Here is a 72089-nt window from a genome sequence, read left to right on the forward strand (position 1 = left end):
AATCTCTTCCTTCATTCATGACCCTGTTCTGTTTTACTGCCATCTTTCCATCCCTACATTCTTCTTATGAAGAAATCTTTTTTCATTTAGCTGGTTGAAATTAAAAAATAAAACAGGTTTTTCTTTTCTCTCCCCAGACAGTTCTCTCATTACTTTTAATTTTTAATTATAAACTTATTAATGGGGTGATCTGAAGGACACTTTAATGTCTTTAGTTATTTCAGAATGAAACGCATTGATTTTAATTTAAGTAAAGGACCTGACACTTTTTACATCGTGATGCAGATCCAGCTTGAGGATCTCAGAGAGAATTCTTAATGTTTTTCTCATGACAACAAATGTATCTAAGGTGAAAGTCCCTCTACCAGCCCCTGGCGATGCTCATAAGATCAAACCTTCCCATCACGTCTTGCTTTGTGAATAAGTCATTAGCTGTGACTTCCATTAGTCCATTCTTAGTCGTCATTCAGGTCTTACCTCTATCCTCAGCCTGGCTTCTACTTGTTCTTGTGCGCACTGCACACCAGGCTTCCCCTCTTTTATTGACTTTGCAGCTGCACTTGCCATGTGTCCCATTGTGACTGTTTAAGCATTCAGCCTTACTTTCCAGGTATAAACGAGGGAGGCTGACGACCCCCTACTGGTAATGCTGGGCTTCTAGAGAGTGCACACCTGCTCTACACTGTGCTCATGTGGCCAAATCCTAATTTCATAATCAAGTTTTTCTTCTTTTGACTACATGATAGGTTAGACATTTGGTACATACCAAACAGAAACATATCTGATTATTTAGGAAATACAAATTTTAAATGTGATAATTTTATTTTAATGCATCTTCTTAACAAACATATCACTGACATATACTCTGCAAACCACACTTTCAAAACTCTTTTCAAAACCTGAACCGATAGCGATTCTCCATCAGTCATCTGCATTTTGATTTAATACTGAGCTGTTTATATGCCTTTAGAAACCCACAACTGCCTTACCTGACACACGCTACGAAGCCTCAGCTCATCTCACAACCTCACTAGTTGCAAGATTATCTTTAAACTTAACATTTTTGGCCATTCTTTAATTTTCTTAAAGGCTGGTTCACCCGGCAACATTTTAAAATTGTGTGGTGACCTAAAACCCCCACACATAAAATTTGGAATAGTACAGTTTTGGCCCTACAGAGTAGTTAGCAGTTTTTCCAGCCAAAAGACAAGCACAGCATACCACAAATGGACTGATTTCAATCAGAACAAAGGTGTCAGACAGGAAATCTTGCCAAATCTCTCAAGATCAGACGTAAGTTTTGTGTAAATAAACATGGCAGAAGAACTGAGATGCAGGGATTAAAGTGTGTGGGCTGTTTTTATGGGAAAAAAAGAGGTATAAGTATAATGACAGTGTGAGCAGGCACTGCATGTTACACCATTACTTGGCTGTGAACAGCCTTGGTGTTTGGTCTTAAGAAATGCAAATACAGACTGAGATGTAGCTCCTTTGGTTGATACTGAGACCAAAAAGCACAGATTTCATTGCTTACATTCCTGTATATGATTTCAAGCTTTTCCTTTCACAGCAACTAAAGGGTCTCTGTGCAAATCAAAACAGAACATAACTGCTCACTGGGTTACATATTAAGAGAAAAAGTCTTGGATGTTGCTATGGATTGTTCCTCCCTCAGTTGTCCTTGGAAACACTCCACACAGAGCGATATGGGGCCAAGACAATCGCTGTATGTTGGATTTCCCAAATTTGTGTTCAGAGAGGTCCTAGTTCTTTATTACTATTATTATCAATGCTGGTCCTCGGTTCAATTTGCATGTTTTTTAAGTCATAACAAGGCTTTTTTTTGGGCTACTCTATAAGCATGGAACTCAACGATACTCCAGACATTTCAAATTGAGAAAGCTTTCTGGATGGGAAGCGAAATGTCTACAAACTTGGAAAACAAAGTCCAGTGGTTTGTTTTTTAAACTAGTGTGGAAGGATTTACACATGGTTATGCTGGTTGGCACGGCCCTCTCGACATAGGAACTTCTTTTAAATTATGCATTCACCAGTAAGTGGTTCATATAGGGATGCTTAAAAGTATAATGTTCTTGTCTCAAATGATCTTAAAATCTACTTTTATAGAACAAAGGAAACAGAAAAGAGATCTTTTAACTTAATACTCTAAGCTATGTGAGCGCCCTCCTGGAAGCTGCTGCTGCCGCAGTGCATGCTGGGACAGCTGTCAATCTCAAGTACGGACAAGTCTGCTCTGATGCATGTCACTACCCAATCCGTTCCGGAAGCACAATCCGTTCTGTGCATTCGCCATCAGCTCATTTGCGCATCCAGATATACATCCAGGTTTTCCTCGATTGCATTTTGTTAAAACTACCTAAAAATAGTAAACATAGTAAAATATAATGTGTTAAAGGTTAATAATGTAATTCCTGACAAAAAATATGCCTTAAAGTCCTTTCTGTTTTATCACTCGTCTCTTCCTGACCTGCGCCGGAAATGGGATCCTATGCTTCTGGTGGCTAACGTTTTCGGCTTTGGATTTATACATAAATCTAGTCTATTTGAGTTCTATGTTTTCGTTTAGTTTTAACCTTATGCTATATAATGCGTAATCTAAAGAAAGAAACAACTAAAATACATGTCTGAAGATGACGTCAGAAAAGCAGTTTAACGAAGAAAGTGTAAAAAGCATAAACATTTTTTCACAAGTCATAAAATTTTTTTTACAGTTGTTTAATAGTATTCTTTTGTGAGTTAGGGATAGAAAAAAGTAGTTTTAGTACCATAATTACATTATTTATGGGCACCCGGATGTATATCTATTCGCGCATGCGCAGAACGGATCATGCTTCCGGGACGGATTGGGTAGTAACAATGCATACATCCCGGGGATTTGTCTGTTCTGTCTACTGTTCTTGTGAATTGGAACAGTTCTAGGACTGAGGGGATGATGTTTCACGAGCTCACGAGAAGGCACAAGTAGGCTACACATATTCAGAAACGGCTTATATCTATTGAATTGACGTTACAAAAAAAAGACAAAAATATAGAAAACCACTGTTAAAGCATGAACCTTGTCTAGGAGGATATTCCTGCTGCGCAAACAACTTCATCCCCTCAAAATAGCTCCAGCATTAATAGGATGGGTGGAGAGAAGAAGAAGAGAAGGAGAGAAGCAAGTACGTGCTTTAATCCAAACAATTCTATTTCAACCCTGGCTGTATGTTAATGGCTATTATCCGAGGGTGAATTTACATTAATGTGTCAAATATTCTGCATTTTCTGACAGATGTTTTTTTTACAGGATTTCTCTGAATTTATCTCAATAGATAAAAATCCCCATCAATCTTGATCAGTGTCTCTGTCACACCACTATACAATCACCGGCCACTTTATTAGGTACCCCATGCTAGTAACGGGTTGGACCCCCTTTTGCCTTCAGAACTGCCTCAATTCTTCGTGGCATAGATTCAACAAGGTGCTGGAAGCGTTCCTCAGGGAGTTTGGTCCATATTGACATGATGGCATCACACAGTTGTCGCAGATTTGTTGGCTGCACATCCATGATGCGAATCTCCGTTCCACCACATCCCAAAGATGCTCTATTGGATTGAGATCTGGTGACTGTGGAGGCCATTTGAGTACAGTGAACTCATTGTCATGTTCAAGAAACCAGTCTGAGATGATTCCAGCTTTATGACATGGCGCATTATCCTGCTGAAAGTAGCCATCAGAAGTTGGGTACATTGTGGTCATAAAGGGATGGACATGGTCAGCAACAATACTCAGGTAGGCTGTGGCATTGCAACGATGCTTAATTGGTACCAAGGGGCCCAAAGAGTGCCAAGAAAATATTCCCCACACCATGACACCACCACCACCAGCCTGAACCGTTGATACAAGGCAGGATGGATCCATGCTTTCATGTTGTAGACACCAAATTCTGACCCTACCATCCAAATGTCGCAGCAGAAATTGAGACTCATCAGACCAGGCAACGTTTTTCCAATCTTCTATTGTCCAATTTCGATGAGCTTGTGTAAATTGTAGCCTCAGTTTCCTGTTCTTAGCTGAAAGGAGTGGCACCCGTTGTGGTCTTCTGCTGCTGTAGCCCATCTGCCTCAAAGTTCGACGTACTGTGCGTTCAGAGATGCTCTTCTGCCCACCTTGGTTGTAACGGGTGGTTATTTGAGTCACTGTTGCCCTTCTATCAGCTCGAACCAGTCTGGCCATTCTCCTCTGACCTCTGGCATCAACGAGGCATTTCCGCCCACAGAACTGCCGCTCACTGGATGTTTTTTCTTTTTCGGACCATTCTCTATAAACCCTAGAGATGGTTGTGCGTGAAAATCCCAGTAGATCAGCAGTTTCTGAAATACTCAAACCAGCCCTTCTGGCACCAACAATCATGCCACGTTCAAAGTCACTCAAATCACCTTTCTTCCCCATACTGATGCTCGGTTTGAACTGCAGGAGATTGTCTTGACCATGTCTACATGCCTAAATGTACTGAGTTGCCGCCATGTGATTGGCTGCTTAGAAATTAAGTGTTAACGAGCAGTTGGACAGGTGTAGCTAATAAAGTGGCCGGTGAGTGTATAGCGACAATGAACTGGATACTCTGGAGCCCCTGTTGGTTATGTGGAACTACTTTCTAGCCATTCTATCTGTAACTTGAATGTGTTTTAGCCACTAGCATTCTTTTTCCTTTTTATGTTTTTTATATGTTAATATGTAAGCATAATTTATGTGTCCACAGCAGGTTTTGCATTTGCAGCACGTTTGCATTCTATTTTCTGTGATTGCAACATTTCTATTTTTCCTTTGTATATATTTTTTGTGATTGTCTAATTTTTGTGTTTTGAATTGTAAGGTTTGAGCTTTCTAGTCTATTCTCTGATTGCAGGTCTAATTTTTGTGTTTGCTGTGAATGTATGTATTTAAACAGAATGTTGAGGTTTTTTTTTTCTTTCCACTGTCTCTGCATGCATGCTAGCTCAGTTTGAGTGCTTGCTGTAAAGTCAACACAATGCAAGCAAATATCTACTGTTGCCACAAGCCGATCCAGAAAGAGAATGCCCTGGTTTACCTTAATCAGAGGAAGTAACACAAAAATATCTAAATACTTTTAAGATATATCAAACTTATATACACAGGTAAAAGTATTGTTGAAAAACCTTGTTTAATGAAAGAAAACACCAAATGGTCACATAAATGCATTGATTCTGAGAATAAGAGAGAACAAATAAAAGTTTTTCAACCATGACTTTAAAGAGTAAACTCATGAGACAGCCCTGGAGATTAATTTGTATATTTTCCTAGAATTATACAAAAATAAGTAAAATTACTCCACAAGTGCAATAACTTTTTTTTTTTTTTTATATAATTAATGTGTATGAAATTATGAAACCACTATAAAATGTTATAAAAAAATAGGCCTCACTGTGTGCTTATCTTACCATGCTGAACACGTGAAATCACAAGGGAGTGGGGGTGGGCTTCTCCTGTTTCACGCCGTGACAGAGCATCAACTCCGACAGCAACAGTAACTCAGCCATTACCGTTTAGACCAAGCAGCATCACTGCATATAAGAGAGAATCTGAAGTATCCATTTCACCATGTTAGTATCGATCTAATACGGATTTCTGGATATCAATATTTCGGATAGATCCGCCCATCACTACCCAACCCCTGCTAAGCAGTTTGTGCTGATATATACCCATTTGCTTTTTTCTCACAACAGAAACTGTTTTGTCTTAACTGAAAAATGACTCCATTCACTGAAATATATCACATTATAGTTCTGGTAGAACTTACAGCAGCCTTTGATCATAATAGATTGTCTTATAGTTTTGTTGGGATTTTTATAATTATTTTAGAGTTGCTAAGATGAACTAATATGTCAAACGATAAATATTGTAACCTGGGGTAGGTGTGTATAAATTCCTAAACTTCTACCTACTCCCTGAGTTCCATTATCATTTCCTTTGTATTGCTGCTCAAAGAAATTTTATAATTTCATGTAGAAGCTTCTGTTTCCATATAGACTATATGTCTGGTATGAAAAGACTGATCTCCCGGTAAACAGAATTGATATAACCATATATAATCAATATTTCCTATGTCTTTTATGCAGATAACAATTAGCTGTACCCCTATGTTACAGGTTTGGATAATGAATAAAGTGAAAGTTTTCTTTCCAGACCTCTTAATTTATGCCATGCATTTTAAGAACATTTGTTTCATGTTAATCTTTATTTATTCACAACTTTATGGTTAACACTGTGACTTCCCCAAGGCTCTAAAAAGTAAAAATACACTTGAATCCCGCTGACCAATATTGGGATATTACTGACCCTTTTGCACAGAAAAGGAGAACGATGTATGTTCCTACATCTAATACAGTCAAGATCATTAACCTTTCAATGTGGATTAAGATGTTTGCCCATCTTTGTTCATGGGGATCTTCTTTTAAAGCTACAGTGTGTAATTTTAAGCGACATCTAGCGGTCAGACTGCAGCAACATGAACATCTCCCCCCCACCGCTTCTCCCCCCCAACAGTACGGCGAGCGTTACGGGACAAAATGTCTTCCACGACGTCCGCATCACCTACCTTCTCGAGTGATGAGGTTTGTTTACATAGATCATTTTACAGATAGTATTTCATTAGTCTGTGTAGGGTATAGATTTCATGTAGACTTAAGATAATAAATATACCCATTATTTTTTCTACATTGTTGTGACGTTTTGGCGATCTTGCAATCGCTAGTTTGTTGGTTCTGCGCTGCCGTAGCGCAAAGATGTCTGCCTCCATGGCTGCGAGACCCGCTCCTATGTAATTATAAATAACGAATTCTAAGGCAACGCAAATATTAAGGTTAAGAGGCTGAGCTCGTAGATGATGATAAATAACATAGTTATGTACCGTATAATATATTACATTTCTGACTGTATATCGCTGTAATTATTACACACTGTAGCTTTAAGAATATCCTGCTCATTGTGTTATTGGCATAAAGTGAACAACACCAGATGCTGCGGACACAGATGTGCTGGAGTATTCAGTAGATTTTGATATAAAAAAAATGGATAGAGAATCTTATAAGTTAGCTAAAGTAAAAACTTTCAAAACAACCTCCATGGATTGAAATTAGTTTAATTTTAAACATAAAAAAAATGACATAGTAAACAGGTAAAGAAAAAACCCTTCAAAACGCATAAGATATTTCTTGAACTCTCCCTTAATCATAGTAAAATGCAATAGCTTAGAAAAAACAATGTAACTTTTATATTGAATGCTCACTTAAAACAAAGCAATTTTGTGCTCAGTGGTTAGTATGAATGAATTGATGCCCTCTGCTGTTTGCAAAGGCTGTATCTCTAAATCCGACAAAATATTTAGTGATAACCCTGAGATCAATACTTAGTGCAAAAAAACAACTTTGGTTTTGACTCAGAAAAAGGCACCTCAAGTGTAGAGTATATCCAGTAACCAATAATGCATGCAATGGACATTCTCCCTATTAACAATCAACAAAATAAAATGAAAAAAACAAAACACCAAAAAGATTCATCTGTAAACAGTCACGTAGGTATGAAAACTTGGTAGGTAAAAGTGCAAAAACAAGACACTTTTAAAGCATTTTTCTATTTCAGTGCATACTTGTCTTGCACCACAATATTAGCATTATAGTCCTGCAGGAGCAGACAGATGAGTGATGGGTGTCATTTCAGGACACTCCTGTGGGCAAGTGATGACAGATGGGTAGAGCAGTGATCTGGGAGCTGAGAGGACAAAAGATATAGAGCAGGACAAAGACACCAAAGGCCATGCAGGATTAGTATTGTAGTGAAACTGCTTCGAAAAAAGCAAAAAAAAAACAAACAAAAAAAACATACACACACACACACACACAAATATAAACAGAATTCTAAGATTTCTGATAGATTTCTGACTTAACGTGATAATACCTGTGCTCCCAGCCTGGAGAGGTACCTGTTACGCAAGCCAAAAGCAGACATAGGTGCCAGTCTAGCATGCTCACCGTGCGCCACCATACTGGGTTGCATTTTAGTCCTGCAGGAATAATAATGTGGGCAAAATAAACTTCCTTTCAGCCACATTGATATAAGCATCACACTGAAAACTGAGCAAAGGAAAAGTAGCAGGAAATGCATGATAGCAGACAGAGATGCTGCAGCAATAAGAAATTAATTCAGCTGTTTCAAAAAATACTTGTAATTTATTATAAGGCCATAGTTGTTTGCAATTTTCATTCTTTCAAACATATAATAATCAGTATAAGTGCAATCATTTAAACAAATCAAGTTTATACAGCTATGTTTAATACAAATATGTTCCAAAAAGAACATTTTCACAACTGTAAAAAGTGCATCATATAAGAGCATTTAGTTTCTGAATCATGATTGGTCATCCTTCTAATGTTTACTCTGAAATATATAGTTTTTATCCTTTAGTCCAACTTTTACTTGTAGAATTATGCTATTGGAGTGGTATAAACCAGTGATTGAGCCCTATGTCCTCCAACTTTTAGATGCGTCTCTGCTTCAACACACCTGACTCCAGTGTGAGCTTATTAGCAGGGCCCTGCAGAGCTTGACTGTATGTTAACGAGGTAGTTCAGCCATTTCATTTAGACTTGAAGGGCCACCTAAAAGTTGCAGGACACTGGACCTTAAGGAGTTTTAGAAGACTGGTTTAAGAACTTTATACATTTCCTTTCATATTAGTTTTTTTTTTTACTTCTTTAAAACTTTGATTGTAAACTCATTTAGTAAACTGTGATTTATTGAGCAAAATCTTTACTCTGAGAAGCAAAGAAAGGTGCATTAGTCCTACAGACCTTTAAATTTTAAAAGAAAATTGAAGCATTCTTTTTTAAAAGAAAATTATATCTAAAACCTATTTATGGTTCACCATTTTTATTTTGCTAATTTCAAACAGTTTATGATAAATGTTGTCATAATTGCATTTGTGTATTTCTATATTTATGTATTGCTTTTACAATTTTTGTGGTAAAATTTATTTGCTTGATCATTTCAAGTGATTACTTTTGGTCCAGGCATCAGTTTTTAACCTCTATAAAGCATGTGGTCCCGCTTTCTTTTTGAAACTTGTTAAGAAGAGTTTAAATGAGCCCCACTGCCCCATCAGCTGCTAACCTCCCTAAATTAAAACACAAATTTCGGAAGAAAAAAAAAAAAAGGTCACCAAAATACATGCACTTATTGTGTGGAAACGTGGTGCTTATATTTAAAAAACCCATGTTTTAAAATTACAGTTTGAGAGCTTTAGGTGCCATGTCGGTTAAGGAAGCATGGTGCATACTTAAAAAAATATCAGCTTGTTATATCTTTGCAACTCTGCAGCTAAAAAGCTGTAAAATATTTTGATATTTACACAAAACAAACCTATAAAATGAGCACATATTTAGGTAATGTTTTCTGCATCAAAATAAAGGGCAATTGTTACAGGTAACAGTATCACTGCAGTGAATGTGTGAGACAGAAATAATTAGTTATTCTTCTTCAAATAATTAGGTCATTATATACACGTTTTCTTTAACTTAAAAATGTGTTTATTTTCCGATACAGTAATAATCTTATATCATCTTATAATTAGTGCAATGCAGATAAAAAGCATATGGGGCTAATCTCCAACTACATAACTAGAATTCCAATTGTTACAGCTTGAAGGCTTTGTTCAAATGAAGCATGGAACAGTTTTGAAAAGTGCTTTGATAAAAGTTAATTACCGGAATTTAATAAACCATAAAAAGAACTATAAAACATTTACACCTTTTATAAACGATTTAAATAATTTTAAAATGTCATATTCAGGATTATGTTTATAAATGCTAAAACTAAGTGCCACTTTACAGTTAAATGGATTCATAAGTGGATTATCTTTCATTATTCGATGATTCAACAGAAAATTAACGCTTATGAACTTTATAGCTCATTGGATGTGCTTTCTTCGTCCTCTGGCATGGGAGCTGCCTTGGAGCTCGTCTGCCTGGCTGTGTGTTTCCTGGACGGGGCCGCCTTTTACAGCTGCTTTTTGTATCTCTGCTTCTGTCTCCTTGAACCCCAGTCGGCCTCGGCAGATGGCCGCTCACACTGAGCCTGGTTCTGCTGGAGGTTTCTTCCTGTTAAAAGGGAGTTTTTCCTCTCCACTGTCGCTACAAGCATGCTTAGTGTGGGGGATTGTATTTGAGTCAATGAGTCAATGCAATCAACTGGTTTTCCTTAGATAGAAAACTTTGTATCAATTTGATCTGGTTGAACTGTAAAGTGCCTTGAGATGACATGTGTTGTGAATTTGGCGCTATATAAATAAACTGAATTGAATTGAATTGAATTGAAAAGCCATTTAAAAGTTTAGGAAATAAAATAACTGAGCAATAAAGCTTAAAAAGTACCGCCTATGCTCTATAGGAGATTATCTGTTGAAGAGTAATGATGTATCAGATTTAGTTTGATGAAGAAAATAAGTAAAATAAAACTATTATGGAAATTTGACTTGGCAGTGATAATGTTGACATAAGTCAAACAAGTCCCTTTGAAAACAGTAATACACACAAAGTTGACCTATACTGAAATTGAGCTGAGAAGAAAAGTGCTAAAAACCCTTTAGACTTCATTCTTCCAGACAGTTATAAAAACTTGAAGCATATTTGCACTTTAGAAACTTCATGCTGCATATAAGAGATTACTTGTGAGTAAGAGCAGGTAGAAATCATGTCAGTAGAGGAGTAGTTATGTTCAAACAAAGATTTGTCATTTCTAAGTGTCCTTATGTCAAAACAGGTTAAAGCAATAGTCAATTCCAGACAGTCAGTTCAGGTTTCGAAGAGCCACAGATGACATCACTGGGCAGAGCCAGAACCGCAGTCGTGCCCCATTGGCCGTAGACTGAAAGCTCTGGGGTGGACAGTGCAGTCTGTTTTTCTGACGCCCAGGACCATGTGTGTTCGCTCACCACCATCATCATCTGGAAAATATCAGTCACAGCATGAATCAGAAGGTAAAAGTCAGCCTCTGGAAGTCTGATGTCAGACACGCAATAAAATTCTGGTTAGACACATTGGATTAAAAAAATAAAAAATAGGGGATAGTACTAAGGAATAAATTAATACACCCAGAATTGCTGGTTATTATTTTCATGCAATGAATGAAAATTAGTCATGGTAACCTTTTAGAGCATACATTGGGTGGTTAACAGTGGCATGCATCACGTATTGTATGAAAATCTAAGAAACCTCAAAATTAGCAGCTTAGTCAGAGACAAACAACAACAACAACAAAAAGAGCCTGATCTTTACACCTTCCAAATAAGGGATGCTAAATTGTATGTGCAAAAAAAATGCACAAAATAAAACGATAAAAAATTTTGTAAAATAAATCTAAAACTCAAACAAAACCCTTGAGAAAGCTGTCCTTGTCTGCAGATTGACCCCACCGCAATCCCACCCCTGTCCAAAAAGCAGCTGCAGCCAATGAACAGCAGATTCATATCTAAACAGCTGGATTTACCTCCACCACCTCCTCTTAATAGCAGCTTGACCAAATCTACTGCAAAACAAAGTAGGTCCAGGACAATTTATAAAACATAGCTTTTGATTCTTGCCACGAGTAACAGATGCCCACTTTGAAAGTGCATAGTTATGATGCATTAAGCCCATAAATCAAGATTATTTTCCAAATAATTATTGTTCTAACTGGGATGACTTGATAGGGAATCAATTAGATGTTACTTAGGAAGAGGCACAAGCAAGTAAAAAGCTTAACTCTATTGGTTCATTACCATTAAGACAATCTATGCAAAAAGCCTAATCAATAGAGTTAAGCTTTTTACTTGCTTATGCCTATATATGTAAATGAATATGGATGCAATAAAATAAGACATTACATCTTAGAATTGCATCTGATTGACAGTTTACCTATCGCTGAGGTTATGCACAGAGCAGTGTCCTTCAATAAGATTCAACTTGGCCGATTTTTAAATCTGGCTCATTAATCGACAAGAATACAAATGCTGCAAAAAGCAAAAGGAAACTTTTAAAACGCAATGATTCTGCTTCTCACACGCTGAGCTGCTTGGTGTCACCTCTCTGGTAACAGAGAATATTTAGCTCTCTCTGCATCGCCCCTCCCTGCAAATACACACTCACAACTGCTGCTAGCGTAGGCATGGAGTTGGACGGGGAGGCAGAAGGTGAGCAGTTTACTCCATGGTAAGCTGTGACAAACATCCTCATGAAAACATGCTGTTAGGGGCACATTAAGGAGAGCAGACGAGTTTTATATGCACTAGTTTTGGTGAGCATATTAGTGTTTTAGCTCTGTGAAAGTTTCAACTCTTTGTGAAATATACATAGTTTTAGAAGGAAAATATTATATTCCGTCCTTCTACACTTCATGCTCACTTAGCAGTTCATGTTTTCATTATATCAGTTTTTAAAAGGCTATAACGTATGTATTTAGTTGTAACCCTGTTTGGATTTCTTAGAAACTGCAGCATTTCTACTTAAATCTAGTTTATTCCCTTGTGTTCAGTGGAGGAGGCAACTTTTCACTTGCTTGCAAATATGACAAATTTTGATTTCTGAGGTGTTTTTGTGAATGAGTGTTTTAAAAATGAATCGGATACAAAGCACCTCCCATTAGCAAGTGTGTTATCACCCAAGCTGTATGCAGCTAGTTGTTTCCATTTTTAAATGCTGCAGAAGTGTAATCTAATTACTGCAATACACTAAAAGTGTATATATATGAATTTCTCAGGCAGAGGGGAACAATCAGGTGTCGAGCCACTCCATGTAGTATATTATAGGGGCACATTGTTATACCATTCCCTTTAAAGTATTAACCACTGTCAAAAAACATAAGGATTGAAGTGTTTGAAACAATAATTGTGTAGGATCCAAGTTGAACATAACCACAGCACTGGTTTAGACATTAAAATCCCCATGAAAAATATTGTTTTAATAAAACTTTAAAAGTTTTTGGTTTCTTTTTGTAAAAATTGTATAGCTATTAATGATGTATTGAAAAATGACTAAAACAAGGTATTTGTATTTCCTTTAGAGACCAACAAAATGTCTCATGACTCAACATCTTTAACACATCAGTAATGATATGACTTCACTTCATACCAAAGGGGTCGAATGAATCAGCTTTCAAAAGCACAGGGTGTGTAAGGAAACCTGTTTGCCACAAGATCCTTTACATCCCCAAATCTTCACCAAAATGCCAGCAGGAGGTAACTAACACCTGACAAATAACATTATTAGTGATAAATTGAGGATGGAAATTTAATGGACCTTATGGAAACAAGCTGTTTGTGTCTGGTTTAAGAAAAAATAAAAGATATAAGGCCATGAGCATTGACATTTGTAATAAACATGCAGGATGGCTATTAGCGGGTATGCAATAACAGCCACCTAAAAGCACAATAAAGTCTAATGAGCCAACCAGTTCAATACACCATTTATAAAGGGGCGTTAAAACGTACTTCTGAGGCTTGTAAAAATGCTACTGTTCACTCAATAATCCTAAAGGTGTTATGTGACTCATGCATTAGGGGTTTTTGTATGAATTTGCACTTTCGAATAATCAATCAATTGTCATGAAAAGATTGGTAAATCAGTTGTAGCAATCACAGAGATTGCAAAACTTTTAAATTATACTCTAATAAAATAGATCTAACTGAACTTCCTAAGTGCTCTTATGAAGCTGGTTGGTCATCTGTCTCTAAACCAGTATAGGTTAGTCCTTCAGTTTAAACAGTAGTTATGTGGATGGGAGAGGTGGAAGATTAAAGGAAAATTCCGGTTTTTAACACTTTTAGCCCATTTTCTGTAGTGTCCAGGATGAAATCGAATGATCAACACCAAAATTTTGACAACTGGTCCTGTCTCTGCTATTTGGCTCATGCAGAATCCCCCCCCCTGACTGCTTCAGAATGGCTTCCATAGTGCATGTCCGATAATGTCCTTAAAACAACCTTAAACGTTCTTTTTTTTAAATATGCTACTCACCGGGTCGTCAGCGCTGTTCAATGACGTTCCAAAAAAAGTTTCGTAAAGAAAAAACGTTCCTGTAGTGTTTTATTTAGCATTTTGTAAATCCTATTGAGTTCTGTTGGAATAGTCAATATCCCTCCGCCACCGGAAACGGAAATGGGGCCTGTTTACACTTAGTTGTAGTCTTTTCGCAAGGCCCAAGTGTTTCTGCTTCACTCTGTGTACTCCGACGTCGAGGTGCTAACGTCTCTGTTAAACACTTTAAAAAACTCTGAAAATGGAATACGAAAGGTGGATTCTTGAGGAGGACATATTGGACTTTGAGTTTGACGGTAGAGGATACCGTCGCCAACTAGTGGTCTGGAGTGTGCAACGCTTCAGATTCGAACGGGAAGCGGAAGTTTATAAGCGGTTGTGATGTATCGGAAAAAATAGTTCTGGGATTTACAAAATGCTAAATAAAACAAGACAGGAACGGTTTTTCTTAACGAAACTTTTTTTGGAACGTCATTGAACAGTGCTGACGACCCGGTGAGTAGCATATTTTAAAAAAAGAAAGTTTAAGGTTGTTTTAAGGACATTATCGGACATGCACAATGGAAGCCATTCTGAAGCAGCCAGGGGGGGATTCTGCATGAGCCAAATAGCAGAGACAGGACCAATCGTCAAAATTTTGGTGTCGATCATTCGATTTCATCCTGGACACTACAGAAAATGGGCTAAAAGTGTTAAAAACCGGAATTTTCCTTTAAGGCTACTCACTCTGCATTTGTAGAGGTCTCCTTCTGTAGTTTAGCTCTGGCTGCAGCTGACTGGTTCAAACCTCCACCTGGGGACAAATAGAGCAAGACGCCGAGATGTGGAGAGGTAATGAGTAAAGTTATAAATTTGAAAGAATCTGATTCACTTTCTCTCTCCTCTGTGTTGCTGAGCAGTGCTGCAGAGGGCAAACATTTAGTTTATTTGCCTTCACAGGTTAATGATTTTGTTGATGGGGTTGCTAGTTCTCTGCGTACTGCCTTAGACAATGCAGCCCCTTTGAGAAAGAAAAACTTAAAAAATAGAAACCTGGCTCCCTAGTTTAATGCAGAGCTGCACTCTGAAGCAAAATGCTAGGAAACTGGAGAGAAAAAATTGCACTCCACATGCCTACGGAAATCCTATCCGGTCTGGAAAAATAGTTTACTGCTGTATAAGAGGACCCTTCGTAAAGCAAGAGCAGCATATTTCTCCTCATTAATAGAGGACAATAAAAATAATCTTTTTGATACAGTTGCCAAACTCACCCAGAGCCATAGCTCTGTTGAATTGTCCATCTCACCTGCTCTTAGTCAGCTCCGGTGAAAGTCGCTAATGATATTCTCATGGCCTCAGAAAATGCACATGTATCTGTACTTGTCCTGTTAGATCTCAGTGCAGCATTTTATACAGTTGATCATCATATTCTTTTTGAAAGACTTGAATATTTTGTAAGAAAGGAAGAGCAATAGACTGGGTTGAATCTTATCTATCTGATCGATTTCAGTTTGTTCACGTTAATGAGTACCACAGGGATCAGTGCTAGGACCAATTCTCTTTATCATATATATATATATGTTCCCAATCTGTAGAATTATTAGACAGCATGGGATTAATTTACAGTGCTATTCTGATGATAATCAGCTATATCTGTCTATAAAACCAGATGAAGCTAACCCATTACATAGATTACAGGCATGTCTTAAAAACATAAAAACCTGGATGACGCTTAACTTTTTACTCCTGAATGCAGAAAAAAAGGAAGTTATATTCTTTGGACCAGAGTCTTGGAAAAAAAGCTGATTAGTCAGTCACTTCATTTAGATGGGATTAAACTGATCTCAGATAATAAAGTAAAAAATCTTGGTGTTGTTTTTGATCAGGACCTGTCATTTAAATCCCATATCGAAGAGGTTTCTAGAATTTCCTCCTTTCATCTGAGGAATACTGCAAAAACATTAAAATATCCTGTGCAGTGATGCTGAGAAACTAGTCCATGCATTTGTTACTTCAAGGCTGGACTATTATAATTCTTTACTATCAGGAAGTCCACAAACTGTAGTTAAAAGTCTTCAGCTGATCCAAAATGCTGCAGCCAGAGTTCTGATGAAAATCAAAAAGAGATCATATCTCTCCTATTCTAGCTTCTCTTCATTGGCTTCCTGTTAAATCCAGAATAGAATTTAAAATCCTCCTTCTCACATATAAAGCTTTAAATGGCCAAGCTCCATCTTATATCAGATATCTGATTGTTCCTTATGTTCCTAACAGAGCACTTCACTCTCAATCTGCAGGTTTACTTCATAGAATTTCTAAAAGTAGAATGGGAGGCAGATCTTTTAGTTATCAGGCTCCTCTCCTGTTGATGTGCGCTCTTCATCCTCTGACATGGGAGCTGGCTCGGAACTCGTCTGCCTGGCTGTGGGTTTCCTGGATGGAACCACCTTTTACAGTTGCCTGTTGTATCTCTGCTTCTTTCTGTATGTCTTTTTCTGTCTCCTTAAACCCCAGTCGGCCTCGGCAGATGGCCGCTCACACTGAGCCCTGTTCTGCTGGAGGTTTCTTCCTGTTAAAAGGGAGTTTTTCCTCTCCACTGTCCCTACAAGCATGCTAAGTGTGACGGATTGCCTTTGAGTCAATGAGTCGATGCAATCAACTGCTTTTCCTTAGATAGAAAACTTTGAATCAATTTTACTGTATGATCTGGTGAACTGTAAAGTGCCTTGAGATGACATGTGTTGTGAATTGGCGCTATATAAATAAACTGAATTGAATTGAGTCTAGATCTGTTTGCTGAAAAGTGGCACTGTAAACCGTGGAAATGCCATGTATATAAGGAGAATGAAAAGGCAAAGAGGGAACACCCAAGAGAAAAAGCAAAAACTCTAGGCTTGAAACTACCTTTAAGATAATCCACAAAATAGAGCCCCACCACTGCCATCAGAGCAACTGCAAGACAAGTAAAGAAAAACCATGTAGAGAATAAATAAGGTTTAATGTCCAACTGGAATTTCAACTTAAAAAACAGAACAGATTGAAAAATACTTACTGCAAATACAGGCACAGAAAAACACTTCCAACACCAGGTATCCTCTTACATCCACAATGACTCCTACTATAATCGCAATCACAGCAAGTCCTAGGTTCTGGATGGACTGCATGCTGATAGGTAATTAAAAGAGGAGACTTTGTAAAAACTTAAAAGATACAAATCATATTATTAATCCAACAAAAGAAAAATAGAAAATGTTAAACTAAAAAAGGTACATACAAGCCATAGGCTGTTCCCAGTTGATGTTCAGGCACCACAAAGGCCACCATTGGCCACAAAGCACAGGCTAGTAGGGAGTATGAGACACCAAGCAGGGACTGGAACACCAGAGATGATTTTACATCAGATTAATGACTGACAATTTACATAAAAAAAAAGATAAAATAAAGCAATCACAAAGGAATTTAGCTAAATTCCATCAGTATCTTAATTAATAGTTGGAGAGTAGCTTAATTTTTTCAGACAGAGCACAGCAGGCTAACGATGCATATTAGTGGAGTTTATGAAGCATTTAATTGTGCAGTGTTAAATGTTCAAACAAAAACAACTGAAATCTAAATCTAGAGCTTTGATTAAAGCTTTGTGGTTGATTGCACCTTCAACAATTGGCTTCTACAGGAAGCCAGGAGACTTCCTGCAGAGAAGGTTTTCACAGGTGCATCCCAGTCAGTTAGGATGCCATTAAAAGGTTAAATGCAGTAAGTGTCACACTTGGACTCATTATGCAGGAAATCTTTAACATGTTTTTTGTTTATGATGATGGAATATAGCTTATAAAAAACATTTATTAGATTTTTTCTTAGCAAGTGGTGGCCTTTATCTGAAAGTCAGCTGACATGATAAGGTGTTAAAAGAGAGACAGAGAGGAAAAACATGCGGCAAAGGTCAATTGGCCGAGAGTCAAAAAGCCACTTAGGGGAGACGGGATGGGCCAAGGGCCTAACCTTTATGTCACCTCCACATCGCAAAATGTTTTTTAATACAGAAATATTTGCATATTAACATGTATAACTAAGCACTGTACAGTAAATGCACACTACTTAGTTGGGGCTTCTATAGCTTGAATTATTACTTTAAAACCAAAATTATCACACATCATTATTTTTTCTCAGCCCTAAAATTGTTGGCATAGTATACTAATAGCGATTTTACAGATAACCATACAAGTCAAAAAATAAAAAATTAGTTTAAGCTCAACTTAGACTTTCCTTTTACTCCTGGTCTGAGTCTACTGAGGCAGTTTTAACTTAGTACCAAAGACTGAAAGGAAACCAGTTTGTGAACTACAGACCACAGCTCTGAAAGAGGATATTTTAATGGGATAGGATGCATGTGATAATTAGGCATAGATATCTGTGGATCATGGACAGTTAATGATCCGTAAGAATCTATGCATGTTAGCCAAAGGCCGATATTGACCACACAAATTCCCCTCCAACTGAATGCTTTATTAAATAACTTTTGGATCAAAATGAACCTAACTTGCCTACAAAATTCTGTGGAACTATGTTTGGGGAAAAAAAAAAAATATTATAATACTTGTAAACTTATCTACTGATTTTGGACTAAAAGATTTATTTTAAAGCCATATTCCAAAGTATTTCTTAGCTATATCCTTGTTAATATTTGAACTTGCTATTGTTTGATGTTTAGTGAGTGCAGACTTCCTAATTTTGTAAGAAAATATATAAGCTGATATTGAATTCCATCCCCCTAACAACATGAACTGGCTATAAGATGGCTACTGGTTGGCTCTTTCCAAGTTGATATGGACTTGGACAACCCTCTTTTGCAGTGGACAAGCTTTGAGATGCTTCACTATTATCTGAGCTTTCAACTTTAAAAAGTGATATTTGTGTGATCGGTTGCTCTTTTGTAGAAGAACATTGTGTAAGTCAATCTATCTGCCATTCTAAGGAGAGAAACTTTCTGTTTTGCATTGAAATGTGGGGAGATTTTGGCTAAACAATATTCTCCTTTGCTCATAACAAAAATAAATATACATTTTGGTTCAATAAAGTATTTTTAAGTTAAGCTGAAAAACATCAAGGATCCCCAACACCTATACCAAGAGACCAAATGTCTGTGGCTGACCCACTGAGATCTCCAAGGAGGTTCTAAGAACAACATATCAGTCCAAAACTTAAGAGTTGAAGTGCTGAAAGTATGCTGCAAATGTCTAACTACTGGAAAAAGGGGAGAACGTGGTTCGCCACAGATGGGATCTTTAAGATGTTATTGACTAGTTAGAAACTTTAAGAAAATAATGTTAGCATGGACTGCATCGGTCTTTCCTTTCTAGCCCTAAATCTTTGAGATTGAGGTGGAAAATTAGAAAAGACAAGGAGAATTTTCCAGAAATGATTAAGGGAAGATAAATATCCTTTCAGTGGTCTTATAATAGTCCCATGACCTGTGAGTCATCATCATCAAAATAATCTTTACATTAGATGAAAGATTAGAATAACGACTTGCAACAAATATGCAAATTAAATTTCTTGAAAGAAAAACAAAAATATTAGATATTCTAATTCATTTAGGCCTTTTATGTTGTTTTTTACTGTATTTGTTAAACTAATAAAGTAACAGTCTGTTGCAATGATGTGATAAAATGCCCTCAAAGACTTTTTTTTTAATTTTGATGGTGGTTTATTTGCCTACCCAAAACTGTTTATGTGTGAAAAAACATCTTAGTTTACAGATAAAGAGAAATAGGCTCCAGATTACCATAGCGATCCATGGGTTCCAGAAGGTGAAGGCCAGCATCATGTGAGCGCCAAGTGTTGCGATGACTGCAGCAAAGACCCAACCTACATTCCTCCCAGTCTTATCAACAATAAAGCCGAGAATTGGAGATGCAGGTGCTGAGATGATGTATACGATACTGGAAAAGAATTTTGTTAACAGTTACTTTGAGAAATGAAAATAAACTTGCAATTACGTTAAAAAAATAAAGCATAATGCAAAAAGATTTTTGTTTTGCCATCATTATTGCCTTGTGCAGTAATTTATTTTAATCAATATTTCCACTTAAATAAGGCAAGAATAAAGTCACTGCAACTAAAATATTTTTATCTGAAAATTTAAAACTTATTCAGCAAGCCTGTCATTAAAACTGTTTCCCATTATTCCCTTTCTTTTCACTTTAATGGCAATTCTGATAAGTAAAAATTAATTGTGGTTTAAATTAAGAGTATGACTGAAAAATACAATTTGAGATAAGCCTAGTTTTCTTTCTTTCCTTTTATTTCAATGGCCTAACCTTGACCCTCACCCTAACTCTGACCATTTCCAACACACACCTAACCCTAGACCTAACCTAAACTCAATGTAAACCTTAACCTAACCGCCCCCCAAATAGAGAACCTTTCCTCATTGGACATGTCATTAGTCCCCACAAGTAACTGCAAGTTCAAAAAATTCAGAGGAAGTCCCCACATGGTAACAAAAACATGATCACACACAAACATCTGTAAATGAAATATATATCTATTTTGGAAAAATATGTTATTCACCTGTTAACGGCTCTGGCTTGAGCTGGAGAGAAGTTGAACTTTTCAATAAAGAAAACCCTGAAAAACGAAGGATGATGTGATAAGACTTGCAATAAAAGCCTTCCTACATGTTTTATAGTTATATAAACACAAAGTTAGAATAAAGTAATTACATTTTCAATGACAATAAATTTTCTCCCATATATTACATTCTCTCTTCATTCGCAGGAGAGCCATTTGCTGCATAAGTATAAAATGTCTGCGGTGAAAACCATAGCTGCTGACAACTCATTTTTGTGCCTTTTAACTGAGGGCAAACTATTAAACTAAACTATAACTACTAAACTACGCCAAACTTATTATCAGCTTTTGCCTGTCCTTGTGGTGTAACTGAGTTCGTTTTTGATTTCTAAGGCCAACAAATTAATAAAAAAAACAAGTTTTCTCAAAACTGCAACCATTTGTGTGTTTCAAAGACCAAAATAGAAAAATATTGATTTATAAAGAAAGAAAAAAAAGACAACAGATATCAAGTGTTGTTTTTGCTGTTAAGTCTGTCTATTGACCAACATCATGATGGCATTAATACTACACCACTGTAAAATAAAAGTGCAGACTAATTTTTTATCTTGTAAACGTACAACTAAGGCAAAGCAATTATTCACATTTTTCCTTCAAATTTAATTTGGGGTTGAAAAGGTTGCAAGATAAAACAGCTTTGAATATATATTAGCAACATGTATAACCAAGGTGGAAACCATCAGACTGGCTGATGCAAAGAGAAAAACTCTGGATGTAGAGTCCACTAATAAATTACTTTGAATTTTTTTGTTAAAAGCAATTCCTCATACCCAACAATAAAGTTTTGTGAAAGTATACTGTGTAAATGAACAAACTATATCTATACATTTTGTCTGGAATTGGGTTGGTTTACATTAAAAACTGTTACACAAAATTAAAAGACAACATTAAAAATCAACATGAGACAAATCATCATAATTACCAAGAATGGATAAAGGCATTCATGTAATATCTTGTTTATATCATGTCAAACTAGAAAAGCACTAGACCTTCTGTGACCTACTGTACACCTAGAGCTAAAACTCACACATCTGGATCATGACTGTCTAAGGCTGAACCTGTAAAGAGTCACTGCTGCCACCCTCTGGTATAAGAGGGAACTGCTTATTTCCTCAATAAATTCATATCTCGCAATGTTTAAGTATCTTGTATCTGTATTATGATCTCGATCATCACCAAAATGTAATTAACTGTTCCTTGGCATGAGGCGCATCTCTGGTACAAATTTAATCAAAATCTGTTCTTTAATTTTCAAGTTATTCTGTACACAGACAGAAAGACAAAAAGAAAAAAAACTATCCTAAAACATAAGCTCCCTGGCAGAGGTAAGTAATGAAGCACTAATAAGAAAAACTTTATTATAGTTGATGCTAGGGAAAAAATATAGTGTTTGTGTATCTTAGAGAGAAAAGATGTATAATACTTACTGGCCTTGTCCAATAAATGGGAAAATGGCAACATAGTAAAATACACAAATGATGAAGATGAGCCACAGGGCTAGGGAGAAATCTTTCACATCAGTCAGCTTTATAACCTCGCCTGAAACAGAAGATCAATATGTATATTAGTTACAAAATGTAATTTTATTGCAACAGAGAAAGCCTACATAAAGGCTTTATTCAAATGCACAATTACGCAAAACCCTGGATCTATCTGGCTTTTTTTCAGGAAAGAATAAATAAGCAGATCACAACATAGACAATAGATCAATACTAATCAGTTCAGTTCAAAACTTGAAGCAGTCAGGGACAGCTTGTAGTTAAGGAGGAGCAAAGATAAGACAGAACAACATTATCAGAGCTTTACCAGTTTTCCCCTGTTCCTTGTGGAGGATCCTCTCTGCTCTTTTATCCAAAAATGCCAGCACCAAGGCACATAGTAGAGAAAAGACACAGGTTCCAGCAGCTAAAAGGAAAGAAGAAGTAAATCAAAAAGGGATTCAACATGAAATATTTACTTTGGTTTGGTGCATTTACTGACAACTGGCTGATGATCAGATTATCCTATTAAACTTAAACAATCAGTGGGAAACAACCCAAATCACTTTAAAATGAGCAAGATGAACTTCTACATGGGGGAAAGGTTAAGAGAACTGACACTTTTTACATTCCCATGAACATCCGAGATGCCAAGAAGCACTTTTAGTTCCCTTTCCTACTTCTCTCTGCGTTTGCTTGGCTGTAACCTGAGAACTGCATAGATTGGCCCAGTAAGTCAGGCACATCGTGTAATAAAGCATGTGTAACCAGAGGCTCACTTTAAACTCTTTCTTCTACTCAAGCAAAGCAGGGTGTTTATGCATAAAGTGCATTACCAACCAATCATGAGTGATATTCCAAGTGTGGTGTATCCAGGGGAGCCAACAGCAACTGCGACTTTGCTATACACCCAACCCATGATGTTCATGTTCACTGTGCTGCCCTACAGAAAGAGAAAGCACGTCTGAGCTTTTACAAATTTACACCTTCGGTAGCTGGCAAGAGATTCACACATTTAATCTGTATGACTTTACACCACGACTTTAAATACATTTAATCAGCATGTGATAAGTGAAAACACATTTGTAGGCTGCCACTTAGAAAAATCTGACATACTGGCATGCATTCAGCCCCATTTACTTTGAAATCCCCTAATTAAAACACAGCAAAAACTGGCCTTTATGGAAGAAGTTGTTGAAAGAATGCCATCTTATTTGCGGTTAGAGAGAAACAATGCAGGGGAGACAAAAAAATCTGGGAGACGTTATTCTGTTTGGAGGGAAGATCATTTAACTTTGCAGCTTACAAACAAAAATCTATATGTGTAAAATTAAGACTACGTCAGACTGAATGCAACACTGCTACAGTCAAACATCGTAGTGGCAAAATAAGGTGGGGACGCTTTTTATAATGGTCGACAGAAAGATGGAAGGGAGCCACAACAAAAATGACTGAAAGCTGCAAAAAAAGAATGTGACTAAAACTTTTTGTCTCAGAAATGTTCTTTTGTCAAAATCAAGACTTCAAAAGAATATTCATAGCAACTGTATGTTCAGAGATGCTCTCCATTCAATCTGACCACATTTCAGCGGTTTTGCATAGAAAAATGTGGAAACGGTATGTGTTGCACAGTCGGTAGAATCAAACTCCAAAAGACAGCTGAGTGGCTGTCAGAAATGATTGATTCATTGAGGCTGAATACAGCAGCAAATATTTCAGAATTTCATTTTTGAATTTCTTTCGAGAACCATGAATCATTTTCCTTTTATCTTCCAGATTTTGTGCTACCTTTTCACCAATACAGTACAGCTTATTTTCTGATTGAACCAAATGTGAAAAACAATAAATGATCCCTATAGATGTACATCTTCTCTGTTGGTGCCCATACCAATCGAGCCATGCTGAGCTGAAGGCCAAACACAAGGTTCAGCTCTTTGCCTTTGAACCAGTTCACTGCATACGTGTTCTGGGCCACAGCTAGCGACTCTCCCCCAATACTGTCAATGAAAACAGATAAATAAAACACATAAGCTCTGTTAAAGATAAAGACATGTATAAATTTGGTGTAAATAACTAAAATAGAAATAATTTTGGCAATTTAAGATTAGGGGAACTTCAGATTTTAAGGGAGTTAAGGTTTATGCTGTCAATTAGTGTGGCAGATATGTAAAAAAACTGTCTGAGTAAAAAGGAGTTTGAGAAGTTAAATGTTTTACCCAAATACAAAACGCCCGACTTCCATCAGCCAAAAATGATTGGACCATGCTCCCGCTGCAAATATTACCTGTAATGACGGAGAAAAAAAAAAGCACGTTTTGCACAAAAAAAAATAATAATAAAAAAAATCTACTACATTTTTTATCTAGAGCTCAACACAAACCAACCTGTCCAATGCAGACAAAAAGGGAAAATATGATGGTTCCAAGCCTGTAAAAACAAGAAGGAAAATTAAAACTGAAACAATATGGTAACATTTTTTTGTACTTCCTACATGTTGAGAATTCAAGATGAGAATTCAGAACAAAATGGCTGCAATTTGGGCCTCTGTTATACCTGATGCCAAAAACCCTGTCAATCAGAAATCCTCCCAAGAAGCAGAGAACCACATTTGGCCAGGAGTACCAGGCATACAGCTGCATGAAACTCGCAGTGTTCAGGTTCAAATCCTGAAAACAGAAATAAGGAAAAACTGTTTCTTATTGAAAAGAAAAAAAAAACTTGAAATAAAAGGCATTTTTCTTCTAAGCTAGGGACACATTGGAAGACTTTCACAGTTGTCACAGATCTTTTTTCCCCGCGTCAGCTGAAGCTACCTGAACGCCTCAAATTGTGATAAAAAATAGTAAAGCAATTTAAAATGTCATTTTGACCCACAATCATACATTTTAGGTAGGGCTGGACAATAAATTGCATTTCCAATATAATCACAATTTAACCTAATGCAATCACATTACATTTAACAAAAATAAGACAGTAAATGTGTCACTGAAGCCCTTAGGTGGCAGTAATATATTTAGAGTGGGTTTTGCCACCACACCAAAAATAAACTAAAGAGAATTAAGGCTAGCACGCAGAACCGTGCATGCAAATGGAAGAAAACACTTTTTCAAACAAAGGTTACAGTACAGTCCTGCAACAATGGACTCTGGACAAGCAAACTTGCAAGACAATAAAAAAACTGAAACCCTAAAAAAGGAAACATCTACCTCGATTGCAAACCTTTATAAAAATATTTGCAGTTTAGATTTTGTGCCAAAATTGTTCAGCCCTTATTTCAGGTTGTGAGTTTGTTGGATTTCAAAGGATTGATAACAGTCTCTTACCTCTGTTCTTACTTATAAAACGTTTTGGACTGGATGGGACAAATAAATGCAATGATGCAAGATATTTATATATATATATATATATATATATATATATATATATATATATATATATATATATATATATATATATATATATATTTTTTTTTTTTTTTTTTTTTTATATATATATATATTTGAGTATAGATCTGCTGCTTTTTACCTGTTTCTATCACTCTCTGATTGTATTATTTGAAGTGATAGTTTCTAAAATTATCTACGTAACAGGAGTAGGGCCACTGAAAATTTTTTTAAAAAGTTAACCGATTAAAAATATTAAAAATATGACTTTTTTTCTCAGACTTCTGACTTTTTTCTCAGAGTTCTGAATTTTTTCTCAGAGTTCAAACTTTTTTTTTTCTCAGAGTTCTGACTTTTTTGCACAGAATAATGAGATTAAAGTCAGACATTTTAATCTCAGAATGTTGGATCTTAATGTAGATGGGCACCATGAAGGAAGATATGTGTGAGCACTCAGCTTCACTGACATAGATGTGAGTTGATTGGAGGGGCCAGTAACACATTGGTGGAAAATGACGGAATTAGGCGACTTTTAACGTGTCCGAGGGGTCCCCAGCGAGCTTAATGGAGGAGCAGAAGGTGATTAAAACAAGAGAGCTAGTCTCTAACACAGACATGTTAATGTCTGTTAGCTGTCAGAAATCAGTCAGAATTCTGAGATTAAAGTCAGAATTCTGATATTAAAGTGTGCATTCTGATATTAAAGTGTGCATTCTGATATTAAAGTGTGCATTCTGATATTAAAGTGTGCATTCTGAGATTAAAGTCCGAATTCTGAGATTAAAGTTAGAATTCTGAGAAAACACATTCGGAATTCTGACCTTTTTCTCATATTATACAAAAATAAAATTTAAAAATCAGTTAACTTTTTACATTTTTTCTGTGGCCCTAATCATCTTCCTTAATTAGCAGTGCTGTTTTCTGTTTTTTTAGTTTTGTTGTATAGTTACAAACCGTGATCAGTTCACACTACTTAACTATAGAAACCAAATCAACTACAGCATGAGGACTTTTCAGAGCGAATGGGAATCGGAGGTAATCTGGTAAAACTTGCTGTATATTCCTCCATCCCTCAGATTAAACATGGAGGTGAGCTAAAGCCTCTCTGTAGAAACAATGAAGGTATTTTGACAGTTCAGATCGGACAGCTTCATTACTACTGTAATATTTAAGTAGCAAAGAAAAGAAAATATGCAGTATGTTTGCTATGGAAGGAAAACTGACATTTCTCTACAATATCCAAGTTTGACATCAGGAGTTACCTGAATAACTTGGGTTTGGAGAGCAGCTGGATTATCATAACAGAAGTAGCTTCCTGGAATAAAAGATTGACATGAAAAACAGCTGAATTGCAAACCCCTCTCAACTATTTACATTCTTTGTTTTCATCTCAAATATCATAAAGCGCTGTCTGGGACGCAGCTCACCGAATCCCAGGAAGCACATAAACACCAGAACCACCACCCGGTGGAGGAGGTGGCTGGGGTCGCAGATAGCAGCCATCGGTCTGCTGGCTCCGCCGGCTCCCTGTCCACCTGCGGCCGGACATTCATTCTCGTCTCCTAATAAACCCCGGCGCTCCTCAAAATCCGCCATGTTTAGCTTCTGGCTTCCCACAATAAACAGCCGAACGGAAGAAGATCATATGACCCAACCAGAGATGTCACGTGGCAGAGGATTCCTTTGGCGCGTGGACGAGGCGGGCTGTCGCGCGAGCGCGCATTGAAACGAAAGCGGATTGATACATTAGTCTGAAATATTTGCATTAGAAAGACAAAATAAAATTAACATCAATAATAGTATTTCATTGAGTTTTTTTTCCCTCTTTTTTCATTTTTAAGCAGGAGAGTCAGTGTGTGTTGACCATCCTGGCACTGCAGCAAGGTTTTATGGATTTTTGTTAGATTATTCTGGATCAGTTCTGAGATCTAGACGACCCCAATCTATTTTTCATTCCTTAGATTTTTTATTTACACGGGTATGTTTCGAGTTCTATTTAAATTGTAGTGCTCTTTGCAACTTTATGAATATCAGAGCTGTTGTCTGGAATGTTATTATAAAACAAAACTAGACCAAGACAGTATAATGACTGGTGACGTAAATAGGGCTCGGGATCCACGTTGCATTGTGGGACGTGGCGGCCATATTGATGGCTACGCGAACGTAAACATAGCTCTGATACAACGTTGTTGTTGAAAGTTGTGCATGCGTGTACATAGTTGTTTGTATATGCATTGCCCTGCTGGGCGGGCGATTGGTGTTCAGAGGCGTAGCCAGAAAATCTTTATAAGGGTGCCCAGGCAATAACCAATGTACACTGAGGGTTGGATGATTGTGGACCGGTACCAGAACCTCAGAGTCAATCTACCCTGTTCCAACAAGTAAATTAAAGAGCAAAACGTCCATGTTTTCTAAACAAAGACGAAATATCCTTTCCTACAGCCTTTGTTAAAAAATAGATGCATATATTGAAACATCTTCCTAGATAAAATGTATAGTGGATACAATTCTTTCAGGTTTGAGTTCTGGGGTGCAGGGCCGGCGATTGCTACAGGCAAGCTAGGCAATTGCCTAGGGCGACAAATGTGTTGGGGGCGCCCTCTATATTTAGCGTCGCCCTTAGGCTTACTTCCCATTAATCATAGAATTAGAAAAAAAAGCGAATTAAACCGGTTATGAAGCGTCCGTCAGTTTGACTTAACCTTACGTATATATAAATAGCAAAATATGAACAAATAAATATACCACCGTTTTTTTTATTTATTTTTTCACATTTAAGAGAAAATCGGAAAAGATTCTGATCACTTTTCAAGCGCCCTCCAACCCGGAAGTCGTGACGCCAATCACTGCAGCATGTACACCAATATTTTGGAATGAAATTGTAAGCAAACAGATATTAAAAGTAAAACAAGTGAAGTCTGGCAGTTAACTTAGCTCGCGACTCGAGAATGGCTGAACGGAAAAGACTCCTCCTCCAGCTGCTGCCGCAGTCGGCCCGTCTTCATCATCCACTCAGAGTACCACTGGTAAGCGCACACAGACTTTGTAGCTTGTCCGGTCAGTTAAAAATATTAATTGTGAAATCCGTGTTGTAATCGGAAGCATACAAGCTAGTTAGCTTGAAAAGTAAATAAAGTTTCAGACGTGCTGCGTGATGATGTGTTCAGATTGGCTCAGTAAAATGACAATTAGGTTATCATGATGCGTTCAAGTGTAACGTAAAGAAAACAGGAAATTTTGTTTTTGGCGAGAAACATGAGTAATACAGTTGTATATTGCTCTATATATAATTAAACTACTGATGCCAACATTTATTAAAAATTACATTTAATTTAAAATACAATTATTTATTTGTTAAATATTTTCCTAATCACTAAAAACATGATGAAAAGTGACAGTAGACAATACATTAACCAACAATTGTGAAAATATATTCTAGTTAGTTTTATGTCATTTCGAAGTGGCCTATTACATTAGCCATGTTTATTGAAGGCTAGAAACATTTTTGTTATGCTCACTTGTTAAGCAATAGAAGCAATACCAGTTCTGTTAATAAAATTTTGTTGCATCGTCTTTCCACCAAATAACAGAAAAGTATCGATAGTGGTATCGATAAAGACTCGGATCGATAAGGAGTATCGATAAAGGTATCGATATCAATAAATATTAACGATCCCCATCCCTAATGTTGACATCATTTTTTTCTCAGAATTATGTGCTATATTATTAGCTTGAGAATGGGTAGAAGATACTAATATAAATAAAATATTTTGTAGTGATTATCTGCATTGAGTATTCAAAAGGGATGTACAAATAATCATCAAAATATATGAAGTTATGGCTGTTCATCATAGAATATGTGAACAAAAAAAAAACAACTTCAAACTTTTAATTTTGTAATGGTATTCATAAAAGCACTTTTGTTTGTAGAGGGTTAATCCTTTCTTTAATCACTAATCAATGTCAGAAATCAGGGTAAATATACCTGATCTATTTTATTTAGAGGAAAATTTTGTTTATCTCATTTCTATTTATGTTCAAATGATTTAATTGAACTGGAACAGAAAATGTAATTTAATGTTTATCAATTACTTTTTTATGTAGTCCTTGGTTGAGGAATTTCTTAAATTTATTATTTTTTATTGTTATTTGGTAATTTCTGAAATTGATTTATTTAATATTTGTTTAATGTGTGTTAAATTTGTTAATTGTCTGAAATAAATTCATTCAATGATTCAATCCAGTTTTTTAGTTATACTTTACCTAAGTGTCCTTACAGATGGTTAAAAGTGTTTTTGCACAGTCCTAACTTTGAGTGTGTAATAAATTATTTAAAATAATAAAAAAGAAAAGGTACGGAAACCTATTCTGGTATTTGTCTATGCATCACTCCATGCTAAGTTACAGTTTTTTCTGAATGCTTAAACACAACCTTGATTCTTATAGCACAATTTCTAAAACTATTAATACTTATAGCAAATCCACTCACTGAGTTCACAAAACTAAAAGAACAAACACTGCTTTGCACTCAATTTGCAATTTTGTAACACACACTTTGCACAACTGTAGGCACAATTCACCACACAGCACTCTTTGTGGAACTGTAAACACAACTCAATGAAGCACTAAACAGATGCTGAAAACAGTACTGGTATTTCGCACGGCAAAAGTGAGGGGGGGGTGGGGGGGGGGGTGGCGCAAAACTCAATCTCGCCTACATTTTTATTTAAATAGTTATCTATGAATAATTCTTCACTGAATACTCCTATATGACTTGCAGAGAGAAATAATTTCTCTTTACCCCATATAACACAAAATGTAGTACTGAAAAGAGCATGAATTCTGTACTTATCATCTTTAATGTCAGTACATTGATGTGCTTAATTAACCACAGTATTTTGTTGTCAAGTAAATTTTAATATATATAAAAATGTTTAGAATATTTCTCTTTAGAGTATTGCTGTTGCACCATCTGTATTAGAGGGGAAAAAATGGTAGGGTGGCCTTTTTTGGCCTAAATGATGCATAATAACTAATCAGAGAAAATAGGTCAATTTTCTTCTTTTGCTCACTGTTTTGATCGAAAAACATAAGGAAATACTTACTTGGTCTAGGTTTGTTCTAGATTAAAACAGATTATATAGGTTTGAATGAACAGAAGTTCTGCACAAGCAGCTGAATATCTCCAGAGCTCTGGTACTCAGAGCAGAAAGATGATTTAAGGTCTGATGTCTGTGAAAGCTATAGGAGTACAGGGAAGCCATTGTCATCAAAGGGAAATCAGTTGAAAATAATCTATGAATGACATGCTGCATTTACATTTTCCCAAACCATACTTCAATCTTACTTATTATTAAGGTTGATCAATGTTTCTTTATTGATATTGATTAAATTTGAGCTTTTCTTTCATTGTTATTTTAACATATGTTATATTTGTCATGGTGCATTTGTAAAAACTTTTTTTTTTTTCAAGTCTCATTCTTTTAAGCACATACCTAAACACAGACGACAAGTTTGTTTTGTGGGGAGTGCAAATGCAACATTAGTTTCAAGATCTTCCCCACAGACTTCCTCTGTGGCTGGTTCGATAGCCAACTATGTCATTAGCCGAGATACGTATTAGAAAAAATTTGTTGTTGTTTTAATATCGAAGGGGGTTAAGGATATTTTATAAAGTTTTCTTTATTTTCTTTTTAGCGTGTTTATCAGGGTCTTTTACGCCGTCGTTTATTCAGCCATTCTTCTTGAGCTTTTTGGCATGAAATATGTAGAAACTTTTGAATTTGCTTCTCTGTTATAAGTAGAACGCCACTGGTCTGTTTTAACATTTATACTGTGTCACCATCAACAGTTAGAATCTCTGCCCCTTTAACCATTCTCCACGAAAATGTTTTCCTCTTAATTTTCTTACTGTCCTTATTCTTTACATACACACAGGTAAGACTCTGCATTCGTATATTTCTGTGAATGTCATTAAATATTTTTCCCTGTTCACTAAAAGAGTATTATCTGTTAGAGCTATGGTAAGGTATGCTTACATGACTAACCCAGCTTCCGGTAGCTGCTGTCGCTGCTCTGGCCACAGAGGAGCTCATTTATTTCCTGCCCAATTATCAGTTTCTGTCATAAGTGACAGAGGGTGGGCTGGAGAGAGATTATATTTTACTATTGCATTAATCATACTTCCATGCACACTTAATAATAAATCATGGAGCAGGTGACATTAATCCTGAAGAACTAGCCTTTTGAACATTTTAAAACCAAATTTCTTGGTTGTGGCAGAGTTGGATAAAGTCAGTTTAATGTTAGCATTAGCCATCAATGTCTGATTAAACTATGAATAAAAAAAAAAATGCAATTTTGCAAAATGCATTTTTTTTTTTTTATTATTCATAGTTTAATTAGACATTGATGGCGTAACCTATATGGTAAAGTCAAATATGCATTTTATTTTGCAGCATTTGGCACCAGATAACTGTCCAGATTTGTTGCTTTGAGGAACCAGAGGAGCAAAACAATCTAAAATTAATATGGAGTTGTAGCTCTTTATAACAATAATGCTCCCTTATTCAGAAAGACACATATTTTTTCAATAGATATTAATTATATCAACCCATTTTTAGGGCTTGCTTTGTCATTTCACTATAATTAGGTGCAGGAAACCTTCCAGCAGTCATCATGGAGGTGGGGCCAGATGTTTGGAGCATCACATGACCAAGCATAGAAATACAAAGTATTTACAGAGTAATTTCAAAAGCCTTTAAGCATAGGATCCTGATTACCTTTTTGGAAACGATTCTGTATTAAAAGTTATACCATGGCTAATTCCTCTTCTACAATAACTCCTTTATTTTCATTTTTTAATTCAAGGTATTGATTTGTTTTATAAGGCTGCAGAATAAGGGGAATTTATACATTTGAGGTATTCTAGACAAATTATATCATGATATCTATCATGATATAATTTCAGATAAATGTAGAATATCCACACTCCTTTTTACTTACTGGGTACTTAATGCATCCAACATCCTTTTAGTAAGGAATAAATATGGCAAATTACAAAGTACAAATGATTGACATTTTATATACATTATTAATTTGACAAGCAACTTAATGCTGCATAACTAAATGGAATTAATTTAAATGTTGACAGAAAATGTAACAAAAGGGTGAATTTCTGCCCTTATATCTGTGCTCATTCGCAAGACTTTTGAACTTTGCTCAAACTTGAATTACAATGGCAATAAGTTGGTAATATACTGTGAAGCCCTAGTTTCTAGTAATTTCCACAAATATCCATCTTAAAAAAATAGTTATGTTGCTAGTTATTGTCATGAAAAGATGTAGCAGCCTTACATTTTGATTTCCATCATTGTTGTATCTAATTTTATCCTTTTTTAATACTCTTTACAGGTAACCCACAAATGTGCTTATCTAGACATTTCTTCCATCAAATAACTTCTCCAATCATTGCCAGTCTATTCTTTACTGACTTACATTTCATAATGTAAGTCATATCACTACCCCAATTGTTATTTCATCGACCCGCATTTCTAAAAACATCCCATCTTATTTTGAAAAATAAAACAAGAACATTCAATTTGGGTTGTCCAATTTTAGTTATTGCTTTTTCCCACAACAAATTTAATTAAAAAGTTATAAAAAGTTAATAATCCATAGATGTAAAGCTAAACAATGTACAAATAGGAAATACACAAAAATAATCAGAAACTCAGCTTATACAAAAATACTCTTAAGAGCGGAACTGCAAATACCATTTCATCATCGATGTTCAATCTCTCAATAAATGTGGTGTTACATATTAATAGTTTAACCCAGTTTTGAAGAAGAGCTTATCTTTAATGACAAACTTTTGCAAAAACAATTTTTGGTATAAATTGTCACAAAACATAAGTTTCTTTCACACTAGAGATAGAATCACATTTGCTTACTCTCGGCACTTTTACAAATGTTTGAGATGTATTTGTTTAATTGTTACTCTATTCCATTATGGATAACAGTTTTTTGAATTGGGCTAATTAATATTTCATGTTAGTTAACTAGTTTATTTTTGCACTTTTTCTTTTAAAAGTATAGTGGACGATCTTTTATTTTTTGGGTGGATTATCAAGTAAGTGGTCCTCCTAATTGTCAATCATTCTGGTGATATGTTTACTTAAGGCCATCCTACGTGCTAGTCCCAAGTTACCTATCTTTTTCTGCGCATGCGCACATTCAGGCATATATGTGTGGTGAGCTAAGGTGTCAGCCAGTCAGTGAAGCTCACCTTTCTCACTGCACTTTTTTGAAAATGGCAGATGGTTGTAAGAGAAAATGCATCTAAAAAGTGTATGAGAAGAAAAGCCTTGGAAGAGGCAGATATATCCCAGAATGCTTTGCGCTGAAAGCTCTCCTTGCAAAGCATTATGGGATTTACTGTCACAGTGGCCTGCAGTCGCCATAGGCTCTCGCTATCAGACAGAGGTGACTAATAACAAAGATGGCGTAGGCACCTCGCAGTGGAGGAGGAGTTACGTGACCAACAGGGAGCAAAAAGCAGTGATCATCTGTCCAAACGATTATTTAACTGAGTTTGCTATAAAGTCCACTATATAGTCCCCGCTCTATATAGTGATTGAAGGATTTAGGGGTAAGCTTGTATGAGCTTGTATGAGCTATGAGAACAGCAACTTTTAAACAGAGCGTACACAAGGAGAAATGGGCATGTGCATCGTCTCAAACGCATTTACCCGCTCTTGGGAGCGGGTACAGGGTTGAGCATATACATTTTTTTTTTTAAAGAGGGCCAGTCTTTTAAAAAATTCACAAAAATCCTCCACAATACCTTTAAGATAAGTTTACAAACTGATAAGTTATTTGATAATCCTTTCAAGACATTTCTGGTAGTTAATAAAGACAACTATTATTTAAAGCTGGTCAAAACTCATCCAAGCTTTTTACTCTAAATTATGCAAAGTACTTTAGCCAAAAAAAAGTATATAAATCAAAATGTATGGTCACTGATTAATATAATATACTAATCAGAATGTGTATTTTTCTGTGTCTAGAGCATTTACCATAATTAAGGGTTACACAGCAAAAACTCTGAGTTTTTGCTGTTTTGTTTTTAGTTAATATATCTGTTATTATTCACATTATTTATTTCCATTTGGGGTTAATAAAGTATTTTTGATTTTAATTAACTCCTAGGGGTAAAATGACAACTATTCAACTAACGCATAGCTATTTAATGCAAAATAGTAGTGATTTACTATTTATATATAATGATATTTGTAATCAGGTTATTCTAAAAAAAATTTTGTTATTTAGCTTCTTCTTGATATATAGTTTTAAAGTTTATTCTGTCAACATGTTTGCATCCCAATAAAGGAAAAGTGCAGTTTCAGAGAGATTAAACCACAGGAAGCTGAATTTTGACAGTGTAAGTTCAGTTAAGGAAATGTGCTGGATGACTAGGCAAACATTTTGTGCTTGGTTCACAAAACAAACAGGCCTGATGTGCACAGAAAGCAGTTACATATTTTCGTGTCTAACAAATGTCTGCCCATTTTTATAGTTTGTCCAAACTGCATACTGAAAACTGCTACATACTGTACAAGGATGACAAAGAGTCTTTCAGGTTTGAAGGAGATTAACAGGCAAAACTTGACTCTGGTGTACATTGTCTGGCATGGGAGGTGTCATTGTGTGACTGTCGGGTGGTGTGGACCATTTGTGACATCTCCAGTTGTGTTGATGTCACTTTGGGCGAATCTTTGGTAGCTTTGCATAATGTGGTCTTCAGCTTTCTTCTAAACACCCGACACAGGAAGATGTAAATAAGTGGGTCAAGACATATATTAGTTGTTGACAGCCACAGTGTGGTTTCCTTGGCAATGTAGAGCGCGTTCTCTGCCCGGCAATGAGTGGTGCTGCGGGTTTGAGTTAGTGTATATGGGACCCGTGCAAAATGATAAGGGGCAAAGCAAATAAAAAACACACCCACTACCACGAAAACCTTCGCTTTGGTTCTTCGATTTGCAACCTGAGACTTGCTCCTTGAGGCTTTGTATGACTCATAGACCTTCTTGCTGATGAACGTGTAGCAAAACACCATCAAGGCAAGCGTGCCCCAAAATATGACCTAAAATACACATAAAAGAGTTATGAAGCAAAAGAAATAATTTGTAGTCACATTTGTATAATAGAGTTATTGTGATTCAACTGTTACAAAAAGTAGTTCTCAGGCTATGCAGTTTTAATTCTTTTTTTTTGGAAAAAAAATGTGGATGTTCTTTGTTAAAGATGGGATGGTTAATACCCCACCTATGCACCAAGTTGAAAGTCTTTTAAAAAGTCCCTGCACAAATATGGATGTAATCCACAGTTTTATACCCTTAAAAATGTTATATTTAAAATAATAATTGTTTATATGATGGTTACCTGACAGAAATAGTTGAATCCCTCATGCCACAATAGGCCCTCTTTGCTCTTCATGGAGGAGCACTTGAGTTTCCCTCCCGAGATTTTAGGGGGCTTGTTGCTGAGAATGATGTTGGGGAGTGCAAGAGATAACATTACGACCCATATAGCTGCACTCAGCATTTGGCCGACCCGAACCTTCTGCAGAGCACATCTTCCGAAAGGCTTTACGATCTTCAAGTAGCGGTCCAAGCTGATGAGGCCGAGCAACAGAATGCTGATATACATGGTAATGTAGAAGAGCACAGCAGAGTATCTGCAATAGAAGGCACGTAGCTGCCAAAAACCAACCCCTGCATCACTCAAGATTCTTATCGGGATGGTGAGAGTCATCAGCAAGTCAGCAACCACCTGTTGGTAAGGCACGAGATGTAAGGTTTTCAGTTATCATCGTTTCCATTCAGTCTTCGTTGATAGTGATTTATGGTCTAAAGTAAGAGCTTACCACATTTTTTAAAAAGACCACAAATGTTGTGGTGCTGGGTATGCTGAAGAAGATCACTGCAGCCAGGGAGTTCAGCACCAGGGCAACTACACAAAGGATAGTGTAGAGACCAGGGAAAACCACTGATGTCACACTTGTATCTCTAATACACTTAACGGATGTGTTCAATAGCGTGCTGTTCATCTTCAGGTTCTCCGTGGGACCTTTAAAAAATATAAACACATTTCTAAGGATGTTTTTAAGTGATGATAAGAACCTCATTTCAATATCGGATACACTTATAGAATAAGCAAGCACTCCTTATTTCTGGGAATTATTTTATGTACTAGTTAACCTTGCATTTGAGACTAACAGTATTATGTGGTCAGCTTGCCACTTCTCCATTTTTTCCCATTTAGCATTGATCCAGTTTCATCTGGTCCTACCGCCAGCTTTAACTTTTTAAACAACCCCATATGTAATTACTTAAACCGTGATGTTTTGGTTTATGTTATTTTTAATAGCGTCTATACAAATTATATATTGTGTAAGAAAGTCTTGAACATTTTGTGGAATCCTAAGCAATCTGCATTAATGTTGCTAAAATTAAATATTGACATCACATTACCACATTCCTAGTTGTAGACTGCATGCAAAGTATAGAGAAAAGCCTGTGTATGAATGTCCGACCAAACCCCCCAATTACTATATAGAGTGGGGACCATATAGTGGACTTTATAATGAACTCAGTTAACTGTTAAGACAGATGATCACTCCTTTTCGCTTCCCATTGATCACGTGACTCTGGTTCCCCGCTGAATGAATTGCAATCCCAAGTGGTCTTTTTTTCTCTCTCATCCTCAAAACAAATCAGGTGATGCTTTCTGGTATAAATGCAATCTGAGATATATCTACTTGCCAAGTGATCACTGATGATCACTACTTTTCAAGGTCCAATGTGGGAAATTTTGAGTCCACTACTTTTTCATCCACCATACACCCATATAAAGTGGCGTAACCCCTATATAGTGCTCTACATAGGGGTCAGGGCGGACGTTTGGACACAGCAGAATACGTTAACAAATTTGTTGTCCTTTCCGACAACACATTCCCTGGTAGATACAAAGTAAAAGATCAGAAGCAATCGCCAGCCATCAGTTGGGGTCACATTTTGCACATCCACGAATGAAATGACAATAACTACAAAAGTACAAAATGGTAAAGGGGTGAAATGACTTGGACCCCAGGATGACTTTGTAGCATTTTTTGAAATAGAGCAACTTTGAGTGAAAGTAGAAAACATTTTTTGGAGTTCTATGTTCTAGCTGTTTTTTATCACTGTGGTAAAATGTGTGAATTGCTTATTGCTATCAGTACAACATGCAAGGAAATAACCCTCAGCACTCTAATGCCGCTATTCTCAAAGTAGAGAACTAACATTTTCTTGAAGTGTGATTGTATTTGCACTTGATTTGAGCAGTCAAGTAACATGATCTACCAATTAAATCAGATTTTGGTCCTTCAAAAAAAAAAGAAATAACTTACATTACCTTAGTTCAAGTGTTGTCTATAATGATGTTATGTAAGGGTCAGCTAGTAATTGGCAGAAAAAATTACTTACCTGCTCAAAAGGACAAATACAATAATTTTATGAGACATTTACTTAAAAGATCAATTGTTATAATCCCTTTGAACAGATGCAAGATGGCAAAAACTAAAAAGAAAAAGACATTCTCCATATGAATCTATCATTTTAAAAGAAGAAGAATATTAAGTCACAACAGCATTTTCTGAATAAAAAAAGCAGTTCTTTTTACAGAATTAACAGAAATTAATGTTAACAAAGCACTTTTTTTTCTTTTAAACTGCAAGGAATTCTCATTCATTCTATCTTTAAATTGGCTTTTAAACCAGTACTTCCGTGATGCACAGAGAGCATTTTTAAAGCCAAATGTGAGTGTAGTGACCACCTGTCTATCCTGTTTTCAAACATTTGTTAGTCTAAACTTGCGCTTGTTCTTTGCAACACAGTTTTTGAACCTGAGATTTCAGTTGAATTAACTTAAGTCAGAAAAGTCTTACCTTTTGTTTTGTCAGCAGACAATAAAATAATAACGAGAGCAGTAAGAAGTACAGGATTTGACCAAAAAAGTGAAGTGAAATTTCTAATTCTCTTTTCTCTTTCACCCCAAATTAGAAATGCAAGAATGCTGAAACAAAAGAAAAAAGAAAGCTAAAAAATAAAAGTATGAAAACCTATAATAAACTCTGATGTGTGCTGTTTTTATCAGAAAAAAATACTCTCTGACATATGGAACAAGCCTGCCTGTCTTTCTTAACGTTTCCCTTCTGTTTTTCTGCCTTTAACAGTGTGTGACTGTGTGTTTGTGTGTTTGTGTGCGGTAGTTTTACAATGGTTGGACTCTGGAGTTATTGTGGGGCTGTCTTGTCACAGTCCCAATGAGTTAGCTAGTCTTCCTCCGGGTGAAAGCCCCTTTCCTTCCTTGCTTCCTGTTCCAATTGTCTGCTGAGAGGCTTGTTCTACTTCGTGCCAGTCCCTTTGCCTCTCTCAGTCTCCTTAGCTGCTGTACGTCGGATGCCAAAGACATGAAAATTTTTTCAGACTAAAGGGTTGAGACCTCCTGCACAAAGTTGCACCTCCCATTAACCACAGTGTATGCTCATGTTAGACTAAAAAAAGTCCTCAGCAGCAGAATAACATTTAAACTGTCTCAAACACATTTCCTTGTTTTCTTAAGACCAGAACAGATAAACTAATTCACATAGCCAAATGTTTAATAATTTTAAATGATTTTGTTTTGCAATCTAATTTTTTAAATCTCCTATCACTAGTGACAAATGCTGTACATACCTGTTATTGCCCAGTATTCAAATCAAGTTTAGCTTTCAGATCTAAGTTTCCTGATGTGTTGGAAATACAAGACGTTCTTTCTGAGAATTTCCCAAAATGACTTCCTGTGTGATTTTCTTGGATTAGAGCCAGGAATTATGACTGAAGGAAAGACCATGTGTGAGAGATAGGATGAGTGTCACTAGGGCCATTTCCTCTAGTGAAAGTTGCCCCTTATATAAAGCCTAGAGAACTGTGAACCATATCTATATGTCTTTTTTTTTTTTTACATACCCAAATTTTGAGTTTTAACATCTAAAAGGTGATTTGAAATCCACAAAACACATCTTAAAATCAAGATGGAGATTCATCATAGGGTTTATAGAGTTTATTGGGTTTGTAAAACATGCTCCTTCCACCATGCTTATATGATATATATAGCTTTAAAAGAAAAAGTTTTCAATTCAGTGAAGCCAAAGCAGAAGTCATATTGCACACAACCGTTACATCTTGCAGTAAACCATGCAAAAAACATTGTGTATTAAAAGAAAAAAACAGTTCACTTTGAAATCTCAAACAAGAAAATGTTGTAAAATATAGAATTACATAAACATGACAAACAACTAACCTGATATGACATACAAACTGCATTTATACTTAAGTTAATGTACTATTTCTATTCAAGGTGAAGTAAATTACTTATTACATTGCTGCAAATCTGTCTTGTGTTTCAATGGCTTATGAAAACATGCTTTAGATTAAAAAAAGCTCTAATATTGTTTTTCTAACCCTCTGGTGATGAAGCACATGTGATTTTATCTCCAGCTAAGCCAGGCTAAATGAATGTTGCAACTTAGGGATGCTTTATGTACAGCAAATTAAAATCTCTGCTAGCTAATTTATGAAAAGGAAACAGTGAAACAGAGATATTATAACATGATAACTTCTACAGACCCTTTGTCTTATCCAATGAAGATTCACCCAACTTAGACTGGTGAAATCAGATCAATTTTCTCATTAAATCAGCATTTTATAATTTGACCATGTAATATAATTCATATACTGGTTATATTGGTATATATAATAACTGTAATATATTTAGTTGATTTTGACAGAATTTAAAACAACTTTCCAGTGATTTCAACCAAACGTAACAGAGGAATCGCAACCACAAGTGCATCAACAGGTTATTTTGACTTACACCATATGCCATTTATGTTAGTGTACAGTTACACTGTGTAGTCAGCTCCAAACATTAAATTCAAAGTGTTTACAGTTCTAATGATGTCCAAAATAGCTCTGACATGCACTTGACATCTAGAATGCATGGACATCAAACACGTTACTAGACTTAAAGCTCTCAAAATTGTGGGTTGTTTATTAGAACATATAAAATGGGCATTTTTTTAATGTAGATTTTCCCCCTCCTATCAAAGATTCACTGTATGTAACAGTGCAGAACTCCTCATAATAAATAAGCCAAAAACTGAAGTTTCATAAGCTGCTCCTATTTCCTTCTCTTTTAGACCAATGTAAAACAAGTCAGTGGTGCAGACACATATTTGACTACATCTTTAATGAGGTCAAGACTTTTGGATTTTTGGCTTTTTTGTCACTTTGAAAGATATCAACCCATTTTTTTGTCATTGACATTAGTTTCTCCTTGAACTCTCGACAAAGGAAGACATAGAGCAGTGGGTCCATGCAGATATTGGTGGTAGCGAGCCAGTGGGTCAGTTCCTTGGCAAATTGTAAATGATCATATGTCTGAAAGCAGTCTGTGGAAGAGTAGCTGACTTGCTGGGAAGTGTATGGGATCCTAATGATGTGGTATGGAGCAAATGAGATGAAAAACACTATAATGACAAGAAAAACACGTAGTTTGATTTTCTGCTTTCCCTGGCTGTTATTACTACCGGAGTTCCTGTAGGACTGGATGACTCTGTTTGCGATGCAGATGTAGCAAACTACGATGACCACACTAACAAACCAAAAGAATATATTCATGAGGAGGGATGTTGCTTCATGGAATGCTACTCCTGCTGGTCCTTTCAGAACCATGCATGTAGTGATAACTGATGTATTGTTTAATGTTTTGTTTGTAAGAATGATATTCGGCAAACCTGTACCTATAAAAAGAACCAACCAGACTGTGGCAGATACCACTTTGCTCATCGTCAGACTTTGCCCAGAGAGCCTGCTGTGCGGCATCATGATCTTAAAGAAACGTTCGAGACTAATTAATCCCAACAGAGCGATACATGTGTACTGTGCATTGTAGAAAATCACAGCAAAAAAACGGCAGGTTGGTCCAGATAATTGTTCCCATGTGTCAGGTAAGTCCCCTGCAGCTTTGATTGGTATCATGAGGGTCATAATTATGTCAGCAGCTACTAGATTTTTCAGGTATACCACAAAAGTGGAGGTAGACTTTAGATGTACAGACACCCATGCTGCTACAACATTCAACAACAAGGCTATTGGGAACATCAGAAAGAAGAGACTTGGGACTATGTATGGGTTGTACAAAAATCTGTCACACTGCGATTGATTCTGAGACATATGCAGGGATGGGTCCAGTGCATCTAAGGAAAATAAAGACAAAGATAAAAAGTAAAAAATTCAATGGAAAATTATTGTTGGTAATTTGATTATTATTGTATTTTAACAAGCAAGTGAAAACATACAACTCCTAACTGTACTCACATTGTTGGTTAGGATTCATTTGTGTATCCAAATAATCTGTCATTGTCCGATTATTATTCAATGCAGCTTTACACTGAAAGAAAAAACAAAACAATAAAACCCCAAAAGAGTTTAGCTACCAGTTAACTGTGTCATAATGTTTTTTTTTTTACTAGTATGTTAATACATATAACCATTAAAAACAACAATAATAATTTTGTGTTCCGTTAAGGTTTATTACCGCCAACACCAAGTTTGGCTAAATTACCTCTTTTGTCCTTTCAGCCATTAAAACAAACGTGTGTGTTTTTTGTCCCTATTTAACCAACCGTCAGACCAGTTATTAGTGCCTTTGCTGAAAAGTATTACACCATTCCTGTATTCTGATTGCCTGTTTCTGATGTGTTCTGCCTCTCGACCTCTGAGCCTGCATTTCCCTGTCTGATCTGTTTTCCTAAACTTAGTCTTCTGACTCCTGCCAGATCTCTGTCTGCCTGTGTACCGAACCTGGAACTATTACCGACTCAGTTTTGGATTCTCCGTCGTCCCCTCTTTGTATCTCTGACCTCCTGGCTCTGACTACTGAGCATAAACATTAGCATTGGCTTCACCCTCTGCTTTTGTCTGCTGGGTCTAATCCTTTGCCTTTTCTCCAACCACAGAAACATCAGTGTCTGGGACATTCTCAGCAGCAACCTCTGCGTTGAGTTGGCAGTTGACCGGCTGGAACCAACTTCCCCCTCTGGGCTCGGACTGAACAATAAGACCAGGTTAGTGACTCACACATTCCTTATCACCCACCTCCAGAAAGATGTGGTCACTAACATGTTGTCTCCTCCTGCAGAGAATTCTGCCTTGGACATTGATGCTATTCACTTTGGTTCAGTTCCCAATAAACATTTTGAGAAATCTAGCTGTTTTTCTTCCTTTAATAGTGGGTCCTATTGGTCTGAGCTTGACATGCATTTTATTAATAAATGTTGAAACACATCACCACAATGGGTGAAAATAATTGTGAGGAGCTTTGAAATATTAAACTTCAAAACCCACAGCAAAAGTTCAGCACAAAATACTGTTCTGACTGAACGATCACTTTTCAGTCAGAAAACATTCAGTATGTTTGCCTATCAGCATCAAGCAGCTAGCTTCACAACCCGCCCCAGCTCCATAGTCAAAATACGTCACTTAGAAGTGATGTATTTTTGCTTTTCTCGCTACTAAATTCTATAGAAGAAGCTCTAATCTCAACAGGGATTTCTCATAGTCTGACATTTATCAAGCAGTTATTGTGTGTAGTATCTTGTTTACAAGAATGCATATACTTCCATGTAAACAGCTGTCATTCATGGCTTAACCCCAAACCGTGTAGGAAAGCGCAGCATAGTATTGAACCAAATGGTGGAAAGCTCGTATAGCAGATCAAATTATTCTTTTAAAAAAATGTATATGCAAAAAATAAAGTTCTCTTGCGACCAGCATTATAAAGTTATGAACTAATTACTTCTTTAAATTACACTTCCCTCCAAAAGGTAATTCTGTTTTGCTATGTGTTTAATTTTTGCAAATATGCCCAAAAAAGGCATTGGGTGAGAGGGTTGGGGTAACTGTGACAGAGGTAGAGATGGTGTTGCTTGTCACACATCTGTGCTGTTGTTTGGATCTTTAGACAGTGCTAAATAGCCCACCTAGTGGTGAGAAATAATTGCCTTGATAGCTTCGATAATTTAACTAAATTAGTTATCTGTTGATCCCCTTTCAATGGGCTCACCACCTTTTGGAGGGGCCAAAAGGGTCGGGTGTATTGTGTAATGAGTGCCAGTTGAGGACAAGGACCTTAGCATTCTGATCCTCGGCAGAAGAAGCTGGCTTTTAGGATGTGAAATGTCACCTCTCTGGTGGGGAAGGAGCTGGAGCTTGTGCGCAAGGTTAAGAGGTCTCTGGCTTTAGATAGTCAGACTTACCTTGCACATAACTCTGGCTCCGGAACCAAACTCCTTGAGAGAGGCTGGTCAGCAGTTCAGATTACTCACCTTTTTGAGTCCTTGGAGGGGGTACTGGACAGTGCTCCTCCTGGGGACTCCCTTGTTATTCTGGGGGACATCAGCACTCACATGGGCAATGACAGTGAGACGTGGGGTGGCATGGTTGGGAGGAATAGCACACCTGATCTGAACTCGAGTGGTGTTCTGTTGTTTGACCTCTCGTCATGGATTGTCCATAATGAACACCATGTTCGAGCATAAGGGTGTATGTGCTCTTGACACCAGGACACCCTGAGTCGTAGTACAGTGATTGATTTTGTTGCTGTTTCATCTGACCTATGGCCAGATGTCTTGGACACTCGGGTGAAGAGAGGGGTGGACCTCTCTACCGACCACTACCTAGTGGTGAGCCCAAACATTTAAATGTTTCTGTTTATGCATTTAGTAGATGCTTTTATCCAAAGCGACTTACAAAGGCATTAGCGTGACCCACACTTAGGCATCTTGCCTAAGGACCCAAACTGGCAACTCTTTCCCCCCAGGAGGGATTCAAATCCCTGTTTGCAAGTCGGATGACTGACCACTTGAGCTAGCCAGCCGAGAGTGCTCCTGGTATTGTGAGAGTTTGCTGCAAACTTCTGGCAGAGAGCGGGAGCTCTGAATACGTTCAGAGGGAGGTGGGGGACATTGAGTGTGAGTGGACCATGTTCCAGGCCTCTATTGTTGAGGTGGATAGTTGAAGCCGTGGCCGCAAGGTTGTTGGCATATGTCACAGCGGCAACCCTTAAACATGCTAGTGAACACCAGTGGTGAGGCTGTCAAGCTGAAGAAGGAGTTCTATCAGGCTTTATTGGCATTGGAACTCTGGAAACAGCTGATGTGTACTCGCAGTCAAAGAAGCGGGCAACTCGGCTGGCTGCTTAGGCAAAAACAAGGGTGTAGGAAGAGTTAGGAGAGGCCATGGAGAAATACTTCCATACAGCATAAAAGCAATTCTGGGCCACTATCCGGCATCTCAGGAGGAGGAAGCAGTGCAGAACCAACACTGTTTGTAGTGGGAGTAGTGTGCTGCTGACCTTGACTCGGGACATCCTGTGTCGGTGGGTGGAATACTTCGATGACCACCACCAGCACATCTTCCATTAAGGAAGTGAGCCTGGGGACTCTGGGTCGGGTTCTCCCATCTCTGGTGCTGAGATTACCGAGGTGGTTAAAAAGCCCCAGATGTGGATGAGATTCGCCCTGAGTGCCTTAAGGCTTTAGATGTTGTGGGGCTGTGTTGGTTAATTCTGCAACATTGTGTGGATATCGGGGGCAATTCCCCAGGATTGTCAGATGGTGGTGGTTGTCCCCCTGTTTAAAAAGGGGGACTGGAGGGTGTGTTCCAACTATAGGGGAATCATAGTCTTAAAGGGTAGTTATAGTCCAGCAGCAGTGTGTCACATTGAGCTTGTCGCAGATATTTTTGATTTATACCCAATTTTGAAGCGTGGTCTGCGCTATGTTATTCCATGCCACAATGCAAGAGGGACTCACGAACTAGCTGTGGGTCTAGATATAGCCCAGGCAGTGAGGAAGTGGGGTCAAGTTTGGCGAAAAAGAGTGGGGATCCAGGTGGAAAAAGGGTCCCAGCGTTCTCGCGCACCTTGCTCTTTTGGCTGGTCCAACTTCAAGTATGGAACACTGTCTGCGCTCACCTACAATTTTGGAGAGGTGCACTAGAGTGTCTGTGGCAGGGGCAGGGGAACATTTGCAATAAACATTTCACTGCGACACACACACACACACACACACAGACGACCTGGTTTCTGAGTATAAATCAGCTTTTAAGCCTCCATGGTAAGGCCTATTACGGGGTTCTGGAAACGAGGCTCCATCAGATTGTTGGATCTTGGGTTCAGCTCTACACCCTCAGCCAGATGCCCCACCAGTCCCCAAGTGAACACACCCCAGTGTCTTAGGACAGAGAAAAAAAATATACTTTTTCATTACTTCTTGGAGCTAATATTATATGCTTGGTTTAGTTTTTAAATATTGAAATTTAGATCGGTGATTAATAGAACATATTTCTGTCCTAAGGTTACAACCACTGTTAACCACAAAGAACACATTGGCCCATCCTATATTTACAACTGGTACATCATGCTGATCAAAATTTGAGCATTTGTAGGTTTTTGGACAAATTGGTCAAATTGCTGTATTGGAAACAGAAACTTTGCTATTTTGAAGGAAAATTACTGGACTTTTTGTGACTTTAAGGCACCCTTTGGTGAATATATTATGCTTATTACACTTGGGTTAAGCAGCATGACAATGACTAGAAACACAGCAAGCTCGTTTTCCACAAAAAGCCCAAACAGGCTATTTAAGCATACATAGTTTAAGATGCAGTAGTTGACCCCTAAGTCCAGCTTAACCAAAGTAAAATAATTCTGCAAAGAGAAGAGCAATGTTTGTCTCCATGGAAAGCACAAAACAAACTTCTTTCTTGCCCCAAAAAGCTGTACAACTGGGTTGCTTTCAATATAACCCTCATCCTCCTTGTAGTGACTTGCCATTGACTTCTACTCGTATTTCTACTGCCTAACATGGACCCTTACCCTAACCATTACCAGCACATACCTAACCCTAAACCTCACCTGATGTATATTCATAACCTTGTCCTAAACTTAATCCCCGGTCCAAGAAGAGAATTTCTCCTTAAACAAACCAGTTGTTGGTGCCCACAAGTACTTATAAGTCTCCCAAAAAGAAGCCAATTTCTGGGAAATTATCCTCACCAGGTAACAAATAGATGGCCACAAACACATGCTCACAATAAACTAATATTAAAGCACTAACATATGAGTTTTACTACAATGAAACCAACAATGTCCTTAAAGAAACATTTTCTTAACTCATAAGAAAAAATAGACTTGTTTAGCTTCCAAGAAATACATTTTCTTTCATAGTAGATAAATTAGCCTTATTACTAGCCTCGACCATCCTGAAAGATACACATCTATCAAACAATAAGAAAAAGATATTTGTTGTCGTAGAAACTTACAGAGGTTGATTTCTTTTCTCAAGCACACATTTAAAGTGTGAAAACGTCTGAGAGTGATGTGGTGTTGTAGGTGCTTAAGAACAACGTCTGATTTTCCTAGCAAACACATTGAACTTGCAGCTGTATTAAGATAGGTGATTTTTCAGGATGTATGCAAAAATAGGCAAAAACGTAATGGGGTTCTCCAAAAACAAACCAGACACATAGCACCTAGATGACATAGACACCTAAGCCTCAAGCTGTGAGCTCATTAACGATAATTTATTTCAGGTGTGCAGGTACTTCCTTTGATCACATATAGACATCCTTTTGCCATTTAGCCTGCCAGGTTCAAATGATAGCTTTATTTATGTAAGCATATATTACTGTAATAAACAAAAATGCTAACAAAGTGAAAGAATGTTATTCTCCATACAGTAGCATGGAATTGTATTGTTAAGGCCTAATTTGCTTCTCGGAAAAGTGAAAAAAAAAAAAGAAAAATCTTTTTTATATACTGTATATATTCAAATTATTTCATCCACAGAACATCTAGAGTGCTAAAGAATGAAATTATGGATTCCACTGAAAACAGTAGTATATAAGTAATGGTTTTATTTTTTTCCCAAATATATAAATATGTAATATGTATGTCAAGGTGCGGTAAATAGTTCATTCACTACATTTAGATATGCAGTGGCCATATTGAATTTTATATCAGGTTACAGAAGAATAAATCTCTTCTTACAATTTAATCTTGAGGTAAATATTTCACTGTTTCTTTCACTTGGGGTAAAAGCTGAATGCACAAAAATGTTTCAATAGTATAGAATTTTTGTTCTCTTTCATTTTGGCAGAAACTTTGACTTTGAACATTTTTTACAAGTATCATTTACAGACAATAAAACGTCTTTGAACCACAGTCATCTTTGCAAGTAGCCCTTTGTTTTACAAGATGTTGTACCATATATGCTCACCAGAGGGCTGTGCAACACAAAATTCCTGAACCATTTTTTTTTGTATTTCTTTTAAGCAATAAGGCTTGATAGTTTCCTGTTTTCACATACACCTATTGTTTTTTATTACTTGATTCTAATACAGATACCTGATCCTTTTATCATATTCGGCAGATTTTTTTGAGAAAGCAATCTAGACAGCCAATCCCCACATGACTTAGACATACTTTATTGTAATTTTGTATACACAGAGTATTCAAAACTAAAGTTCAATGAATACAGCTTTCAACAGTGAATAAGCAGCTTAGCAGTAAAATGAAAACTTCCATTTACAAAGTGCACCAGTGATCAAAATGTAACATTGGCACCTATTGTTGATGACAGACATGAATTTGATGCCGATTAAGAGGTGTATGCGGTAAGTGCAGAGGCACAAAGCACACCCCACAAAAAACACAAGAATAATCAGGAAAATTTATATTTTAATAATTTAATATTTCCTTGACTGTTGTTGCTCCCATAGTTTCTAAAGAACTGCCGGACTCTAATTGTGATGCAGATGTAAAAAATACACAATCAACACTCTGTAAATCCAGAAAAGCATCTCCGTAAAACTCATCACATACCTATAAAGATTCAACCCAAGCAAACAAAGGTGGACATTATTTTGCTGAACATCACATTTTGTGTTTTTCCACAAGGCCTAACAATTTTGAAGAAGCATTCAAAGCTGATGAATACTCATGTACTAACGTGCAGGAAATGACTCCTGAGTAAAAGCGGTTGAAGAGTTATATCTGAAATTTTCCCCAAGGAAGCAGGCTTGAGGCCAGCAGGGTTATGGTCAGTATCATAGGCAGGTCAGCCGGAGGAGGTTTTTGGGATACGTTAAATAGGAGGGGACTGATAGGAGATGTATTGACACCCAAACTTAAACGCCACTGAAAAACAGTGCAAAGACAACCATAATTAAAAAAAGACAGGTAACAACGGCCCTCAACGCTTGAAGAGGTGCAGTCAGAGATGCGTGACACATAGTTGTACATCTTGCCTGAAGCAACATCTGAAACTTAAAAGAGTTTGACTGTACTTACATGAACTGAGGAGAATAGGGTCAGGACTGAGTTCTGAAATGAACTGGAACAACTTTCTGATTTATCAAGGCAGGAATGACTTCTGCTTTACATTTTATTCCAGCTTGCCCAGCCATAGATGCTTTGCAAATGTCATTAGATGAGAAAACATTTGTTGCCTTGTCCAACCAGAGAATTTGAATGCATCATGATATCTGAAACTGACAACACTGAATGTAAATTATGTAATTGTTGTTCTAGACTACTCAATCTATAAATCAAACACAATACTTGTTATATGTATATATGGAGAAAGAAAAATAACAACTCCACTTGAAACCCACAGTAGCACGTTTGTGTCCTCTCTTTATGGATGTCCTACCTGAGATGTTTTGTCCAGAATACTGACTGGAATCCTTTTAGGTTTGGACATCTGCCACTGAGTTATAATCTGGTACAGCAGCCTTCTGTAGACCTCCACTTGATATTTTGTCTTTTGCCATAATTTCTGTTTGAAAGTGTTATGTCTAATATGTTGTTACATGTTTTTTCATTCAATGCAAGGGATGCTGCTATAATGTTCTGACTGTGTCGCCAATATCTAACAGTTTTATGATTAATTTCTAAAGAAATATCACATCTCTAAGATTTCCTAGGATTAATTTGTCACCATATTGTCAATATAGTGCAATGTTTTTGTGTTTGCATTGTAGGTCCCCTTGGTCATGTTCAGAATTTATTTAAGTCTATGACTTCCTGGGGTTAACCTGATTGCCTATTTCAGCACTGACGTAGATATAGATCGTAACTGTTTAGCTTACTTGTTTTTAGTTTCATGGTGACATACCAAACATTGACCATACCATGAGAAAGTTCAAGATCAAATCAAGATTTTCTTGATAGGGTTTTTTTTTCCCCCAGTGTGGTATGGTTTTATTTTGCTAAGTGAGTGAAACCTTCAGCCTCAGTTTTTTATCCTCTAACAAAAATGGCTCTTGCAGCCACGTACATTAAAGTTGACTGAGCTGTGCGTTTATCGATGGTATTCTATATTATTTGGTTGTAACAAAGCTTCAATTTACTGTGTTTTTATTTTTTGTTAGAAAGCTAGCCCATTTTCTTAGAGACCAGTGTCGCTCACTGAATATCTAACCCTTTTCAGAAAATGTTTGGTAAACAAAGAGCTGACAGAGCATAAAAAACACAAGTGATGAGAAGTCTCTGAAATATGCAGACCAGTAATTCCGGCATTGAGATCCATGCCTCAATTCAAAGTCATTTAAATTCTCTAGACCTTTCCAGTCCTATGCTTGGTTTAACCAATCATCTACATCACTTCTAGATATGTGAATAAAATTAATAGCTGCAATGTGGTTGGTTAAGTCCTATTTAGGCCAACCAACAAAAAAGTATCCGGAGTCTGAGCAGGGGTAACTTTCACTGTGTTCATTCTTTAATAAGGTATCTTACAAAATTGACAGAACAATTACTCTTAATGGCACAACTCAACAGAAAACACAAAAAGGCTTATAAAGTCATTAGAACTTAATCAGAAACATACATGTACTAATATATGGGTAAGGATGCAAACAAACAAGCAGGACAATATATTTGTTTATATATCAAAATGAGCCAACACTTTCCCTTATTATCATGAGTAAGATTTGAATATAAATCTGAAACTTGTCTACTTTGAGCAGGAAGGGGAACCAGAAACCATCATGCCTATTGTAACTTTTTCAAGAAGAAACCAAAACAAGCTTATATTGTTATTTTAGTTTGTTTTCTCTACAATAAACCACATATCTTCTCATATCACAATGCCATAAAAAAAAAAAAAAATCTCAATAGCAGGATATTTTAAAATGCAATCTTTTTTTTAAGTCTTGACATAAAATTCTAAATTAAAGTCTGCTGGTTTTATGTAGCTGCAGATGAATCTCGCACTGTGTCGGACCCCCTTTCTGTTAATGAGCTGCAGGTACCAGGAGGCAGCCGCAGAGTATTGAACAAAGTGGTTCTGAAAGATCGACAGAGGAAAAAGTAGATAAGAGGGTCCAGTACGGCATTTAAGGAAGACAGCAATAGAGCGATTTCCTTCAGGTGGAAAAAGAAAAGTTTAAGCTTGCAATCAAAGAGAAGCCCTCTGGTCTGGCTCATTGTATACGGGATTCGGACAAAGTGAAATGGCACAAAGCACACAAAGAAGACTGCCAGCACTAAGAATACATTTGCATTCATCTTTCTCTTGGATTTGGGGGACTTATTATCTGTTTCTCCTCTTGCTGCTAAAGATACCCTTTCAGTGCTGTGGGATTTAGTGCGAGAGTAGGATTTGTACAGCTCTCTTGAAATCAAGGTGTAACATATTATCACAGTAACCAAGTTACCCCAGAAAATCACTTGACAAATGTAATTTACCACTTCATGCCACACTAGCCCTACTTCTGTTTTTAGATCACTGCACTTAAATTTTGGAGAAGTTGGAGTATTTCGTGTGAGGATTACATTCGGCAGACAGAGAATCAGCAAAAAGCTCCAGATAGCACCGGAGAGGAGTTTCCTGCGAGCCAGCCGGGCAGAGTTAGTGCCCCTAAAAGGCATCATGGTCTTTCTGCAGCGGTCGATGCTGATGAGCCCAAAGAAAAGAATGCTAATGTACATTGAGAGGTAAAACAACACAGAGGAGACCCGACACACAAAAATCCTAATGTAGGATGGTGCCATGTTTGAGTCTGACAGCACCTGTGAAAAAGGAAAATGACATTTATTATGTTTGCCAGCATTTGCTTTATGACATCAATTTTACACTCTTAAACAATCTAAGTTCCTAGGAATGTTTTAAGCTTTAGTTAAAAAAATGTAGAAACATTTTTAGATTATCTTCAAAAAAGTTAAGATTTATATAGAGTTAGTGCAAAGTTAGTTTTTATACCAGAGGTAAAGTGATTTCCATTTCAAAATCTGTGAAACAGGAGGTGAAAAAGTACATGCCTGTGTGCCTTGATGAATATGCAGATATAGCATTAATAGCCAAACAAACAATAATATATTTATGAGTGGAGGTGAAGCAATTGTAAATACCACATGCAAAACAATTTATAAAACCTGAAACTGATTGTGAGCAAAGTTTTTTCATCTACTTTTAGCACTTTTGAAAGTCAGGTGTAACCCTTCACACAAATATTTCTGCTCATATTGCAACGAAAGAGGAGTCTGTGTGCATGTATAGACATTTGAATCTCACATATAAAAACAGTAGAATAATATTTGCTAAAAAAAAAGATGCCTGCTGAGGCCGGCAAAAATCAATGAACCAGAAAGCAAGACTAACTTTAAGTAAAGTGCACTATAAAAAATATTCTGAATTGTTATTTCCAAAGCCACGGCAGAACTTTATCTTGCTCTTTTGGCCACTCTCAAACTGCCAGTAACAAGCACAATTTGTTTATTTTGGTGGGGCAGACTGAACTTCTTGGCATGTGTTACCGTTTAGGCAGAGAATCTTTGTAGATCTAACTTCACTTGTTGAACATGTAATTGTTTTTCATTTTTGCTGAAGTAGTTTAGCACTCCCTACTTGAATTGCTTTAAGATCAGACCCTTAGTGTTTACAGAATGTGCTACTTGACGAGCAATTGTAAAGGGTTCTTTGTTGACTAAATATATGTTTGGAAACTTGTCTGTGCATTTCTGGCAACTGGTACTTGATGGGAGATGTAAAATGGAAATCTTCACTGTGTTTTAATTCTGAACGCAACATTTTCCTAGTCATTTGTATGTTGCTTGCTTTACATTTAGCCAGCAATTCACATGGCCAACTGGGACAAAGCAGACCTCACTTCAAATAAAAGCATTTTTATGTTTGCCAATTTCATTCAAAATGGCAGACCTGGACTTATCGAATCACAGTTCTGTATTTGATGTGGGAAGCCGAACAACAGCACCATTGTCTCTTGGTCTACCATACTCTCCAGAGGAGTCCAGGAGCTATGACTAGATAATGCTTCCTGCAGAACTTCTGTATGACCAGCACTCAAAGTTGTTGTCCTGCTTTTGGGACTGACTACATGGACCGCAGAGGTAAGGCGAGGAGGCGCTCTGGAACTTAAACAGGAACAGCAGGACTGCAGAGCAAAAAAAGCCATAAAGATGGAGCAGGGAGCTGGACGGAGGCCATGAGCCGGCATCTGTTCTGGAGCTAAAAAAGGAGGATGAATGATGAATGTTGTCCTTTGAAGGACTTAATTAAACCTGCTTTTTTAAAAGCCACCCATTTCTTTCTATATGCAATGAATTTCAATATTATTTTTTTCTATTCTATATTTTGACTTAACAAAAGTTTTTTGCCAGCGCACTCCATCACCCTACATGACAGCAGCATCCAGCCCCCGACTGGTTGACCAGACATAAGTTCACAGGAAAGTTCCGATATTTGAATTCTAGAGAAGCTTGCCTTGAATTCGCAATGGGAACTAATTGTGTTGTTCACTTCGCTACAAATGAGATGCCAAAGGTGTGTTCCACATCTCAAAAACATGATTCAAAGGATCACTTCCCATACTGAGAAAATCATGTTGTTTCTGAACGTGCCTCTACATGGGGATAACTATGTTAACATCATTGGTTTTTGGTGTGAATGTACCACAAGGCATCATTGAAAAAAATAATGCAACTATTTTTGGCATTTACTCAGTCATATTTAGTTACTTTAAAACTATTGTTTCCTGTTAGCAGGGTAGGAGATAAAACAATTGTGTTAAAGTAACTAAATATGATTAAGTAAATGCCAAATGCGGTTGCATTTTTTTGTCAGTTTACAAATATTTGAAAAATACACCTTATGTATTTACGAAAAACCAAAATGATAAACTTGTTACATGACAACTAATATATTTCAAGCTTCTCTCTGTTATTTTTGATTACTAACGTTAACAGCTAATAAAATCCCCAAAATCAGTGTCCTCTGTGTTTTGTGTTTCTTTTCTCTTCCTCGAGACCTTAATTTAGAATTGAAATGCCAGATTCATGTTTATCTGAAAAGAGAGTTTAGGATTAAGGAATAACTTTTTATTTTCCCCAGCCCAAACAAGAGGCTTCTGCTATTAATTGGATTAAAACAAAGAATGAGAAAGCTGTACTTTATATCCCGATTACATCTGCAGGGGGTGGTTCTTGCAGCACCGACTCCAAGCTTTTGAATTTCCACTAAATTTCCACAAAATTTGTAAATGCTTATTTTTTCTTTAAGATTCCCTTATGGCGGAAATTTCCTTTGATCGTATGCATTCTTTTACCATAATTCTTCCTTCCATTCAACCTTCCATTAATATTTCTACATACAATTGCGTACTCTGTGAATGACAAGCTTCTCAAGAATTTATGCCATTCATGCTACTGGAGAGGCTGTTAAGAACCAAAATCTATTCAACTCAATTCAGTTTATTTATATAGCGCCAATTCACAACACAAGTCATCTCAAGTCACTTTATAGTTCAACCAGATCATATCTCAGGTTTTAATCATTGTATACTATTATTACAAAAAATGGATGGTAATAAAAGTTTGAAATATTTTATTCTCTCTGTAATAACTGTAGGATTATATTTGAGAAATAAGAAAGGCTGTGAAATATATCATTGTTTCAAATATTCTAAATTGAACATTATTGATCTCACATTGGAGAAATGTATCTCTGCATTTAACCCATCCCCTTGGGGAGCAGTGGGCTGCCATTGTGCGGCGCCCGGGGAGCAGTGAGGGGTTAAGGGTCTTGCTCAGGGACCCAGAGTGGCAGTCCGGGGGAGTGGGGGATCAAACTCCCAATCTCAGGATTCAAAGCCCTATGCCCGTACCACCAGGCCACCACTGCCCTCCTTCTGCTTTAGCTTTTATTAATTTTCACTTCTTAATTGACTCTATGAACTAAATTAACCTTTTTGATAAGATTGAGAATCACATTTTTTCTTATCAATGTAAAATATGTTACAAAATAAAATGTGAAATACTTTTATAAAAAAAAAAAGTAAATTTAAATGAATTATTGTTTTTCTTTAACCATTAAAGATACCAATACACATTGAAGACATACTACCTATTTGTTTTTCCACACCAGCTACTGCATTTTAATATAACAAACCTTGAAGGGGAATGTCAGCGTCATGATGACATCTGCAACAACAATATTCTTCAGGTAAATAATGAAGTGAGACCGAGATGGTATGCGCAAAAACACCCACGCTGCCAACGTATTCAGAGAGAGTCCCAGCAGGAAAAGGCAAGAGTAGAAAACAGGTAAAACCACCGTCTTAAAAAAGTTGTCACGAGAGCAGGTGCTGTTGGCAAGGCTCTGATTTTTGGGCAGCAGGGGGGGTGTTATAATTCCATCCATATTTGTGGCTAAAAAAAAAGAAACAAAGAAATGTAAATCACCTAGAATTTAATTAAATACTTTAGATATTGATATCCAAGTCCGACATTATTTTACATTTTTAAAGCAACATTATTTACTTTTACCACATCAATTTACCACTATATAAATAAATTTAAAATAAACACAGCCACCTGTAGCATTTTAGTATTTTAAAGAGTAAATGTGCCTAAATGAACTGCCAGATAAGTTCCTTAATAAGAAATTTCTGTAATTCAAATTTGTTGTTACAAACTGAATGAATAGTGCTGCAACCAACCTGGTAGCTATGATGTGCACAGGCGTGATTTCTTGCTCTTACTCCTCAGTCCTATGTCCACATGTCAAGTTTAGAAGTTATTCTGCCAGTTGATGCTTGTCTGAGTGATTTAAACAGGATTTTGTTTCTGGGTCATGACAGGATGACACTTTCATTTCTCCATTCTTTTTCCTGTGGCCACACAGCACAAAAGATAACAGTTCTTGGTATTATTAAACAGCAACTTATAACTTGCTTGGTGAGTTTTTAAATGAAGACAATGTTTGTTTCAATTGTTACAATTTGAATTATTCAAAAATGTTAAAACTGTTGCATCTATCTAATACAAAGTCTATTTTCAATCATGTTCCAAAAACCGTATTCAGAGCATTGGTCCTCTATTACAGAGTTTAAAGACGTTATCTGTAACAGAACGTATTCAGTCTGAACATCCCATGGATATTTCAGCTCATTGTGTTGTGCATGTAAGCTTAAATGGATTCATCTCATTTAAAGATCTACATCAAAACTGTAAAGAAACCTGTAGATATTTAGAAAACATTTCACCCTGTTTTGTACATTTAAACATTTAGTTCGTTAGTAAAAAGAATGAACAGCTTTGCTCTTAAGTTCTAAATGTGACCCATTTAATGATTCAACATTTAGTTAACATGGTAATAGCCTGTTCAATAAAATAACCATAAACAACTTTCTTCATATTTTTTTTTTTGACATTATCAATTACATTGTAAATACTGATCAGCATACAGTAACACTGCAGTAACCTGCTGTTTTACTTTATAAATGTATCCGCCTCCACAAAGAAGATCAAGCTAGCATACTACATTTTTCTGCTATATTTTAGCCACTTGGAAAAGTTGACTTTTACTGTGGCAACATGTTTCTCCTTCTCCCTTTCGTTTCTAATTTAGAGCTCCTGATAGCTTCTTTTTATGAGTTTGCTGGCTAAAACAGGAATTTTATGGGAGGGTTGAGAATGTACACAATGAATAAAGTAGATAAAAAGAGTCATGGTAGACAAGAATAACTTCCCTATGCTGGATCCCTTCTACTGTACTATGCCCAAATGAGAGCTTAAGGGGGCTTACAATCTTTCTTACCTAATCACTTTGATCAGTTTGTTCTGATTTTTTACTAACAGGTAACTGAGAGGTAACAGTCATGTAATTCAGGTAAAAAAAAAAAAAAAAATCATATAGTTTGAGAATCAAAATTGGAGGAATTCTTGAAATTTTGAAATGAGAACCAGCCCTAGGACTTGAAATTACTGAGGTCGAGAAAGCTACTGTTTTTTTTATTTATTTATATACATCTCTTAGGTAGTTCTGCAATTATTCTCATGCAACTGTTTTAATTGTCAAATGGGATAAAACCAGTCCTATGGAACATTAGTTTAGGATATAATTATAGAAAAATGTAGTTAATGCAGATGTCACTTGTTACACTGATTATACTCTGAGCCTTTTTTGGTTGTTTCAGCAAAAAAAAAAAAAAAAAAAAACTTTAACTGAAAATGAACTTTGGTCTAGGTTTGTGAACCTTTTACCTTCTCCTTCTAAACGTTTATCAGTGTGACACATATTCCAACAGTTAATTTAGCAACTTGCAGGAAAGGGGAATTAATTACACAAGCATTATAAAGGATACTCATGTCAATTTACATAGGTGGACAATTTTGCACGGTGCTTCCCCTTAGCCTTATCTTTTAATGACCAAAAGTGCTAAAACTTGCAATCAAGACTTATGTTAAATAAAACCAAATTACATTCTAATATGTTGTGTTTATTATTATCCATGAATTGTGGACAAGAGCGAGCATCTATTTACAGACTAAGAACCAGTTTCTCAACATGTTGTCTTTCACTTCTTTTTTTTTGACCACATGATCCTTGTATATTTCTGCCCTTCATGTTCTTGCGAGCTACTGAACTCTGTGGCAATGCAACAGCTTCCTGATTTCATGCCAATTCTTTCACATCCAAGATGATTTAATTTCCTTAAGAAAAGCTCATCTAAATGCTTCAGTGTGTATATTTGGAGACTTATTGCACTGAATGCTATTATAGAATTGATTTCACTGTGGTCTTTTACTATTTGCTATAGATAAGAGGTAAATCATTATATACTATATATTTGAAAGCCTATTTCCTCTAACTGTTAGGTTCATTGTAAAATTCCTAATTGTGCAGTTCAGTTGAATTCAGGTGAATTGATTTTATTTTTGTTGTGTCACTTGAAAATGAGCATTAATGGGCTTTACATATTAAATGAAAGAGAACTTAATGGGGTTTAAACTACTATGTATTTAAATATAAATATTCTTTTGTTTTTTTGGTTTTTGGTTCCTGTAAGGTTAGCAATCAGAGAAAAGAAACCCTTTGGACTCAAAAAATGGTCTGGTTATCAAAAAAGCACTCCAAAAGCAGGATTCAGTCTCTATTTTTTATATGCATTTGTTCTTTCATTTTGCAGGAAATGGCATTAATTCCACTTCCACCAATCAAAAAAAAAACCAAAAAAAAAACCAAAACAAAAAGAAAGCATACAACCCCCACTGTTTAAACAACTCAGCATTTCAAAGCATTGGACTAAACCATTTTTATTTTTTTTATTTTTATTTATTGGGTGGAAACAATATTTACATTTACTATTTGAGAAACAGTCAACCAAGTTAAAACTCTAGACAAATAAATAAATTAAAATAAAAAACATTTACATTCAACTCTAACAAAATAAAGCTAAACAATAATCTAAACCCCAAAACATCTTCCCTACCTCTCAGTCAGTGTGGACTCTCCTCATGAGGGTAATTGAAAACACCAGTTTCTTGTCAGCACTGCTCATGGGCTCACTTCCATGGTAACATGTGACCAAGCGACCTCAAAGAAAAGGAGAGTAATGAGAACAACAAATAAATCTTAAAGTTACATTAAATAAATTAGTTGTCAAAGACAGAACAGGCATGTGCACAGCACCTGTTAGTTAGGGAGTAAAACTCTCACAGTCATGCAAATGGTATTATCAACCAAATAGACTTTGTTAGGGGAACCACAGCGTAAACCCCCCCCCCCCCCCCCCCCCCCCCCAAAAAAAAAAAAAAAAACAAAAACATACTGTAGCTGTCTATGTTTATAAAACTGATCTTTAAAAACATATTGATGCAATACAATTAGATTTTTGACCTGGTGTTGAATATAATAACTTGCATTATCTTGATATTAGCATTCATTTCTTTTGAATAAGATATTTTTTTAACTTTCACTTGATCACTCCTTTTCCTTTATAGCGTTTTATTTTAATTTTTGTGTCATTTTTGGTGATTGCTCCCTTTTTTTTATTTTTCACGAAGCAGATTTATTGTATTTTGTTATTATATTTTGACTCTTATTTCTAACTAACTCCTATTTTTAAAAATCTTTTTTTTGTTGCTGTTTTCTGCTTTTAGAGTTTCACTTATGCTTAAAAGTGCCTATTAATTCAGAAATCATCAGCAAGTGCAAAGTAAGATTGCAATCCTGCATCTTTTTCTATTGTTCCTATTTGCATAAATCCTTTCGACTAAGGCACATTCAAATGTGTGAATCCAGAGTTTCAGACAAATGTAATGTTTCATAAGTATCTCTTTTTTGTCATTTTGGCATACAACCTTAGGCAAGGATGAGGCTTGCAAAATAATCTAATGACTAAATTCTTCCATTTAAAACCACCTTAAGTTTTCCAGCCACTCCCTTGCCTCCCCTCATCCAGTATGTGCACTGGTCATTTTCCCATGTAGCCCCGTGTCCTTTAACTGCCCACTATTGCTCACTTTCTCACACTCACCAGACTATAAGACCAGATGCAGTTTGCAGAGTTAAAAAGATCACACTTTTCACACAATTAAATTTTGTTATTGACATTCATTTACCCGGCAGGTCAAAGTGATCATCATTTATGTGCAAGTTCTTCACATTATTAATCTGGGGATCCTCAAACCTAATCAACTCAGGGATTGGAGGGGAGTTCAGCAGAACCCTCCGAGCAGATTTGGTGAAGGGACACCTACTGCCCACCTACCAAAGTCTGGTTACTAAAAATCACAAATGCTTATGTTTATAGGCCTTTGCAGTCCCCCTTTTAAAGAAAAATATGTGCTTTCCAAAAAAATACATGTGATAGATGCAACTACATGTGATTCCTCCTGTGTGCCTTTGTTTATTTTGGTTTGGTTGAGAGCTCAGCAGCTCTTGTTTTTGCCACAGCTATATTTCCTGCCTTAAACCATGATACTGCAATGTGTGTGGTTGTAGCAAGTGGTTGAGACTGGAGCAGAAGATGAATTCCCCCTTTGTGCATGCAAAAACTGAATTAATCTTGCAGGCAAGACTATACCTTCTCTGGCCCTTAAAATCCATGTTTAATGTTAGGGAAAAGCAAGAAAGAGACAACATTTTGTTAAAACGAAGACATAAAGAAAGCTAGAGCTACATTATAGGTCTGCTGAGGCTGGCTGATGGAAACATAGTGCCAGATTCAGCTGTGACACCTAAGCCTTCCTGAGAGGCCTAGATTGATCAGTATAATAGGCTGACAGGAGAAATATGCATTCGTGAAACCTATTAAATCATAAGAAGAAGAGAAACATTCAGGGTGGCCAATGGTTGGTGTTTGTTGGCATTTTCCCATGTCAGCATGATGAGTATACATTTCCTCATGTTGCCTTTTAAATTGGTTTCTCTTTGCATAACTAAACTATGAAGGCAGAGCTTTGTTTTGTCAGTGTTTGGTTGTTTTAGCTACTATGTTGGTTGCAGACATATTTACATACTATTGTGGCTAATATATTTCTCAGTGTAGATCTCAGTACTTATATTTTTCCATATGGATCCAAAGGTAAGTAGTGACATTAGGTTGGCATAAATACTGGGAGCGGCAGAGCTTCTTGAGTGTGTGTGTTTTTACTTTGTTTAGCTCTCAAACATCTCTTAGTATACACCCTCATTGCACATTTGAGAAGCTTCACTCAATTTCATCGTCTGTCCAGCTTAAGCAGCCTGATTTTTCCAGCTGGACTTCATGTTAGATCCACAAAAGTAATGTCTGACTTAAAAACATTCCTTTCTTTATTATTAGTCCCAAGTTTCCAGTTTGAGTGTGTTGAGTCTGAGTCAAAAACAGTATTAGCACACATAAATGCACGCACACACGTCCTCAGTGAATCCTTCTGACTTCTGGCATATGGTGTCTTCTGGCAACCCACTGTGTTGATTCCCTCAAAATTGCTCTAAGATATTCCTCTTAAAGATGTTTCCAAGGCAACTACTTTGATTTGATCAAAACTCTTGTCTGATTGCTGGCATTTTTATTAGTGAATGACCTACATTCACTACATAGCACTACAGTACTTACTTACACAATAAGAAATTCACCTTCTGTGGTATTCAGACTAATGAACACCCGAAAGACATTACAACTGATGAACTTTATAGTGTCCTGTTGTTTTAGAGCAGATCTACTGATGTAACTGCATGCATATAGTATATATATATATATATATATATATATATATATATATATATATATATATATATATATATATATATATATATATATATATATATATATATATATATATATATATATATATATATATATATATATATATATATATATATATATTTATTTATTTATTTTTTTCAGCGATTGCTGCAAAGGTCGAGTGATTTTTGTTTTGAATTAAATTGTTGTTATTGATTTAGTGTGATGCTTTTGAGATCAATGTATCTTTGGGGGTAAAGGTAGAAATGTAAGCAAGAACTATAGTGGGTTACACTTGTTCCCCTGCAAACAAAGTGCCTATTTGAATAGACCAATACTGGTGGTCCATTCACACGCAATCAATGAGCAGTTTTAAATCTTTAAATAGACATGGTAGGTTTAAGATACACATCTACATTTGGGCAGGATAAAGTATGTAAAAGACAAATACCACTGACCCAGTTTCAGGCTGAGTAGGTGTGGTCTTACACGACACATAGTTTTATCACAAGGCATTCAACCTTTTGTAAACAAGTTATGCTCTTGTGATATCAAGAATCTGAAAAAAGATTGTATTGTCTTCGAGTATTCACACTTTGCGGGAAGCTCAGCTGCTGGACTCACAGTAACTCCCATCCACTGTAGCTTTTATCATACCAACAAAAGGAAACACAAGAGCAATACAATAGCAGAGAGTGTATTTTATGTGTTTCATAAAAAGGGGAAGGAGGAGCACACATGGCTTTATATTACCTAGATGATGTATCATAAACATTTAATATTCTCACTGGCCTGGCTAACCCATCCTCAAAACTATACATTATGTCACAGTTCACAGTTTAGATACTCCCTACTTGATATAAGGGGGTATTTTCGAGCAAGACAAAAGGATAACAATTACAATGCCCACCTAAATCCTGCAAATATTTTTCTGTCCTGACCATGAGTTGAGAACAAACAGTAGGAGCCCCTCAGACTGAGCTGTGAAAAAAATAAAATAAATAAAAATCTAGGGCAAAACGTTTTGCTTCTTGTAAAGAATGTTGTGGGACTAAACCTATTGCCTCTAAAATATATCATTTTAAACTGCTATTTTGTCTTAAATGTATTCAACTTAATTTGTAATTTATACTTGTCTTAAATACCTTAATTCCCATTAAAGCCTGTTTAGATGACATGTTCGTCATATAGCTATAGTTTCTTGCAAATGTGTAAAATTGTAATGTAATAAATTCTGTCACATCATAACCACAGATATCAATTTATTAATTGAGAATAAATGTGGTATATAAATGGGATTTTATATAAAAGATCAACTCTAAATAGTTAATAATTATAAAGCGGACAGAAGAATCTTGTGTTCATGTAAATAATTCCGCTGTGCTCTCACACCACTAAAATCTAATGAACTCTTTGAAAGGCTGTAAGATAACAGATCAGGCATAACATTTTGAGCAGATTTAAAAAAAACTGTTTGATTATAAAACATTATAACATCTGAGCATCTCACTGCTTAACTGATCACACAAAATGGAAATTATGTTGATCACCTTAATAGTTGGCCGACTAAACCAAACCAAATTGAGCCTTTATAAGAGAAGTAGGAAGATAACTGGAGCTAAACACAGAGGAACCCAGAGGAAACAAAAAACCCCCCAGAAAAATTAAACTTTAAAATGGTGTTCAATTACATGAGACTTGCAGTTTGACACTCTGGCTAGAAATCTGCAAAAACCCTTTAGCAACAGTCAATACGTTTAAATCAAATCATTACCATCTAAGACATTCAATAAGTAATGCCCCTGACTCTCTTCCAGTTTGACCTAGCTGAAATTTTGCATGTTCAGTTATTTATATCTTTATAGATTACGTGACAAATAACAGCTCTGAACTAATTGTGGTTTCAGATTTGAGTCATGAGCAGTGATCCGGTTTTTGTATTTATAAAGATGAAAACCACAGTAGACCTTTGTTGAAATGAAAGTGGCTTATGATCAAGCATGGTCCAAACTCTCTGGAAAATGTTCCCAGATCTGGTCTCCCCCCCTTCTGCCACTGACGAGGCATCTCTCCATCAAATTGAGACTGCCATTTTGGAAGATCAAACCGTTACTATTCGCCAAATAGCCCATGAGGACAAGATTAGAACCAGGTCTCTGGAAACTATCATTCATGACCATTTGCATATGCAAAAGGTGTCTGTCAGATGGATTACCAGTTTTCTTCCACCTTATATGAAGAAAGAACGGGTTGAGTACTCAAGGTTGAATTTGGAGATGTGCCAAGAAGATGAGTCAAAATTTTCAAAAGACTAATTACATAGGATGAAACTTGGGTCCATCACCGTGTTCCAGAGACCAAAGCCCAGTTAACCCAGTGAAAATATGTCGACTAACCCCCTCCAAAGAAGGCAAAGGTGCAGTCCTCCACTGGCAAGTTCAGACTCACAGTCTTCTGCGACCAAGACGGAGTAGTGATGACAGAATTCCTGAAAAGGGTGCCAGAATTACAGGAGCCTATTATGCTTCACTTTTGAGGAAATTAAGAGAAGCTATAAAAATCAAGAGGTGGAGTAAGATTAGCAAAAGGCAAACTCCTTCTGCAGGACAACACTCCGGTCCACAACTTGCATGTTGCCAGATAAGAAGCGCAGGCAGGTGGCTATGAACTCCTCCCTTATCCCCCTCACTCTCCTGACCTTGTACCCTCTAACGTTCACCTCTTCCCAGCCATGAATTTGCTTTTAAAAAGAAAGTGCTTTCCAGATGATGCAACCTTGATTTCTGAAGTCATGTCGTGGTCACTGTACAAACCTGGGGAGTTGTACAAAAAGGAAATGTGTAACTATGGGTGGTTCAAATGTAGAAAAAGACTAATAACTAAATAAAATAAGTGTTGTTGCCCTACTGCAATGGAAAATGGGTCAGCAGCATCACTTATTAAACCCCCCCTCCATAGACCATTAGACTGGACTTTCACAGACCTACCAAATTTGATATGAAGCTCTTTAGCAATGCACGGATTTTATATTTTTAGTTGCGCAACCCTAGTTAAGATTCACTCCAAAAGATCATCAAACATAACAAAAAGAGGTTCTCCATTGTGTTGGCTCAGTAGGGATGAATACAAATGCACACTGAACTCAGATTTTTGTCAAAAAAAGACCCCTTTTTCCCATTTCAATTTTAAAGTCTTGGGTTTTAAGACGGCTATAGGCTTAGGCTGCTGTAGAACACTGGGACCACTTCATTCTATCTCTGTTCTTCCATCTGTAGCGTTTGTTAGTTCATCCCTTAACAATATGTTTTCTCTGCTTTTTCTTGTTGTAGTAGCTTCATCTGGTCTGTTTCGGTTTGGCTTTGACACCATCCTGGAGAAAAATATCAGCTGGGTTGCTGCCATCAACAGAGGATAGAGTTTTTGGTGTTTTTTTGACTAAGAGCCCTGACCCACATACAGACATATTTAGGACATGGTTTAGATTTTGACAGTTTATTAGAGTAGAAGTGAGGTCTTCCAGGACTGGAAGGCTGGACAACCAGTTTATCTAGATGAATCGGGTGGTTAGATGAAGAATGAATTTCTGGAGATGTAGTAGTATGCAAGCTGTCGTAGTATGGTAGTATGCAGTATGCTGGTTTCACTAGAGCTTGAAGGTTGTAGGGCGAGCCAGGTTTGACCAACTTGGATTCACTGGAGGAAACAGAACAGTCCACAGCCAGCCAGGACAGAAAACCAGGGGAGTGTCATTAATTTTCAGATGCAGAGTCGGAGGTGCAAGAGTTAAACAGGACCAGGATGCCAGGCATAAAAACTGCCTCAGAGCAGTTTGTTTCTTTCGTAATCAGACCCCCCTGTAGAGCCAGTTTACCATCACCTTTTTAACATAGAAGATGTAGTTTGTAATCTACAGAAGGCAGCTCACATTAAGCACTGTTCTTCTGAGTCTTTCTTCCTTTTAAAATTAAGTGCTTCCTCTCAACTGTTGCTGCATGCATGCTTAATGTGAGGGACTGCAGTATAATAATTTGCAAAATTTAAATGAATATCTACTTTCACCATATGCTCAGCCAGGAAGAGCCTGTCCGATACCCTTATATGCTTTCCATTGCTCTGCAATTATGCAATATACTCTGTTTATAAATAAAACCCCAATGAACTAAACTGGTGTTAGGAAGTAATGGTTCAGGAAGCAGAATTGAGAGCATTGGGATAAACACTTGGAAACCAATGAATAACTGCACTCTTTGAGGTCCCAGCTGCTTGGAATACCAGGCATATCTGACAGGGTGTTGATGTGTGCTCAGCAGAGTCCTGTGTGCACACAAACCTGTGTGCACATTGTGAGCCCCTGACAGGTCAAGTGACTAATCAGAAGGTGTTATTTCCAACAACTGTGCAGTGTCAGGAAAACTTTGAAGTGAGGAGTTGAAGCACTAGAAAAAGTTTGCGAACCATAAAATGAGGGTAGAGAGAGACGTACATGAAACTTTGTGCTTGATTATTCTAAATAACTGATAGCCAAGGTCGCAATTTAGAAATAGATTAGTTAGTTTATTTGTAAAGCAAAATTCAGCACAAAGACAATTAATAATGCAAGAAATGAAAGAAACAATACAATAGAATAAAAATAAAAGCAGAATAAAAGCAAATAAGATAAAAACATGATAAAAGCAGGCAGTAAAACAAATATGTAAACCAGATGGACCACAACCTTAAACAATTATACTAGTTTAGCTGTAGTAGCTGAAGCCGTCAGCTAATTCAGGATCTCTCCTTCTTTGTTCTGAAGATAATAACCTCAGGTTTGTTTTTATTCAGTTGGAGAAAATGATGGCGCATCCACATATTGATTTGCTCTAAGCATCTAGCCAACGCTATGATGGGTTCATACCCCCCTGGTGACATTGTTATGTAGAGCTGTGTGTCGTCTGCATAGTTATGGTAACTGATGTTGGTGTTTGCTTTTATCTGAGCTAAGAGCAGCATGTAGATCTGATACATAATAGACCCTGTCTTACAGTTTGGATTTAAACCAATCCAAAGCGGTGCCAGAGAGGCTGACCCAGTTTTCGAGACCCTCTAATAAAATCGAGTGATCAACAGTATCAAACGCTGCACTGAGTTCTGATAATACCAGTCATTGTACACCTTAATCAGGACAGTCTCTGTACTGTGGTTGGCGCGGAAATCTGAAAGGAAGACATCAAAGCAGCTGATCATTGTAAATATGGCATTTAACACTTGAAACACAACTTTTAAAATTATTTAACGAATAAAGGGGAGGTTTGAGATGCCTCTGGATCTTTAATTGTTGTTTTAAACGCAATGGAAAGAAAAGCAAAGCAAAATGTCCTGAGCATCATTTACTGTTCGGTAGCATTTGCTGAACTCATAATTGTAGAGGTTAGGTTTTTCCTGTGATCTCATCTTGTAAACTTCTATGTGAGGCAGACAAGCCACAGCAGGTGATTTAAATGATGTAATGCAGTACGGCTGAAATAAAACCAAGCCTGTAAAATCTTTAAACGTTTAGCAGAATAGCTTTGTTTTTCTCTTGCTGTTTTGGTTTCTTGGAAGCCGGTAATATCTCCTGTTGTGGGATTTTCATATGTAAATGTTCTTAAATGAGGTTGTCAGTTGATTGTTCGTAGTTACAGAAGGGACATGCCTGAGCTCCTGATGCCATCTGTTGGTTACATGTATTGATAACATACAACACACTTGCATTAAAAATACAAAAGTAAAAAGGCCCAGATGTCTGTTATTTATTTTATATCCTGAACATTTAAAAGCTCAGGTTAAAGGACCTGGAGAATTCATTTGGATACGACTCTCTAAAACAAAACTTCCCCTGCTGTCTTGTTTTTATTTATGGGTTGTTCACTGTTTCCTCTGCTGTCTTTGTCATCTCCTTCAGCTTCCATCTAAATTACATGCTGCTTTTAGGCAAAGTGCTAAATTAGATGTTATTTCCAGAAACATGGAGGAATTGGTAAGTGGAAACATTCCTGGCATAAAGAATGGAATTTCGAACATTGTTCATTTCCCACATGTAAGGTAGTGTGGCTGCTGGAACTCTAGGAGTTAAGCCACACCTGGAAATATTTCACTATGAAATGGCAATACAAAGACGGCTTGCATTCATCCATTTTTTTGTGCCTATGTATAATAATATACAAAGACTGGGGCCTATAAGTCCACCTGGAAAACCTTTGGGGGAACATCTGGATACAATCAGACTAAGCAACAACCCTGATAAAGTGCTGTATCAATGGTGAGGATCTGGATACATACAATATTTTCTCAATTAAAATAAGAAACTGAGATTGTAAACAAACTATGACTTTTTATGAATATAAAAGGTAAGATTAGTGGCCATTTGAGGGCTCTGAGCCCAAGTACTGTGTAGTCCCCAACCTGGACATGGACAAAAACTGGCCTATAGTTTTTTGTCAGTTCACTTCTTTATTTCAAAAAAGCTCCCCAATATCACATTTTGAAAACATCTTCAGTAAATCAGAGTGAAATTAAAAATTAAAAAAAAAAACATTTACCTAATTTTCAATGGATCCTCCTATAAACGGCTGTTAGGATAAATCCCTATTCATGCAGCTTATCTGGGGACCCCATGTATTTAAATTATCACCCACATATGTGGTTGTTATGTGGCGCATTCAGACGGGATAACTGAAGAATGAGATTTTTGTTAAATCTACATCATCTTACAGAGAAAATGCTAATGTTCTGCTTCTCAATTCTTACTGTGCAATGCATGACATGATCCACCAATTGCTTTTAATATTTTCCTTCTCTTCAAACCTTTCCTTTTTGAAGGCTAAACATGGGATGATTTCACATTTCGTTTATGATTTTTTAAATGTGTTTTTACTTAACTTAAAGAAATTTAGTGATGCCTTAGTAATGGGTAACTGCAGGTAAACTGATGTAGTTAAAAGGAAGTTGCATTAATATGCATTTACACATTACCTTTGAGAGTCCTCACTGCAAGATTTCTTTAAATATTTTCACTGCCAAGCAGTTTTTGATTAATCATCTCACGACTTTTTTAAAGTATCAGATATACAGTAGCATAGCTTATTATCACTACTTCATTGCAAACTGGACTCAGTAGGCATTTCTTGAGGAATATTTTTACAGTGCTTATATCTTAAAGCTTCACACATTTCTGCTTAAAAATAGCAACATTATGGTTAGCTACTATCATTAATATTTTTTATATGCCCATTTTTTTTTGTGCCTCTCCTGGAGCTTAGCACCCTAGGCGCAATGCATAATACATCTGAGCATAGTGGCAGTGCTGCGTAAAAAAGGGCCGATACGAAAAGATATATATTTTAGTAGGAACTATAACAACGTTACTGAAATCATATGGCAGACTTATGACTTCTTTATGTTTTAAAAGATATTTTATTGTAAACTTGCATTACAATTTGAATAACATGAGGCTTGAAGATAATACAAATTACTGTATGATTTGCTCTATTGTCCTTTTGAAATCTATAGAATTGAGTTTAAGAACTGTATCATCCACAACGGGAAATTTATCTGTTAAAGATGGATCTGTAGAAAAATATTAGCTGTGTTTCTGTCACATTTTTGTGCAGCATTAAGGGAGTTATTTTCCACATAAACCACTGATGGCAACTGCAGCATTAATATTCTAGAAAACCGGTCAGCATGTAAAATGTATTCAATGTTATTCCAATTCATAGATCAAGCAACCTGAAAGCATGATCATAGACTGACAGTCCCTACTTTGAACAGAGGTGCAAAGATAAACTGGTGTAACTTTCTGCCCGTCAGGATTCTACAGTCAGTAGGAAATTCCAGATTATTGTTATAGACAGAACTGGGTTTATGTGTGTGATATGTGTATGTGAGTATTCAAAAATCAGGCAGTCGTATTTAAAAGCTTAAAATATGTCTAAATTCTCTTGATTTATGTCCAAAAAAGCTAGGAAATAATTTTTTCCTGTTGGGGACCTGCACTGGGAAAAATTGAAATGTAGATAAGTAATTTTTTCTTAAAATAAATGTTTTTGTTCTTGAATTGAGGAGGTAAAAGAGACATTTTGCCAATTGAACAAGACAATTTACATTTAAAATAAGAAATAAAAATTGCATTGTCTTATTTCAAGTGCATATTATCTAATTATCTTATTCCAAGAGTAAAAATACTAATTCCATTGGCAAACTATCTCATTTACCTACTCAAATTAAAGGTAAATACACTTATTTTAAGAAAATTTTGCTCATTTTCAGAACGTTTTTGCAGTGTGGGCTTCTGGCTTTAAAGTAGAAGTGGTAGCCTACAATGCTAACAGAGGGGGTTCTGTCTGAAAAATACAGCTTATATGCATCAATATTTGTTTTGTATTAATTCTTCTTAAAGCCTGCAGTTTATTTAATACACTTTTCAAAAATCTAAATGAAAAAAGAAAAGTATCTCCTTCTATTCTGGTTTTCTCTGTCTGTTAAATTTTATCTTGATACCCTCTTATTGTGGGCATCTACATTTCTGCTATCTAAAGTATTACCATTGAGTAAAACTGTAACTGGGCCTGTTTGCCTATACTTTAATTTTTAATATTTTAATAAGGGATACTCTTACGTGATTTGAGCTCTTGATAAGTTGAAATATATAGATGAAAGAACAAGTGGCTCTTTGTGTAAAGAAAGGTGTGACAAAGAAGAACAAATAATGCAGAACATCAGGTGGAGATATTATTTCTCATCTCTAAATAGCAAGAGGCAAAAGCTAATTAGCAAATGCATTTGAAGACACATTATGATGGATAATAATTATGAAGGGATAAGCTGCTTCTACCTAGATACATAAGCTAAGATTAAACAGCATGCATCAAAACACCTCATTTTCACCTTGTCACCAAAAGTCACCTGATTAATGATTAGAGTCTCTATGTGTGTAACATGTTTTTTGCATAAATTATCTGTTGTCTGAAATCAGAAAGTTTTTCATTGTTGTGAATAGATAAGAGCACAAAGACCAAGGAACATAACAGACAGACTAGGAATAACATTTTGGAGAAAAGTGAGCTAATGTTACATTACAATACACTAATATTTAAAAACCTGACAGTCTTGTTTAATCTCTTATTAAAAATAGGAAGGACTTTGAACTTTGTGGCTAACATCTCAAATACTAATGTGTCACAGAAAGCAAGCCCTTTAAATCCTATTAAAACCAACAAAAAAACATGATGGGTTTAACTTCAGCAGAGGGAAGGGAAGCTGATAACATTTCATTGGATAATGTATCTAAAGATGGATCTAGAACTACATTACGGACAATCCTAAAAGAAAATAAGTGATATTCTAAGATCTAAGACAGGGACGGGGATTCACCTTCCAGTGAGCCAAGACATATAAAAAAGACCTACCATAAATGGTGTATATCAAATCATAATGACATGACAGAATGGTCAGACGTTTACCTTAAACTGAACATGGACATCACATGGATGGCTGATTATTTTAACATCTACAAACTAAGAGTATGGAAAAAGTGCAAAACCTGCTGATGCCAGGTCAGACAAAGCAACATTAATCACAGTAGCAGTGAAATAGGCTATCACAACTTTGGAGGAGAAAAGAGGATCGTCTTCTCCAGCGCGAGAATCTATGAAAATTACAACTGTCATAAGAGATAGATCACTGAAATATTGAGGAAAAACATAGAGCACAACTATTTTCATTTTTGTTTTTCAACAATCGTTGGAGGACATATGGAAAACAAGGGAAATGGTTCACCACATTTTCTCTGCACCTATGTTTTGATCATCTGTTTGTGTTCTCTGAGAACCATCACTAGGAGTGGATTTGGACTCCCTATTGGTGCTCAACTGCTGCTTTAAATTATTCACACATATACATGGAAAATTAGCTTTACATAGATACTTCTTTGAAGACACTACAGTATTGTTAAACAGTCCCTAGGGTCTTTTTAATATTAAAAACCATACCGTATACTTCATGCTTTTCTCTAGTACACCAAGAAGAAGTAGCCTTTTAGCCTACCGCCTTGTGTCGAGATGATAAAGTAAGAGTTAGTAAGATGAAAAAATTAATAGGCTTATTTTAAATTCCATCCAATATCTGTGACTTTGTTATCATACTGTAGTGCTTTTTAAGCATTCTTGTAATAACTGAAATCATGCTAAGATAAAGGAGATTCCGTTATAAAAACTGAGATAACACATCCGAAAAAAAATAAATAAATAAAAAACACAATAAACACAATACATGGAGCACTCATTTTGGTAATACTAACCCATCTTCACCGATGTGAAACCTGACAAAGACGATGTAATCACTTCTTTTATTTTTGATTAAGTTTTGGATGGCCAAATAATTACAGCATTTTTCCTGTCAACGCTGAAGCCCATAGCTTCCAACGTTTAGGGAGAGCAATTATCTCCTTCATTGTATTTGTTTAGCTCATTACACACTTCTGTGGAACAACTTCTGCTGACCTGAAATGTTCTTAGCAATACAACTGTTTAGCGTAAGGCACCATTTCAAATTAGGTTCTGCATAGTGTTAAAATTCTGTTCAAAAACTGAAGTGAGGATGATGATATTTAGGTGAAAAAAACTAAGATTATATCATTGACAACTTTAAGGGATAGCAAAAAGAAAACATAAAATGCACTGTTTAACTCATCAAAAAATATATTAGGTGTGATTGTCTTTGTAGGTAGGCCTATAAAATAAGTACACTTTGCTGTAAAGCCCGTATATACATGGTAAATTCATGGGCGTAGGTTTGCATAGGGACCATAGGGACATTTCCCTACCAAAATTT

General features: G+C 36.5%; 4 protein-coding genes across 7 annotated transcripts; all 4 read right to left on the reverse strand.

Annotated features, from left to right (window-relative positions):
* Positions 1 to 7129: 7129 nt before the first annotated feature.
* mfsd1 (major facilitator superfamily domain containing 1) lies at positions 7130 to 27220 on the reverse strand. Of its 3 annotated transcripts, XM_038298240.1 has the most exons (17): positions 26985 to 27219; positions 26820 to 26872; positions 24728 to 24840; positions 24559 to 24601; positions 24391 to 24458; positions 24063 to 24171; positions 23015 to 23117; positions 22503 to 22601; positions 22124 to 22235; positions 20637 to 20693; positions 19849 to 20005; positions 17341 to 17438; positions 17119 to 17231; positions 16971 to 17018; positions 14814 to 14880; positions 7978 to 8083; positions 7130 to 7791 (listed from the first exon to the last, which is right to left on the reverse strand). In XM_038298240.1, the coding sequence occupies exons 1-17, from the start codon at positions 27151 to 27153 to the stop codon at positions 7732 to 7734; spliced, it is 1575 nt and encodes a 524-aa protein (XP_038154168.1). In that variant the 5' UTR covers positions 27154 to 27219; the 3' UTR covers positions 7130 to 7731. The 3 variants fall into 3 exon arrangements, with proteins under 3 accessions (XP_038154168.1, XP_038154169.1, XP_038154170.1); XM_038298241.1 differs by lacking the exons at positions 7130 to 7791; positions 7978 to 8083 and adding an exon at positions 10392 to 11020 and having other exon boundaries at positions 26985 to 27220; XM_038298242.1 differs by lacking the exons at positions 7130 to 7791; positions 7978 to 8083 and adding an exon at positions 12463 to 13847 and having other exon boundaries at positions 14804 to 14880; positions 26985 to 27220.
* Positions 27221 to 33871: 6651 nt separating this feature from the next.
* On the reverse strand, positions 33872 to 39386 carry LOC119791881 (P2Y purinoceptor 13-like). 2 transcript variants are annotated; one of them, XM_038298243.1, is made up of 5 exons: positions 39336 to 39386; positions 38876 to 39048; positions 36485 to 36687; positions 36001 to 36390; positions 33872 to 35701 (listed from the first exon to the last, which is right to left on the reverse strand). In XM_038298243.1, exons 3-5 carry the CDS (start codon positions 36665 to 36667, stop codon positions 35210 to 35212), a joined length of 1065 nt encoding a protein of 354 aa, XP_038154171.1. In that variant the 5' UTR covers positions 36668 to 36687; positions 38876 to 39048; positions 39336 to 39386; the 3' UTR covers positions 33872 to 35209. The 2 variants fall into 2 exon arrangements, with proteins under 2 accessions (XP_038154171.1, XP_038154172.1); XM_038298244.1 differs by lacking the exons at positions 38876 to 39048; positions 39336 to 39386 and adding an exon at positions 38546 to 38830.
* A 342-nt stretch (positions 39387 to 39728) lies between these two features.
* LOC119791873 (P2Y purinoceptor 13-like) lies at positions 39729 to 42085 on the reverse strand. Its single transcript, XM_038298227.1, has 2 exons — positions 42021 to 42085; positions 39729 to 41899 (listed from the first exon to the last, which is right to left on the reverse strand). Exons 1-2 carry the CDS (start codon positions 42061 to 42063, stop codon positions 40881 to 40883), a joined length of 1062 nt encoding a protein of 353 aa, XP_038154155.1. The 5' UTR covers positions 42064 to 42085; the 3' UTR covers positions 39729 to 40880.
* An 8392-nt stretch (positions 42086 to 50477) lies between these two features.
* Positions 50478 to 58604, reverse strand: p2ry12 (purinergic receptor P2Y12). Its single transcript, XM_038298245.1, has 4 exons — positions 58500 to 58604; positions 55725 to 55895; positions 55175 to 55434; positions 50478 to 51780 (listed from the first exon to the last, which is right to left on the reverse strand). The coding sequence occupies exons 3-4, from the start codon at positions 55424 to 55426 to the stop codon at positions 50956 to 50958; spliced, it is 1077 nt and encodes a 358-aa protein (XP_038154173.1). The 5' UTR covers positions 55427 to 55434; positions 55725 to 55895; positions 58500 to 58604; the 3' UTR covers positions 50478 to 50955.
* Between the last annotated feature and the right edge of the window lie 13485 nt (positions 58605 to 72089).

The sequence above is a fragment of the Cyprinodon tularosa genome, unplaced genomic scaffold (genome assembly GCF_016077235.1).
Source record: "Cyprinodon tularosa strain WSP-4 unplaced genomic scaffold, ASM1607723v1 ctg403, whole genome shotgun sequence".
Lineage (NCBI taxonomy): Eukaryota > Metazoa > Chordata > Actinopteri > Cyprinodontiformes > Cyprinodontidae > Cyprinodon > Cyprinodon tularosa.

Excerpts from the sequence above, each read along its gene's own strand:
- LOC119791881 (XM_038298243.1), bottom strand. The coding sequence starts at position 36,667 with ATGAACAGCACGCTATTGAACACATCCGTTAAGTGTATTAGAGATACA. Across the intron at positions 36,391-36,484 it reads TGGTCTTTTTAAAAAATGTG|GTGGTTGCTGACTTGCTGAT; the intron begins GTAAGCTCTTAC and ends CCTTACCAACAG. Across the intron at positions 35,702-36,000 it reads GATTCAACTATTTCTGTCAG|GTCATATTTTGGGGCACGCT; the intron begins GTAACCATCATA and ends TGTGTATTTTAG.
- LOC119791873 (XM_038298227.1), bottom strand. The coding sequence starts at position 42,063 with ATGACAGATTATTTGGATACACAAATGAATCCTAACCAACAAT. Across the intron at positions 41,900-42,020 it reads AATGAATCCTAACCAACAAT|ATGCACTGGACCCATCCCTG; the intron begins GTGAGTACAGTT and ends TATTTTCCTTAG.
- mfsd1 (XM_038298240.1), bottom strand. The coding sequence starts at position 27,153 with ATGGCGGATTTTGAGGAGCGCCGGGGTTTATTAGGAGACGAGAATGAA. Across the intron at positions 26,873-26,984 it reads TATGTGCTTCCTGGGATTCG|GAAGCTACTTCTGTTATGAT; the intron begins GTGAGCTGCGTC and ends CTTTTATTCCAG. Across the intron at positions 17,232-17,340 it reads CTGGGAACAGCCTATGGCTT|CATGCAGTCCATCCAGAACC; the intron begins GTATGTACCTTT and ends ATTACCTATCAG.
- p2ry12 (XM_038298245.1), bottom strand. The coding sequence starts at position 55,426 with ATGGATGGAATTATAACACCCCCCCTGCTGCCCAAAAATCAGAGCCTT. Across the intron at positions 51,781-55,174 it reads CGCTGACATTCCCCTTCAAG|GTGCTGTCAGACTCAAACAT; the intron begins GTTTGTTATATT and ends CCTTTTTCACAG.